We start from the raw sequence: 71,643 nt of genomic DNA on the forward strand, positions 1-71,643 counted from the left end.
ATCATTATTCACGATTCATTCAGGATTATCCATAATCATGGTAGCATCCACATGAATGTAGAGCTGTTTAGAAACATATTCTATTCTTATTTACAATAAAAGTGACTCCAAAATGATACATTATCTACCATTAATTTATATTACGTACAAAAAGTGCTGTAATTTCTAAACGGTTCACCCGATATGTATAATTTCAAATCCAAATTGCTGGAGTACAGAGCCAAAACAACAAATGTGTCATTATTCCAATACATTTGGAGCTCACTGTAGGAAGAATTGTGAGTGTTAATGTCAAGGTAGGTTTTAGGAATAGCGTTTTGAAGGGCAGGTCTAGTTTTGACAGGGATAAAGAGAGATGCCCTAGTGGACTGAATTAATGGAGCTCCAGGTCTCATAAGGGAACATCCTGACCCTCCCTGGGCCCATTTTGTAAAAGCTTTGCACCCCATACGGCCCATACCAAACAATGAAATGGTGGGGCTGTGCCCCTGTGAGGGAGCAGAGCACAGCTCTAAGTGTGTCAGTGTGTTTGTGAAAATTTCTGTGTACTTTGTTGAAGGTTACCGTGCCGTGGTGTGCATGTTGTCTGGCCCCTTTTTTTCACGTCTTTCAACAGGCCTTTATGCTGCTTTATCCCGCAGAGTAGAGAGTAGACAGCTCCCAAGGCACAGGGAGGCCCAGATGATGAAGCAGGCCTTAACTGTTTCCTGGACAATAGCATCTGCCTGTTGGCTTGTTGTCTGGGGCCGCTGGGGGTAACACACAACAACAGATCCATACTGACTGTCACTGTCACTGTACTGTGCTTCCTCTACCAGCCTCTGCTCTGCTCGCCTGTTTGTAAATCGGCATTTTGATGACAATTACCAGTGTTGAGTTGTTCCCCAATCAATACAGACAGAGAGGGGACTTTAATAGACAGAGATAGACACACGGCTGTCTGTCGGCTGTGTCTCTGAGACTGACACAATGTCTGCCTGTGATCAATAATCTATTGTGTGTCTCGACTCACAGACACAGGCCACAGTCAAGGCTGGCCTCTCTCTCTGCTATGGTGTGCACGGCAACTTAGGCGTGCACAGTGTACACCAGCCCCGTCTCTCCGGCAACTCCCCAAGGTGGAAGCATCTGAGATGTTACGTGTGAACCGGCTGTCAAAGCAATTTTGTCACCCCCCCCCCCTCTCCATTCCAGTGTTTAGAGATGCTGATACTCTGTGTTCGGGGTTCCACTGTCTTTTTGGAAGTGATGGAGGCTTTTAGCCTTTTTGAAAAAAATAAGATCTTTATCCGTTTAAGTGCTCACATCTATTCGACCTGTCACAGACGTCTCCCAGCCACCTCCTGTCTACTCTATGTGATAGACAGAGAGCGAGAGAGTGTGTGGCAGAGTTACATTCTCTGAAATATCTTTCATTTAGGTATTGTTGAGTAATATTAAAATCTGCATTTTGAGCAGTACCTATATCTATAATATATATAACTTAATAATACAGTATAAAATGTTATTTTTCAAAACACTTAAATGACTATGCTTATTGACTTTCCTGTTATTTTGATGTAAATATATCAGATGTCATTCATAGTTTGCTAAATAAAAGTCTATCATCAACACAAAGTGCTTTCTTTTCAGTACAGCTCATCCTGGCCCGCAGGCTTCCTATCCACTGGCCTCCTTTCCAAGCAGTGATGTTGTGAGAAGAGAAGGCTGTAGCTGGGTGGGGCGGTGGTTGGGAGGAGAGCTGTGAGTTGCGGTGGCCAGGCAGATCACATTCTCCTGGTGATCATTAATGTTTCAGGCCATGCCAGAGGGGGAATGGTAGAGTCACTGCACTGCCAGAGACACAGGGACACCCTGCCTGCCTGGATCACTTTCCTCTAACTGGTCCATTGTCATCTGGGAAGAATCCTAACTGTAGGCCTACACAGTGGCAACCATGGCAACAGCCATGGCAACCAAACCTAGTCCATCCTTTGACTGTTTCAGGGCACTTTTCAAGACAGATAATCTGTTTGTTGCATTTCAGTAGGCCATATGTTATGATTTGACAGCAACAACAATAAAGTTTCCACTAACACAGTTGGTTTATATACTGATAATGTGAATAATATTGACAGTTTATTACATATGTGGATTGCCAACACTTTACCAGAACTACAAATACAATTTAACTTCTCTGCAGCTCATCTTACTTATGTCTGTCTCAGTGTATTCCATGTGTCACCTTTATAAGATCGCTTGAGATTAACAATCATTGGTCACAAATACAATAGCCAGAGGACTCTCATTGTCCATGTGTTTTAACATATCTCAACAAGCTCTTCAAATCACTGTACAAACTGATTTATATTCTGAAATCACTAGCTGAATTGATCTTATACATACATTGCTCCCTTATGGCTCTACGCTCAGCTCCACTTGAACCCCCACAGCTCACATTGTGAAAACAGGGCCCTCTATAGGTGGAGTTTGGTCATAGGTTTCTATTGAGCTGAAAAGGGTCTGGCTTTTTACTTAGTTACAATAAAATATTGATGTGAAGTTGAGATGATTTTCCCCTTTTCAAAAGAGAACAATTATTCAGTGTCAATCTGTATTGTGTCCAGGACTGTGAAGACACCAAGTGATACTGGGCATTACATTTCAATGAAAATAATTAATAATTTGGCTCCACTTATAAACGCAACATGTCAAGTTTTGGTTCAATGTTTCTTGAGCTGAAATAAAAGATCCCAGAAATTGTCCATATGCACAAAAGCTTATTTCTCTAAAATGTTGTGCACAAATTTGTTTACATCCCTGTTAGTGAGCATTTCTCCTTTGCCAAGATAATCCATCCACCTGATAGGTGTGGCATATCAAGAAGCTGATTAAACAGCATGATCATTACACAAGTGCACCTTGTGCTGGGGAAAATAAAAGGCCACTCCAAAATGTGCAGTTTTGTCACACAACAAAATGCCACAGATGTCTCAAGTTTTGAGTGAGCGTGCAATTGGCATGCTGACTGCAGTAATGTCCACCAGAGCTTTCTCTAACCTAAGCCGCCTCCAATGTCGTTTTAGAGAACTTGGTAGCATATCCAACCGGCCTCACAACCGCAGACCACGTGCAATCACACCAGCCCAGGACCTCCACATCCAGCTTCTTCAGCTGTGGTCTGAGACGAGCCACCCGGACAGATGATGAAACTGGGTTTGCACAACCGAAGAATTTCTGCACAGACTATCAGAAACCATCTCAGTGAAGCTCATCTGCATGCTAGTCATCCTCACCAGGGACTTGACCTGACTGCAGTTCGGCATCGTAAACAACCTTCGATGGCCACTGGCACGCTGGAGAAGTGTGCTCTTCATGGATGAATCCCGGTTTCAACTATACTGGGCAGATGCCAGACAGCATGTATGGCATCGTGTGGGCGAGCGGTTTGCTGATGTCAACATTGTGAACAGAGTGCCCTATGGTGGCGGTGGGGTTATGGTATGGGCAGACACAAGCTACGGACAACGAATACAATTGCATTTTATCGATGGCAATTTGAATGCACAGAGATACCGTGGGCCCATTGTCATGCCATTCATCTGCCGCCATCACCTTATGTTTCAGCATGATAATGCACGGACCCATGTCCCAGTTCTTCCACGGCCTGCATACTAACCAGACATGTCACCCATTGAGCATGTTTGGAATGCTCTGGATCGACGTGTACGACAGCCTGTTCCAGTTCCCGCCAATATCCAGCAACTTCGCACAGCCATTGAAGAGGAGTGGGACAATATTCCAGAAGCCACAATCAACAGTCTGATCAACTCTATTCGAAGGAGATGTGTTGTGCTGCATGAGGCAAATGGTGGTCACACCAGATACTGACTGGTTTTCTGATCCACACTCCTACATTTTTATTAAAGGTATCTGTGCTCAACAGATGAATATCTGTATTCCCAGTCATGTGAAATCCTTAGATTGGGGCCTAATGCATTTATTTCAATTGACTGATTTCCTGTAACTCAGTAAAATCTTTGAAATTGTTGCATGTTGCGTTTATATTTTTGTTCAATGTATACAGTGCATTCGGAAAGTATTCAGACCCCTTGACTTTATCCACATTTTGTTACGTTACAGCCTTATTCAGACCCTTTGCTATGAGATTCGAAATTGAGCTCAGGTGCATCCTGTTTCCATTGATCATCCTTGAGATGTTTCTACAACTTGATTGGAGTACACCTGTGGTAAATTCAATTAATTGGACATGATTTGGAAATGCAAACACCTGTCTATATAAAAGGTCCCACAGTTGACAGTGCATGTCAGAGCAAAAATCAAGCCAGGAGGTCGAAGGAATAGTCCGTAGAGTTCCGAGACAGGATTATGTCGTGGCACAGATCTAGGGAAGGGTACCAAAACATTTCTGCAGCATTGAAGGTCCCCAAGAACACAGTGGCCTCCATTATTAAATGAAAGAAGTTTGGAACCACCAAGACTCTTCCTAGAGTTGGACAAACTGAGAAATCGTGGGAGAAGGGCCTTGGTCAGGGAGGTGATCAAGAACCCGATGGTCACTCTGACAGCAATGGTCACTCTCCTCTCTGGAGATGGGAGAACCTTCCAGAAGAACAACCATCTCTGCAGCACTCCACCAATCAGGCCTTTATGGTAGAGTGGCAAGACAGAAGCCACTGCTCAGTAAAAGTCACATGACAGCCTGCTTGGAGTTTGCCAAAAAGGCACCTAAAGACTCTCAGACCATGAGAAACAACATTCTCTGGTAACAACCTCTCCCTCAACGTGACCAAGACAAAGGAGATGATTGTAGACTACAGGGAAAAAAAAGAGGACTGAGCACGCCCCCATTCTCATCGACGGGGCTGTAGTGGAACAGGTTGAGAGCTTCAAGTTCCTTGGTGTCCACATCACCAACAAACTATCATGGTCCAAACACACCAAGACAGTCATGAAGAGGGCACGACAAAGCCTATTCCCCCTCAGGAGACTGAAAAGATTTGGCATGGGTACTCAGATCCTCAAAAAATTCTACAGCTGCACCATCGAGAGCATGATGACTGGTTGCATCACTGCCTGGTATGGCAACTGCTCGACCTCCGACCGCAAGGCACTACAGAGGGTAGTGTGTATGGCCCAGTACATCACTGGGGCCAAGCTTCCTGCCATCCAGGACCTCTATACCAGGCGGTGTCAGAGGAAGGCCCTCAAAATTGTCAAAGTCTCCAGCCACCCTAGTCATAGGCTGTTCTCTCTGCTACCGCACGGCAAGCGGTACCGGAGTGCCAAGTCTAGGTCCAAAATACTTCTCAACAGCTTCTACCCCCAAGCCATAAGACTCCTGAACAGCTAATCATGGCTACCCAAACTAGTTGCACTGCCCCCCCACCCCCACCCCCACCCCATCATCTTTTTACGCTGCTGCTACTCTGTTAATTATTGATGCATAGTCACTTTAACTCTACCCACATGTACATATTACCTCAACTACCTCAACTAGCCGGTGCTCCCGCACATTGACTCTGCACCGGTACCCCCCTGTATATATAGCCTCCCTACAGTTATTTTATTTTACTTCTGCTCTTTTTTTCTCAACACTTTTTTGTTGTTTTATTTTACTTTTATAAAAAAAGTAATGCATTGTTGGTTAAGGGCTGTAAGTAAGCATTTCACTGTTATGTCTACACCTGTTGTATTCGGCGCATGTGGCCAATAAAATTTGATTTGATTTGATGAAACCAAGATTGAACTCTTTGGCCTGAATGCCAAGCGTCACGTCTGGAGGAAACCTGGCACCATCCCTACGGTGAAGCATGGTCGTGGCAGCATCATGCTGTGGGGATGTTTTTCAGTGGCAAGGACTAGGAGACTAGTCAGGATCGAGGCAAAGATGAATGGAGCAAAGTACAGAGAGATCCTTGATGAAAACCAGCTCCAGAGCGCTCAGGACACCAGACAGGGGCGAAGTTTCACCTTCCAACAGGACAACGACCCTAAGCACACAGCCAAGACAATGCAGGAGTGGCTTTGGGACAAGTCTCTGAATGTGCTTGAGTGGCCCAGCCAGAGACTGGACTTGAACCCGATCGAACATCTCTGGAGATGCTCCCCATCCAACCTGACAGAGCTTGAGAGGATCTGCAGAGAAGAATGGGAGAAACTCCAAAATACAGGTGTGCCAAGCTTTTAGAGTCATACCCAAGAAGACTCAAGGTTGTAATCGCTGCCAAAGGTGCTTCAACGAAGTACAGAGTAAAAGGTCTGAATACTTATGTAAATGTCTTCTTTTTTTTTGTTGCAAAAAACGGTTTTTGCTTTGTCAATTTAATCCATTTTAGAATAAGGCTGTAACGTAACAAAATGTGAAAAAAGTCAAGGGGTCTGAATACTTTCCAAATGCACTGTATACATAATAGAAGTATTTGGCTGTCTCAGTCTGTATCATCTAAACGTGTAGTGAAAACGAACGACCCAATGTAGCATTTTGGTTGTCTTTGATTTCAAGTGAGTACAGTGCTTGAACAATATGTGCTACTTTCTTTTATAAAGTTATCCTCTACAACTGATTATTTTAGAATTCTCTCTTTCCCCGCTCCTTTCCAGATATTTCTTAGACCTACACAGAGATTTTTCATTTATTGTTGTAAGCAGCTTTGACATACAGTAGGCTACAAGTAACCGTCACAACAATCATCAGTCTCCAATTAAAGATGACTAAATCAGAGTCAACACAGCACACAGAGGCCCTGTTGACTGTCTCTGCGTGTATTTGCTTTGTGCCTTTTGTTCAGGGCTTTGCTTTCATCACGGCGCAATACAGAGAGCAAACCTATCCTAACCAGCAGCTGCTGGCTAAATCCTACCGTTCAAACATGCTCCTGGCTAACCCTAACTATTTATCTCAAATCAAGACCTAGGAGAGCTGCTCCTCAAGTAGCTACATCCGTGTGTGTGTGTGTGTGTGTGTGTGTGTGTGTGTTTGTTTCTGTCTGTCTGTCTGTCTGTCTGTCTGTCTGTCTGTCTGTCTGTCTGTCTGTCTGTGGCAGCAAGCTGATACAGTTAAGGCCAGTGCTCAGTACTGGTTCTTAGAGTAACAGAGTCTGTTATGCATTTGATGTACAATATATTAACTTTACTTCCCTACAGGAGCCTATGTTTGTGGTTCATTAAAATAAAATAAAACAAACCCAGACCACCAGCATGCAGTTAGTTCTAGCGGTTTAAGATTGATTGAGTCTCCCTCGACTCAGCTAGAGCCTTCCAGACAGTTCTGTTGTCTGCCGTGACCATGTAGAACTGCTTTAATCCTATTATAGCTCAGGCACATAGAGCTTGATAAGAGGTTTACTGACTGAGGGCTCTGGACAGTCCACCTCTACCTCCACCGCTAGTCATTTCAAACCGCAACAGTAACTATCCGGTGTCCTATTTTTGGCAGTAATTGAGATATTATCAGTATTTCTTCTATATTCTGAATATTCACACTCTTATTTTTTGGACCCCTCCAGGATTGTTAGCCAAGACAAACGCTGAGGATGGCTGGTCAGCTGCAGGACGTCATCCAGAGATGGGTAAGCTAACATGCTAACAGTGGCTCATACCAGAATGATAACAACTAGCTATGCTTATAATAATATGATTGATATTACATTTTCTACAATAATATGACTAATCAGATGCATAATACTGTCAGAATTATTACTTTGAACTAGCTGTCTCTGTGAGTGGTGTGGTGTCAGTTGGCATTTTGTTTCTCTACAGCGAGAAGCCGTGGTGGAAGATGGTTTAAGGCCAGAGGACCATGAACTGTTCCAGAATGCTGGATTGATGTGTATTAATCAGGGTGACACGACACAACTGCTAGACTTCATTCAGGATGAGAAGAACAAGGTAAATGCATCGATCACCATCACATTCACAAGCCCTCCTATGAAACCCCCTCTCATGCTCCGCCAAGTGAGTAATTAAATTCACAGATATCCTAAGATGAATCACACCTTACTGTTACAGAGTGAACAGGGAGGACATTGGGTGCTTTTACACTGCTCCATTTGTGAAAATTGTTGTAAAATATACCTTGTGTTTGACACATTTCTACACATTGACAGTGTAGTGTAGTAGATTCCAGAGTCCCAGAGGCCGATAATAGTGAAGACAGACACAGTCACACTCCAGTCTCCTCTGTGACAACATCAGCAAGTCTACTACTACAGCTAACAGTACACTTTCACAGCCACTTTGCCATCATGGACATATAGTTTGCATCCCAAATGGCACCCTATTCCCTACATAATGCACTACTTTTGACCAGGGCCCTGGTAAAAAGTAGTGCATTATGTTGGGAATAGGGTGACATTTGGGATGTATACATAAAATAACGATCGCCTCTCTGCCACTACCCAGAGCTTGTTGGTGGGCTGTTGACCTGAAGGTGTGAGAACTGAACCAGCCGATATCCAGTCAGATTTCTCGCTCCAGTGATGGTGACCCTGTTTGGAAAGGCTCTTCCCTAAGTGCCCTTGGTTGTCCCACCTCCCCACGCCTTCTTTTGCTCTACACCCTACACTTACAGGAGCATGTGTCAGGGTGATTTTTCTAAGTCTTTCAGCAGCTAAAGGAGCCTCAGGAGGTTTCTGGCTGGGAGAAATTGAATTGACTCATAAATGAGAAATCTGTGAGAAAGCCTTCAACTTGGACGTCAAGGATTATCAAATCAAATCACATTTTATTTGTCACATGCGCCGAATACAACAGGTGTAGACCTTACAGTGAAATTACTTACTTACAAGCCCTTAACCAACAATGCAGTTTTAAGAAAAATAAGTGTTAACTAAAAAATAGATATGTAAAAATGTTTAAATAAATAACAAATAATAATAATTAAAGAGCAGCAGTTGCCATACCAGGCAGTGATGCAACCAGTCAGGATGCTCTCGATGGTGCAGCTTTAGAACCTTCTGAGGATCTGAGGACCCATGCCAAATCCTTTCAGTCTCCTGAAGGGGAATAGGCTTTTTCGTGCCCTCTTCACGACTGTCTTGGTGTGTTTGGACCATGATAGTTTGTTGGTGATGTGGACACCAAGGAACTTGAAGCTCTCAATCTGCTCCACTACAGCCACGTCGATGAGAATGGGGGCATGCTCGGTCCTCCTTTTCCTGTAGTCCACAATAATCTCCTTTGTCTTGATCACGTTAATGGAGAGGTTGTTCTCTTGGCACCACACGGCTAGGTCTCTGACCTCCTCCCTATAGGCTGTCTCATCGTTGTTGGTGATCAGGCCTACCACTGTTGTGTTGTCGGCAAACTTAATGATGGTGTTGGAGTCATGCCTGGTCATGCAGTCATGGGTGAACAGGGAGTACAGGAGGGGACTGAGCACGCACCCCTGAGGGGCCCCCATGTTGAGGATCAGAGTGGCAGATGTGTTGTTACCTACCCTTACCACCTGGGGGCGGCCCGTCAGGAAGTCCAGGATCCAGTTGCAGAGGGAGGAGTTTAGTCCCTGGGTCCTTAGCTTAGTGATGAGCTTCGAGGGCACTATGGTGTTGAACGCTGAGCTGTAGTCAATGAATAACATTCTCACGTAGGTGTTCCTTTTGTCCAGGTGGGAAAGGGCAGTGTGGAGTGCTTTAGAGATTGCATCATCTGTGGATCAGTTGGGGCGGTATGCAAATTGCAGTGGGTCTAGGGTTTCTGGGATAATGGTGTTGATGTGAGCCATGACCAGCCTTTCAAAGCACTTCATGGCTATAGACGTGAGTGCTATGGGTCTGTAGTCATTTAGGCAGGTTACCTTAGTGTTCTTGGGCACAGGGAACATGCTTGAAACATGTTGGTATTCCAGACTCATTCAGGGACAGGTTGAAAATGTCAGTGAAGACACTTGCAAGTTGATCAGCGCATGCTCGGAGTACACGTCCTGGTAATCCGTCTGGCCCTGCAGCCTTGTGAATGTTTAACTGTTTAAAGGTCTTACTCACATCGGCTATGGAGAGCGTGATCACACAGTCGTCCGGAACAGCTGATGCTCTCATGCATGCTTCAGTGTTGCTTGCCTCGAAGCGAGCATAGAAGTAATTTAGCTTGTCTGGTAGGCTTGTGTCACTGGGCAGCTCGCAGCTGTGCTTCCCTTTGTAGTCTGTAATAGTTTGCAAGCCCTGCCACATCCGACAAGCGTCGGAGCTGGTGTAGTACGATTCAATCTTAGTCCTGTTCTTAGTCCTGTATTGACGCTTTGCCTGTTTGATGGTTAGTCGGAGGGCATAGCGGGATTTCTTATAAGTGTCCAGGTTAGAGTCCCGCTCCTTGAAAGCAGCAGCTCTACCCTTTAGCGCAGTGCGGATGTTGCCTGTAATCCATGGTTTCTGGTTGGGGTATGTACGTATGGTCACTGTGGGGACGACGTCATCAATGCACTTATTGATAAAGCCAGTGACTGATATGGTGTACTTCTCAATGCCATCAGAAAAATCACGGAACATATTCCAGTCTGTGCTAGCAAAACAGTCCACTATCTTAGCATCTGCGTCATCTGACCCCTTCTTTATTGACTGAGTCACTGGTGCTTCCTGCTTTAGTTTTTGCTTGTAAGCAGGAATCAGGAGGATAGAATTGTGGTCAGATTTGCCAAATGGAGGGCGAGGGAGAGCTTCGTACGCGTCTCTATGTGTGGTGTAAAGGTGGTATAGAGTTTTTTTCCCTCTGGTTGCACATTTAACATGCTGGTAGAAATTAGGTAAAACTGATTTAAGTTTCCCTGCATTAAAGTCCCCGGCCACTAGGAGCGCTGCCTCTGGATGAGCGTTTTCCTGTTTGCTTATGGCCTTATACAGCTCATTGAGTGCGGTCTTAGTGCCAGCATCGGTTTGTGGTGGTAAATAGACAGCTACGAAAAATATAGATGAAAACTCTCTTGGTAAATAGTGTGGTCTACAGCTTATCATGAGATACTCTACCTCAGGCGAGCAAAACCTCGAGACTTTCTTAATATTATATTTTAATATTATATCATACTTTAAAATGAGAACATGTAAGGGAAATGTAGTTCATTTTGATGGTCATAAAAGGGTCTATAGCTACCCTGCAAGGACGTCATGGAGTCATAAAAGGGTCTGTAGCTACCTCGCAAGGACGTCAACTTATTGATCGAATTGAGGGGGTAGTCAAGGTGGTCATAATCAAGAGAGCCCACATTCAACCAACAATTTGTATGCCACCCCATAAACTTGTGCAACTGTTGCAGCATTCTTTGTAAATGTAAAAAGTAGACACAACATGACTCAGAAGTTTTTGGTTATTTTATCTGACCCAGGGTATAGTGGAGTCTATGGGCTGTGGCCTTCTGGCTTCCCTGGTGGCCGAGGTACTGAAGAAGAAGAGTTCCTTTACCTGTCAGGCCGTTATCACACACCTGGCCAAGGTAAACTATAAACACTATGAATTACCTTTGACAGAAGTGGCTGGCAGGAGGCTAAACAGTGGGTAGATTCACATGGCATGGCATCAGAGTTAACAGTAATGTATAAATCTGCTCTCTCAGACATGCAGCCCGATGGAACTCATGCTGATTTTTCTCGGCCAAGTGGATGACCTTCATCCGGACCTCATCGCTGATACCATCGTACTTATGGCCCCCCATCTTCAGACAGGTAATACTGAGCAGTGGTATAACTAGTAAAGATACAGTAGAATATTATAGAATAGAATGCAAGATGAGTAGTGCAAGATATGTAAGCGTTATTAAAGTGACTAGTGTTCCTTTAAGAAATGGAACACTAGTCAATTTAATAAAGTTTACATATCTTGCACTACTCATCTCATATGTATATACTGCATTCTATTCTATAATATTCTACTGTATCTTAGTCCATGCCGCTCTGTCATTGCTTGTCCATATATGTATATTTTCTTAAATTCCATTCCTTACAAGTCTTGTGTGTATTGGGTATATGTTGTGAAATTGTTACATATTACTTGTTAGATATTACTGCACTGTCGGAGCTAGAAGCAAAAGCATTTCGCTACACCCGCTATAACAGCTGCTAAACACGTGTATGTGACAAATAAAATTTGATTTGATTTGATTTATAGCTGCTACAGGTAACACGGTGAATTGTGAAGGCTATCTCCTGCAGATATTGTTTGCTGCCCTCTACTGGACACTTACTGTAACTTCATTTTGATGACATTTACTTTCATTTTTTTCTCCAGATTTAAAAAAAAGATGTATAAACAAACAAACAAACAGAACACAAAAACAACACAACCACCACAGCCAATACACACCCCAACATGCCCACAACTGTCCATGAACCTACAAAAACACAGTAGCCTTCCCTTTCAATACACATTTACATATCAAATTCAAACACAATTATGTCTGTTGGGAAATCTTACACTCCTCAAGATGACCAATGTATGGTTTCTAGATTTTATCAAACATGTCTTTTTTTTGTGGCTTAATTTTATAAAACACATAATCTAATGGAATGTAACTACATAGTTCAGCCCTCCAGTTCGTTATTGACGTTGAGTGAGTATGATGCTTTCCAATTGATAGCTATACATATTTTTGCAGCAATTAGACCTACACTACCATTCAAAAGTTTGGGGTCACTTAGAAATGTCATTTTTTTCGAAAGAAAAGCAATTTTTTTGTCCATTAAAATGACATCAAATTCAACCATCAGTCCTGTGTTCCAATGGCACGTTGTGTTTGCTAATCCAAGTTTATCATTTTAAAAGGCTAATTGATCATTAGAAAACCCTTTTGCAATTATGTTAGCACAGCTGAAAACTATTGTGCTGATTAAAGAAGCAATAAAACTGGCCTTCTTGAGACTAGTTGAGTATCTGGAGCATCAGCAATTGAGGGTTCGATTACAGGCTCAAAATGGCCAGAAACAAATAACTTTCTTCTGAAACTCGTCAGTCTATTCTTGTTCTGAGAAATTGCCAAGAAACTGAAGATCTCGTACAACGCTGTGTACTACTCCCTTCATAGAACAGTGCAAACTGCCTCTAACCAGAATAGAAAGAGGAGTGGGAGGCCCGGTGCACAACTGAGCAAGAGGACAAATACATTAGAGTGTCTAGTTTGAGAAACAGACGACTCACAGGTCCTCAACTGGCAGCTTCATTAAATAGTACCCGCAAAACACCAGTCTCAATGTCAACAGTGAAGAGGCGACTCCGGGATGCTGACCTTCTAGGCAGAGTTGCAACGAAAAAGCCATATCTCAGACTGGCCAATAAAAATAAAAGATGGGCAGTTCTGTGAAGGAAGTAGTACACAGCGTTGTACGAGATCTTCAGTTTCTTGGCAATTTCTCGCATAGAATAGCCTTCATTTCTCAGAACAAGAATAGACTGATGAGTTTCAGAAGAAAGTTATTTGTTTCTGGCCATTTTGAGCCTGTAATCGAACCCACAATTGCTGATGCTCCAGATACTCAACTAGTCTCAAGAAGGCCAGTTTTATTGCTTCTTTAATCAGCACAACAGTTTTCAGCTGTGCTAACATCATTGCAAAAGTGTTTTATAATGATCAATTAGCCTTTTAAAATGATAAACTTGGATTAGCAAACACAACGTGCCATTGGAACACAGGACTGATGGTTGCTGATAATGGGCCTCTGTACGCCTATGTAGATATTCCATTAAAAAATCTGCCGTTTCCAGCTACAATAGCCATTTACAACATTAACAATGTCTACACTGTATTTCTGATCAATTTGATGTTATTTTAATGGACAAAAAATTTGCTTTTCTTTCAAAAACAAGGACATTTCTAAGTGACCCCAAACTTTTGAACAGTAGTGTAAGTTACAAAACGTTCTTTGATATTGGTCAAGAATATTGACATTTCCGAACAGTCATAACCGTGGAGATGGATAGATATAAATTCCTTGACACAATGATATGATAGCACAGACATTATCCCAAAATGGTGTCAATTTCTCACAGGACCACAGCATATGTAATAGGGTTCCTTTGAGTTTTTTGCATCTCCAACAGCGATATGACATTTCTGGGTACATTACATGCATTCTGGCAGGAGTGTAGTAAATCCTATGGATTATCTTGAATTGCAATAATTTATGTCTAAGGTTGTAGGAGCAAATATAACAATTTTCACATATCTGTGACCAATAGTTCTCATCAATTTCTTCTTTGAGATCTGTTTCCCATTTTACCTTATAGGTTCTGAGCTATCAGGTAGAAATTCAGTCAACCCTTGATATACAGTGCCTTCGGAAAGTATTCAGACCCCTTGACTTTTTCCACATTTTGTTACGTTACAGCCTTATTCAAAAATGGATTAAATAAATAAAAATCCTCAGCAATCGTCATACAATACCCCATAATGATAAAGCAATAACTCGTTTAGACATTTTTGCTAATTTATTCAAAATAAAAAACAGAAATACCTTATTTACATAAGTATTCAGACCCTTTACTATGAGACTCGAAATTGAGCTCAGGTGCATCCTGTTTCCATTGATCATCCTTGAGATGTTTCTACAACTTGATTGGAGTCTACCTGTGGTAAATTCAATTGATTGGACATGATTTGGAAATGCACACACCTGTCTATTTAAGGTCCTACAGTTGACAGTGCATGTCAGAGCAAAAACCAAGCCATGAGGTTGAAGGAATTGTCCGTAGAGCTCCGAGACAGGATTGTGTCGAGGCACAGATCTGGGGAAGGGTACCAAAACATTTCTGCAGCATTGAAGGTCCCCAAGAACACAGTGGCCTCCATCATTCTTAAATGGAAGAAGTTTGGAATCACCAAGACTCTTCCTAGAGCTGGCCACCCGGCCAAACTGAGCAATCGGGGGGAGAATGGCCTTGGTCAGGGAGGTGACCAAGAACCCGATGGTCACTCTGACAGAGCTCTAGAGTTCCTTTGTGGAGATGGGAGAACCTTCCAGAAGGACAACCATCTCTGCAGCACTCCACCAATCAGGCCTTTATGGTAGAGTGGCCAGATGGAAGCCACTCCTCAGTAAAAGGCACAAACAAGATTCTCTGGTCTGATGAAACCAAGATTGAACTCTTTGGCCTGAATGCCAAGTGTCACGTCTGGAGGAAACCTGTCACCATCCCTACGGTGAAGCATGGTTGTGGCAGCATCATGCTGTGGGGATGTTTTTCAGAGGCAGGGACTGGGAGACTTGTCAGGATCGAGGCAAAGATGAACGGAGCAAAGAACAGAGAGATCCTTGATGAAAACCTGCTCCAGAGCGCTCAGGACCTTAGACTGGGGCGAAGGTTCACCTTACAACAGGACAACGACCCTAAGCACACAGCCAAGACAACGCAGGAGTGGCTTCGGGACAAGTCTCTGAATGTCCTTGAGTGGCCAAGCCAGAGCCTGGACTTTAACCCGATCGAACATCTCTGGAGAGACCTGAAAATAGCTGTGCAGCAACGCTCCCCATCTAACCTGACAGAGCTTGAGAAGATCTGCAGAGAAGAATGGGAGAAACTCCCCAAATACAGGTCTGCCAAGCTTGTAGCGTCATACCCAAGAAGACTCGATGCTGTAATAGCTGCCAAAGGTGCTTCAACAAAGTACTGAGTAAAGGGTCTGAATACTTATGTATATGTAATAATGTTTTACATATATATTTTTAAATAAATTAGCAAACATTTCTACAAACTTGTTTTTGCTTTGTCATTATGGGGTATTGTGTGTAGATTGATGAGGGAAAAAAACAATTTAATCAATTTTAGAATAAGGCTGTAACGTAACAAAATGTGGAAAAAGTCAAGGGGTCTGAATACTTTCCAAAGGCACTGTAACTTGGCAATCAACTTCTTTGGTTGCAGCTTCTTTCAGTATTTTTTCAATGCTAGATGCTTTAGGTTAATCCAGATTCTGTTGAAGCGATTTAATAAGATTTCTTAATTGGTCTTAGATAACCCACATTTTTATTGTAATTGATTGAATGACAGTAGAGAGCCATTTTCATACATTCCTTTCCAAATATTTATTAATAAATTCCCTCAAAACAAGTCAGAATGCAGTAAAAGAACCTATACATAATGCATTGCTTCAATTACTTAAAAAAACGTATCCTTGCCTCTTCTAGTGCTATTCATGTTGTTGACTTTTAAATGTCTCCTTCCCTCTCCTAGTGCTGCTGCGTCTGGGTGAGGAGAAGGCTCCCTGGGTAGGTCTGGCTCTGGCTGCCCTACAGAAGCAGGTGTCCAGGCTGCCAGTGCCTTACACCAAGGAGCAAGAAGTGGAGGATGCCTACGGTCTGTGTCGTTGCTGCTCAGCCCTGGCCAGGTTCATGGAGCCATTCGTGGAGGAGGTGAAGAGGAAGGACAACAGCGAGGATGGTGGCACTGCTTCAGACAATCAGCTAAAGACTGAGCTTCTTAAGTTGTAGGTGTATGTCTGCCTGCCTGCCTGCCTGCCTGCCTGTCTGTCTGTGTGCTTTGTTGGATATGAATGTTGGTAAAAGGAGCACTTTTTCCTAGATTTATCAATCAGATGTAGTTGTTGGTAGGGTTATAATCAGGAGAGTAGAAGATACTGCACCGGCTTGTTGATCTGTAAGGCATATTATTATTCTATCTACAGCTGCATGGGGAGCTTGAGGGAGCCGCTCCTTCAGGCACAGCTTGATCAGGCTATAGACATCCATAAACAGTCTCCCCTATGGCACTTTGCGACAGACATCCTGGTAAGTAATCTGGGCCTACTTGGTGGCTCTGCACACTACACTAAGGGTTAGCTCTTTTTTCTACTGCATCTCCCAGCTAGTAAGCGAGACTACCCAACAAGGCAATCAACCTCGTAGAGACAATTTGAATATGAACTTAGCTAAAACAAGACTACATTGTGTTTTTGATCCTAGGCCACCCTACCAGCCATCCAGGAGCCTCTCCCAGGCCTCCTGTTCTACAAGGCTCTGAAGAAGAGGGAGAAGTCTGACCTCCTGACAGACAGTACTGAAGCCCAGGAGTCACGGGCCTGTCTGGCATACCTGCTCTTTGTCCAGCTCATCACCATTGAGAGCTTTCCAGCAGTCTTCAGGTGAAACACAGTAGAAAGGTTCTGAATAACCGTGTCATTGAAGATATGGGGTGATAACTATGTTTGAAACATATCATAGTATTAATATTATTTTGTTGATCTCTCAGCCCTGTGTTTGTCCTGCAGTGTAATATGGAATATATTGACGTCCTACTGAGTAGGTATGTTTTCAGAGCTATACTGTTCTTACATGATAATAAAACATTGGTTTAAGATATACAGTGTTCCTCTAAACAAGAGGTTTTCTTTTCTAAAATAGAAAGGAAGAATCGTTCCTACTCAAAGGCCTGGTAAGAACAAATTGATTGCAAATCTTCCCAATACTATATTGAGTGAATTCTCTGAGTAGTAAGTATTGCTAACTATTCTTCTCCATTCTCTATCACTCAGGAATTATATACAAAAAGCTTGGAGAGAGTGGAGGATAACAGCCTCCCAGTTGAGCTGTTGGACCTAAAGTCATTTTACAGTGTTCCACAGGTGAGTCTGACTACATACCAGAAGCAGTTAAACAGATGCATATGTAAGACGTAATAATAATAATTTGTGATTTGTGTTTTTGTTGTTGTATGGAAATGCAGCACTTGGTGCAGATTCTGACTGTGTGTCCGATTCAGGGTTTGGTAATTGAATAAAACTCCTGCATGAATAAAACACATTGAAACTGTACTAAATCAAATAATTTTGGTTCTGTGTACCTGTTAGCCTAATAAGTAATTTCTCCTGTTACCAGAGAGAACGAGGGTTTAAAGTGTTCCAGCTCTTCATAGATAAATTGGGACCTGAGGCTAAGCACAAATTCTTCAGGTGAGAATACTGTATAGTCTGTATGTCTACACTGGATGGATCTGTAGTACTCTATAAGATAGGATTTAAAGAACAGAGTTTCCCCTAGCACTACACAGCTGATTTAAATAACCAACTCATCATCATGCTTTGTTTATTTGAATCAGCTGTGTAGTGCTAGTGCAAAAACCAAAACGTGCCCCCGAGGGGGGGGCAGGACCACAAGGTATTACAAACGGGGTAAGAAATCTTGAATATCCTGATTTCTTATCGTAGGTGTATGATAAAAACCAGTCGCCATGCCGGAGTAGAGGGTTACATTATAAAGAACATCAAAAATCAGATTGAGCTCTCCTTGAAGGTAAGATATAGTACATGACATTTTGATAAACAGGACAGTCGCTCCACTTCATTGCACTAGAAAAGGTGTATACAGTGCAACCTGTAATTGCGTTATTCTCCTTGTTATCTCTAGCCAGGTCATGAGAGTGAATGGTTTGTGGGGATCCAGGTTCTTCCCCTACTGAGACTGGTTCTGTGTTTCCCACGGGGCCCCGAAACAGACCTGCTGAACAGTATGGACAGGTTAGTACCGTTTGACCTCTCCCTATATTTAGGGCCGGTTACCTGATACAGATTAAACCTAGTCCTGGACTAAAAAAAAACACTGTCAATGGAGAGCATTGTGCATACTTTTTCTAGGACTAGGCTTAATCTGTATCTGGGAAACTGGCCCATAGGGTCTGTCTAAGCAATCCTGCTACCTCTCTCAAGTCTAAAATACTAGCCCTGGACTGGTGAGCCTGCCTTGCCCCTCTACAAGCTGTGACTGTGAGCGTTCCCTTATCTGGTCATCATTAATACTGCAGTAGAGAGCTGCATATTCTAGCCACGTATATCTGGTGCCCAGCATAAGGCAGATGGAACATGGACTACGGCACAGATCTATTCTCTAATGAAGATCAGGTTTCATTCCTAGAATCCCTTTCTTTCGAACAATGGAGATAGCGTTCTTAGCCAACAAGATATAATTGATTAATCAACTCTGCATCCAGTTTAAAACATAGACAGTAGTAAATTGGTCAACATAAACTGACTGTTGTCAACTTGTAATGCCGGATTGAAACACAGACAATATAATATATATATATATATATATATATATATATATATACTGAACAAAAATATAAATGCAACATGTAAGGTTTTGGTCCCATATTTCATGAGCTGAAATAAAAGACCCCAGAAATATTCCATACGCACAAAAAGCTTATTTATCTAAAATGTTGTGCACAAATATATTTACATCCCTGTTAGTGAGCATTTCTCCATTGCCAAGATAACCCATCCACCTGACAGTTGTGGCATATCAAGAAGCTGATTAAACAGCATGATCATTACACAGGTGCAGTTTTGAGGGAGCGTGCAATTGGCATGCTGCCGGCAGGAATTCCACCAGAGCTGTTGCCAGAGAATTTAATGTTCATTTCTCTACCATAAGCCACCTCCAACGCGTTTTAGAGAATTTGGCAGTACGTTCAAACACCTCACAACCTCAGACCACGTGTATGGCGTTGTGTGGGCGAGCGGTTTGCTGATGTCAACGTTGTGAACAGAGCACCCCATGGTGGCGGAGGGGTTATGGTATGGGCAGGCATAAGCTACGGACAACGAACACAACTGCATTTTATCGATGGCAATTTGAATACACAGAGATACCATGACGAGATCTGTGACGAGAAGGTATCTGTGACCAACTGATGCATATCTGTATTCCCAGTCATGTGAAATCCATAGATTAGGGCCTAATTTATTTATTTCAATACACTGATTTCCTTATATGAACTGTAACTCAGTAAAATTGTTGAAATTGTTGCATGTTGCATTTATATTTTTGTTCAGTATAGTATTCTTTGTCGTTCTCTACCTTAGGGTAATGGAGTCTCTCAATCTGTTACGATACCTGCTTATGCGAGACATGGACTGGCAGCAGACTGTGAGTGTTTTTGACACATTCATATAACTCAGAAGATTAAACCTAGCTACTAGTCAGTTGACGTGCTTAAGACAAGACAGCATGGTGATGGCCTAACGCTGATGTTTTCAGTCAAGTATATGGCCGGAGCTGTGCAAGATCGAAGAGGACTACCTGAAGATGCTGAGGGTGTGTCTGGCCCTCTCTAGAGCCTACTACACAGGGCAGGTTAAGAACATGAGAGAGGACAAGAAGATTCAAGCACAGGGTAAGAAAGCACATTTCTCTACACTGCAGTACTCTAATCTATTAAAATGTATTACATGTAAATACTGTGTATTATTCTGGGAACAATGTACAACGTGTTATACTGTGTACAGAAATCAATGTATTATTGTGACTCTCATCCACTAACAGAAGCCAGAGAGGCTAGAGGTGCATTAGTTCAGACTATGACCGTGAAGAACGAGAAGGTATCAGATATGACCCCAGAGATGCAGTATCAGGTAACTACAGCCACGTTACCACAGCTGTTTTTACGTGCTTGTCACATTGAATTTAATAATTTGAATTGGCACTGACAGTTATTTGGACTTCACAGGTACTGCAGTGTGCTCTGGTGACCTTTGACCTGATGGAGAGTTTAGTGATCCGTATTGAGGAGATATCAGAGGAGAAAGTGAAAACTGGGACTGCTGTCTAACAGAGACGGCTCAGAGTCTTATGCTTTTAAAAATGATAATTCAGGCTAATAATAAATACACAATCTACACAAAATGCTTTCTTTATTTAAGCCTCATTTCACTTATTTGCAATGCTGGATTTTCAATTGACTTTCTACTGAATCTATACAGTAATAGTATTCTGCTGGATACAGGATTGGATGCAGTGAGTATATTAAGCACACTAAACACATGCCAGTTGGGTTAATGACATTCTCTGCTTGTGACCGTGAACACAGTAGATGCCAGACCTAGCATAAATCAGCCATTAGTGTCACTAACCTATCATGGACAGGTAGGTTTGAGGGGAACTGGCATCCCCACTCTGCACCAGCTGCTCACCCCAGCTTAATATCCCTGAGCATCTCCCAGACAGAGCTGCTCTCTATGATGTGGGCCCTGGCCAGAGACATCCGATCCCGCACACTGTCAACATGGGGCTTACTGGTGGCCTGGAAGATGAGATCAGCCATAATGCACTTTCATTATCACAGGGGGAAAACATGATGAACTTTCAACTTTAGCTGGCTGGCAAAAATCTGGCACATTGACAGAAATGTTTATTAATGTGCCTTGTCCCTGTTAAACCTAGCAAAGAAAAGTAGCCTGACTTTGTATCAACTTTATCGTTATAAACAATATTTGTATCAACTAATGTCAAGTATCTTTATTTTAGTTTTTCAGTATTATTATTACTTATCATCCATGTCAATATAATGTGTGAGGACTTAGGGGTGTCTTCTTTCATCCTTACTTTGGCTATAGTCAGCATCCCCTTGACTATCTCTGTGTTGTTACGTACAGGTAGAACTCTGAGATTGCTGCCAAGGAATCTGCAATAGACCACAGGATCCCTCAGTTACACACAATGAAAGCACAGCACTAACACATCAATGTGACCGGAAATATTGTTCCATTATTAAAAACTACTACAGTAATTTGAATGTATTTGGGTCAGTACAGTAGGATCATCATTTAGATTGGGAGTGATCATTACTGTGAAACTACACTAGTCCACATTGGCCTATAATGTACAACATTTGCACATGTTAGAATCGTTCCAGACAGGAATAAAATGATTGTCTGCTTTAAAGTATAATACAAATAACTATACCTGTGCTGTATCAGTGACATGATGTCCAGTTCCTTCTTCCCATAAAAAGGGGCTTGCAGGAGAAGGAAACTATTGCGGTGAACCGTCACAAACTTCTTGATCTTGTCAAACAGTCCTGCTTCCTCAAGGTTCTCTGGTAGTTCTTGTGGGTTTATTATGAGGAATGCAATACCTGGACAGCCCACATATACATTCATTTATAACACTACTTTGGTTTTGCCAATAGGCCTTGGGTTTATGTGCTTTATTTGCTAGATTATGAGGGAGCCAATGGACTATCACAAAATATCTAGCTAATAACAGATGGAAGTCTTCTGCAGCCTTTTAATAGGAGCAAAATCCTGCAGTTTTTGAAGTTATGACCACATTAGCTGAAAGGTATCTGATGTCATGACAGGCCCAGGGGTCAGTGTGTGTATGGCAGAAAACCCCCTTACAGCAGGTGGTAGGTGACACTGTGAAATGGTCTTCTTGGCATTGGAAATTGTATAGCCTAAAGACACCAATCTCTAGTATAGACATACCATACCTTTGAAGCATGAATCAAATAATGTCATGTCAAACTGATGATTACCTGACATTGGGAAAACAAAGGACCCCGAATTGACAGCGTCTGAGAATCGGATCCGATGGTGCTGTGCAAGAAGCGTCCTGGATGTGTCATGATTCTGTGCGTTTTAGATGGGTAATGTTTTAGATGGGTAATGTCATGATTAAATCTAATAAGCTGTAATAATCAAATTGACAATATTGTGACTTCATATCAATATCGGGAAGAACTCAATTATACAACAGAAACTGTCAATTTCTGGCCAAGCTAGCTTGCTAGCAACTTTTTTGGCTAGCCATTTGTGGTGTTAAACGTTACCTGAAGTGATGTGCTGACTATAATTGTTGTTTTCCATTGAGTTGTCCTGTCATTACCGTTGGTCGTCATTATAGGTGGTGGTATGTAGCTAACTGTATTCAACCAAGATAAGATAGGGAGCGAAGTTGGATAACAAAACAAGTCTGTTTTGCCCGAATGAACTGTTAATGATTGACTGGAATCGAGCGAGATGAAGGAGGCATGCGAAGGAGGCGTGAGCAATGACGTCACTGGATCCCAAAAGGTGACGCTATTTAATTCATTTCACGTAGAGTAACAAATCCTCAAATATTCCTTTTGAAGTGTATCCCTAATTTTAACCCGACATGTACAATACAAATCTATATAATTTCACAAATTATCTTTATTTAATTTTTATGATCTACTATTGTATTTTAACTATCACAAAAAGAAGAAGAAATGAAACCATTGTATTTAGAACCAAACATTTTTATTTTCATATACACAACAATGAATGTAAAGCCAACAGACCAACATGTTCTCTAGTTTCTGTGAAACTCCACTGTCTAACCATCATCATGAGTAGAGAGCCATGAGAAATACATTTGCTTTTTTTTTTTAATGTTCTTCTTTCTAAAGGTTGCAAACACCAAGTAAACAGTTAAACATACAAAAATGTCTGCATGCACAACAGCTTATTTGTGTCTAAACTCTCAGTCCATTAAGTATTAAGGATATAACTGAAGGTGATGAAGGGGCAGTGCTTGACTTGGGCAGGAGCTCACTGGAGCTGAGTTCCGGCACCTAAAATGTTATACTGCTTGAGCTCCTGTTCCTCATATCGAAAATTTGCTCAAAAGTCTTGTGGAGCTCCTGCACCTAAATATAAACAGTACCGGCACCCAAAGTGAGTACTGGAACCTATTTCAGTCCAAGTCAAGCACTGTGAAGGGGACTGAATGCAAACAAACAAGCTCAGCTTGAGAGTCCATAAAAAGCAGCATAAAAAGCATGAGACAGTCAACCAATAAATACAGGAGGACTCAAACATCATGAAATCAAGGTATAAGACAGAATAATTGTGGTACTGTAGTTGTCAGTGAACCAAAGACATGTTGTAGAAGTCCAGAGAGAAAGTGTACCAGGTCCCTGATAGATAGTACTGTTGTAGTGTCTGTCTCAGAAGAAGTGTAGTATAGTTGATCAATCCAGAGAGAAGGTTGATCAATCCAGAGAGAAGTTAACATAGTGTCTCCTTAGTCCTTAAACCTGTCAATCAAGTGATGTGTTTATAACTCCAAGATGATTAGTCTTAATTCTGTGTCAGTGATACGTTTCTAGCTCCACGATGGTCCACTCCCCCTGCGGAGAGGCAGCATCCTCAGGCGAGAAGCTGGTCACAGTGATGCTGGTTGTGGAGTCCTCCAGGGGTGATATGAGCTCTGCCCAGCGTTTAAATGTCTCCTTCTCGTGGGGCAGGAAGGTCTGCTGTGTGTCCAGGCAGTCCCGGGAGAGGGACAGGGTCTGCTTGATGAGATACTGGGCTAGGTTTAGGTCCTCAGGGACTGGGTTTATGATGCCCAGACTGGACTCCTGGTCCGAGAGGAGTTGCTTCAGCATGCTCCAGTCACGCTCCGCAAACGTACTGCTCTCTTCATTGTAATCTTCATCGTTCTCCTCCTCCTCCTCCCGCCCCACTGTGCTCCTCCTGCTCCTGTTGTCAGAGGAGCTGGGGTACTCAAAGGCTTGTCTCACGTTCAGTCCGTAGATGGGAGAGAGGGCTTTGGAGGAGCGTCGGTCATGTGTACAGGTTGGGGTTGTTGTTTGATCCAATCTGTGACATTGTCCCTCAATGTCCCCTAAAAACAGTTGACAATACTGTACAATGACATAACGATTCATCTTTCCATAAGTCCATAGTCATTACACAGGCATTCTGCAGGTCACTTCTTTCCATTATTATCCCAACATTTAGATTACTAAAGTTTCACCCTTAATGCAACTGTGTCCTCTTAACAACCATTTAATAATCAAATGACAGGATGAGGCAATGACCTGTCCTCTATTCCACTAGGAGAGAGGGGGGAAACCCTCATTTCACCATTGCATTGGTACCTAGTTACAGACCAATGAATTATGATATGAAATTGATATAATTTAGAATTATATGAGTAGTCACTGACCTGGACTGTGGGTGACAGACAGGATGGACAGCTGCCTTAAAGGTCAAGCACAGAGGGATGTAGTTGTCTGGATGTGTCTCTTTTATCCACCAGTAAAAATGACAGTAAGCCATGCATTGCATTGCATTGCCAGCGCTGGTTAGTTAACTCTGCATAACTCAGTTTGCTCAGGCACCAGTGATATGTTTGAAGAAATAAACCGTGCAGGTATCTTTAACTAATGAATAGAACTATTGCATTGTACAGATATGATTATAATACTTTCAGAAAAACCTAAATCCAGGCAGAAATGATTTACTTTGCAGCACAAAGGGAAGTACGTAGGTTAATCTGACATTTCCCATCTGGTTTTATGTACAGTTTCTTTCGTTCTCTTATTAACACTGCTTCAATATCACTGTAAATAAAAGGTCCATGCTGGTAATGGATGATACAGTTGACCACCTATTGCTGTTGACAGCAGAAACAAGATCAATATGTTTTGCACTGGGATAGACCCTAACTAGGATGCATCCCAAATGCCACCATATCCCCTATATAGTGCACAAAGTAGTGCACTATATGAGGAATAGGGTGCCATTTCAGACACGACCTCTGACTAAGTAATAACGCAAGGGTTTGCTGTATCATATGAGAGTGAAAAAAGAGAGACATGGAAGATAAAGATTGTTCTAGACACACCACATACAGAAGACTACCAGGCAGCACCACACAAAGTCTATTGAACCAAACCAGCATTACAGAATAAAGCGAGTAAAAACAGAATGAAGTAAAAACACAAACATATTGGGTGGAATAAATAAAAAGACACACAACAAATGGAATGTACTATTATCATGCAGATGTCTTTATAGATAAGCAGGCTGATGAGCAGATACAGGTTAGGAGGGTCTGACAATAAATAACAACAAAAAGAAAAACAAGCCGATCCTGGGTAGGTAAGGGTCCCTATAGGTAGGTAAAACAAAGATTGACATACACCTTTTTCAAAAGTAATCTGGTCGTACAGCTTAGTAGTGTGGTCCATTAGTACAATACAGATATTTTTGGATTTACCCTCCAAATCAACTGGCCACTTTGCATATTATTATGTAATTTGATTTGATAGTAAAAATCATATCTTGGTTGCACGTCTTTTGCATCGAACACAAATGATGGAGACATCAATCTCAATAAATAATATAATCAGCTGTGGCTTAAAAAAGGCCAGGAGCTGTTGGATTTCATGGCATTCACTAAAAGAAACAATGAAAAATCATTGAATATTAGCATTTTTATGTACATCAAAGTGCATTCGTACAACTAGGCCTATGTCAGTCCGCCACACCTTGTCAGAAGGCAGGTGGTTTCTAACCAACACATGGCGCAGTACTTTACACTAAGGTCGCATCCCAAATGGAACCCTATTCCTTACATAGTGCACTACTTTTGACCCTATGGTCAAAAGTAGTGCCCTATAAAAGGGAATAGGGTGCCATTTAGGACTCAACTTAATATTTTAGTATCAGTTTTCTCATTGAAATGAACATTGCTTTTTTTCTCCCTTTTCATAAGTAATCTTAGTAGTCAAGGTCAGAATGCCTCTGAAAAAAGGTAGTTCCGTTGTTATATGATGATTATAGCTAAGCTACTTCTGCACATTTCTTGATTGACCAATCTCCATTTTTTCAAGGATATTGGTGTTACCAATTCAAATCAAGGGACTGGTACACAAACCAATGTTTTGTGTATTTATAGCAAGCTTTCAGCTACAGTATATGGGCATATCAAAAAATGACCTCCTCATCCAATTTGAATTTGAACTAGTTAAGTAATCTGTATTATATCCATTTTGAGAGGAAGGGGATAAGTGTACGTGTCATAATGCAAATGAATAGTCTGAGCATCATGTTATATCAGACAGAGGAGATTGTATCTTGCAAAGGGTGAACTAATTAACTAACTATGCCTTGACTAATGGAGTTTGGCAGGGTGGGGAGAATGGGTGAGGGGTTTGGCAAGGGGTTTGGCAAGGGGTTTAAATTGGGTGGGTTCCTAGATGTAGATTATTATACATTACCTGCTGGGGATTGTGGGATAGCTGCATGTGCAGGAGAGCCCCCTTTCTGCTGAGGGTAATTTAAGTCTGTATGTAAGTCTGATCTCTTGCTGTCTACAGGCACAGGTATAGATGCTTGGCTAGGCTTGGTTGAGGGGTTCTTGCGTGGTGATCCTCCATTGCTGTACTGTTCAGCAGGCCGGAGGTCTAGGTGGCAGGGTCTCTCCCGCTCCTGGGGAGGCAGGTCAGTGGGGTCATGGTCCAGAGGAGGGCAACCAGGGGAGGGCTCTACTCCCTCCACCTTGGTGGGGTTATGGTCATCTACAAGAGGATCCTGGATCTCAGTGAGGAAAACGATGGGTTTGTTGGGTTTGTTGTTGTTGGACTCGTGCTTGTTGCCTTGTTCCTGCTGCTGCTGAGGTGTGCTTTTGGGAAGGTCCGATGCCAGGTGACCCCCAGAGTGAGAGATGGAGTTTGGGGCTGACTGAGGGGCCGGAGGACGGTCGCTCCCGAAGACGTCGCAGGGCGTGAGTGGGTCATCAGGCTGTTGCTGGGGCGGAGTCTGCACCGCGCACTCCTCTGATCCCAGCTCCTCACACTCGTCAACAGAGATCAGAACAGATCGGCGGAAGTTAGAGGCTGATTGGTAGTCCATTTGCTGCTGTTGTTCGTTGTCTTGGTCAGGGTCAGCTCCGTCCTCGAAGGCCAGGTTCACAATGCCCTGGAACTGAGAGGAGGGGTCAGCAGGAGGCGGAGGGGCCTGGTGAACAGGAATAACCTCCACCTCTGACCTCTCATCCTCTTCCTCCTCCTCTTCAGACTCCTCGGACTCCTCAGAGGAGAAGAGCTGGCTATCGGGGACCTGCTTCACCGTAATATTGGCCTCCACCTCCTCCTCAACAGGGACCTCGTCTCTGTCCCTGCTCAGCCAGGAGCGCGGCCGTCGCCTCACCCCTTCCTCCTCGCTGGTGGTCTCTCCCTCGCGCCCCTTCAGCCTCACCTCGACCCGCAGCCCGCCATCCAGCATCTTCAGCTCCTCAGGCGTACTTGTGTCACTACTACTGCGGCCCAGGAAGTCATGGCAACGCATGGTGCCGCCCCCCTTGGATTCGCCGCGATCATTGGAGCAGCAGTCGTCCACATCATCCTGGGAGCCCCCGGCATCGTAGTCCTCAGAGCGAGGCTTGATGTCGTCTGATGAGGTGGTGGCGCTACCGGATTCTGACTCGGGGCTGACCTGGTGGTGCAGGCTGCTCCACGAGTCCTCCAGAGGGCTGCCTGGGGTTGGGGTGTCCAGCGGAAGGTCTGTGGCTGAGCCAGGAGTGTGTTTACCTGTGTATGTCCCCTCTGTGTGCTTAGCAGGCTCTCTGTTTACGAGGTCATTCCCTTGAGAGATGTGGTTGGTTGCTGGTGGCTGACTGGACAGAGCCCTGACTCCTCCTGTGCAGTTAGGTTTACCTGGTTGTTTGGCAGACTTCTGAGGACTTTGCGTAGGGCTGGCGTTCAGGGGTAAGGAGAGGGAGTCCTCTCCTCCACTGTGGCCCTTGGGGCCTGGTGGTAGTGGGCTGTTATGAGCTGGACTCTGCTCTGTGGATGTTGCTGCTGGCTCTGAGGCCTTCTCTCTGGGATCTGAATGGGAGGGGACCCTCTCTGCTCCAGCACCAGTGTCATTAGCCTGCTGGGTGTCTGCAGAGGTTTTACCATTAGATCCCTCTTTCTCTTTAGCTGCAGGCTTTTTGGATGAAACGACAGAGGTGGAAGAGTTTTTAACTGGCCCAACTGACTTGGGTGAGGCTTTCTCTGTAGGAGATTCAGAGGTACCCTTCTGCTTTGGTCCAGGTTTGGCCGTTGCTAGTGGAGGCTGTTTGGAAGGAGAGGAGCTGGAGATGGCCTTTGCTGGTTTAGAAGTATATTTGGCTGTGGCTGGGGTAGCTGGGGTGTTTTTTGTGGTCTTCCTGGCTGTTTTGTCTGCTGAGACTGTGGAGCTATCCTTATCCTCCTGTTTCCTGGGAGACGCAGGCTTTCTGGCACTCAGGGAGGACCCAGATCTAGAGACTGCATGTGACGAGAAACAAGAAAAAGGGACGAATATTTCAATACTTTGGCCCACAGTGAGATGATGTTAGGATTTGTATTGGAAAAAACACACACGCACGCACGCATGGACGCACGTCCACACACACACGCGCGCGCGCACACGGTTCTGCCTCTCACCATGGTTCTCAGCTGAGCCTGTTGGTGGGCTCATCCCCTTCGTGTCTGCTCTGGCTCCTGTTCCTACAGTTGTTGTTCTTCCTGTAGCGGGGAGCTTGGCTTTATTGGCCTCTCTGGTGCTGGGCTTATTGGTAGGGCTGATCAGGGAGATGAAAAAAACAATCAAATCAAAAGAACACAGCACCGGAGAGCAGAAAATGAAGCCTGACTCACAAAATGAAAGCCATTTTTAATTGCTTTAAAAAAATGTTTAATTTAGGACAATAACAACAATCAATAAATAATGGATACAAAATCACAGGGTCTGATAACACTAAGGGATGAAAGCTCATAAATCTCAAAAGACCTTGGCATTAACAAGTACTGTAATGTATCGTTTCACCCATCGCTGTATGGATTAGCAATTACCACTATATAACAGTGGGGGGCAGCAGAGTTGTTTCTACCATTTCTCAGGGATGGTCTTCTATCTAAATTGGATGTTCTGATTTCGGGTGCAATGCTGCTTACCTGTTGGTCTTTGCTGTGTCTATTTTCTGGGGGGGTTTGGTCAGTGGAGATTTGGTCAGAACTTTAGCCTGGGTTTTTGTCTTAACATCTAAAACACAGAGGATCGTTATAGTGTGTTTAACCAAACACTGATATTCATTGTTGGAAACTGTCTAATTTCTGAAAATGAAAACTGCTCACTTAGAATGAGGGATTAAGAGGCAGAATATTATTAATTTATACAGCGTATTGGGAATGAATGGAGCCACAATAAACAGACAGTTTCGAGGGGAGAAATGCTAACTGAACTCATGAAATCCTCAAACAAAGTACACAGATGATTCCATTATAGGGAGAGCTAACAGGGATGTGAGAGCTAGAGGCTAGGAACTGATAATAGTACTGCACATCAGAACCAAATATTGCACAATCAGGGCCAATAACATAGAGCTGGAGTATAGATGGGATGACTGGGCTGGTTAGAGAGAGAGAGGGAGAGAGGGAGAGCATATGGCACTTTGAGTCTCTCCCTTTCTCTGTTGCATGAAAAGGAGGGACAGGCCGGCTGAGGCCCTGTACTCTGATCTGCACCTGATCGAGTCCTTTTTGCACACATACACCCACATACACACACACACAAAAACACAAACACAAGCTCACACACACACACACACACACACACACACACACACACACACACAAACACTCACACTCACACAAAAACACAAACACAAACACAAGCACACACACACACACAAAAACACAAACACAAGCTCACACACACACACGCACACACACACAAAACACAAGCTCACACACACACACACACACACATACACACAAAAACACAAAAACAAGCTCACACACACACACTCACACAAAAACACAAACACAAACACAAGCACACACACACACAAACACACACACAAAAACACAAACACAAGCTCACACACGCACACACACACACACACACACACACACACACAAACATAAGCTCACACACACACACACACACACACACATACACACACACACACACAAAAACACAAGCTCACACACACACGCACACACTCAAAAACACAAACACAAGCTCACACACACACACACTACGCTGCTGTCCCATGCATTTAGACATTGAACAATGGTCACTTCCCATTTCTATACTGTTTAGACACACTGTGTATTTATATACTGTGTACTCGACATAGCTCACTGTAATATATCTATTGTTGTACATATCATTCATAGTATATCTTTGTGTACATTCATCCCATGCACATACGCACAGATAGTTTTTTGGGATTATTGTTATAGTGTTATTTGGATTGTAATTTGGATTTGTTCCGATTTTTCTAGATTAAAATAAATATTTGAACTATTTTTTTTAACGTTCTACTGCAATGTTGAGGCAACTCAAGCTTTCGCTGCACCCGCTATAACATCTGCGTAACTGTGTATGCAACCAATACACTTTGATTTCATTCTCCAAACTAGCATACACCACGGGAGCTAGGACCAGACTGGGGGTTGAGAAACAATTGGTCACACCCCTGTGTGTGAGCTGTGTGGTTTTGACCTTCAGCTCTGCGGCTTTTCGGGTGTCTGTTGCCACACAGGCTGTGCTACCTGTATGGCTTTTTATTTCTGTGGTGCTACCGTTAAAATGATTAATACGTATGAAAGAAATAAGTGCTTTTTGATTCATCTTTATACACAGTACTACTGCAATGTATTTCTACTTCAATGTATTCCCTCCTGTCTCCCTAGAACCCCTCTGGGATAAAGCATAACTTATGTAAATCACTATGCTACTTATTCTCCACAAAACCTGCTACCAATCATTTCTGCATCAAGCAAATTATTCAGATACTCTAACTTCCTGCCATAAAATCGAATTCATGTCATCATAACAATGAGTGAATTAACCCAGCGGCAAAACTGGTTAGAATGACGTCATTACAGCGTCATTATCACAACGTTATTACAATGTAATTACAACATCCTTGCGTCTTTTCAACCATTTTTACGCTGCTGGGAGGCAACTTAATAACATTGGATGTTAGACCTGGGAAATACAGTTTCCCAGCTGGCAAAATGAGTTGAACATCATTACAAAGTAATTATAATGTCTTTTCAACCAGTTTTGCCCACTGGGGAGCAAGTTAATTATGTTGGATGTTAGACCAGACCTGGCATGGTGGGGCAGTTGCGTGGGCTTCCGGAACTGTTGTCAGGGGAGGCACTGCCTGATGTGGAGGGGGTGGTAGTGGCGGGGTGGGCCATGCTGCTGTCTGCCCCCTGAAGAGAGTCACCCTTCCCTGCTGTACTCTTCTGCAGCTTCCCTGGCCTGGCCTGAGCTGTGGAGGTGGTGCCTGGGGGAGAGGTCTTGGGCCTGGCTCCAGGGTTAGGGTTAGCCTTCCTGTCCTGGTCCTTAGACCCCTTCCCCCCTGTTGGGGACCCCCTGGGTCCGTTAGCGGTGGTTACCTCCCTCCTAGCCCTCCCTGGGCCAGCCGTACCGTTGAGCACTGGTTTGGCTGATGCAGAAGTTGTAGTCTTGGCTTTAGCCGTGGTGCTCCGGTGGTCACCTGGCTGCTTGGTCTTGACGTTCTTTGCCCTTAATGGGTCAGTGTCTCCAGGCTTGGTAGCATTAGTCCCTGTCCCTGCGGTGGATGTGAGGCCTGGCGTCCCCAGCCCATCTGACTTCATGGTGGCTGATGATGCAGCCACAGTGCAACTTCCTGTTCCTGTGTTCCTGATTACCCAAATGGTCCTGTGGACAGGAGGGCTCTCACAAGCAGCTGCAGGACCTGAGGGGCATCTTACAACCCTCGGCTGCTAGAGAGAAAGAGAGAGAGAGAGAGAGAGAGAGAGAGAGGAGGGAGAGGTTTGAATGGAAAATATCAAATCACACAACATAATTTAGTATAATTGAGTAGTAGCCTATGGACTTGATTTAACAACTAAAGACTGGGATGAAGGACGTTCGACCTAACCTGTAATTACCTGTAACTAAGCTGTAATTACCTGTAACTAACCTGTGATATAGAAACTGATTAGCACTGATTTTGCAGATAGCGGCTAAGAAGGTTTTTCATGATATGTTGGTTTACATACATTAGTTGAATCAATGCACTAATTGTAAGTTAATCGAGAGCGTCTGCTAAATTACTCAAATAAAATGTTAATTCAAAGGGATTGAATAATACTGGTGAGGATGCCTGCATGTGACTGAGCTGCACTGTACACTCAGGTTTGTAAAACAAAAGCAACCCCGGCCGTCACCACATCCTTCCAGGTTCTGTCTGCCTTGTGTTACTGTTCATCAGTCTGATAAGACACAAGGTCTGTGTGTTTATCACTCTGAGGGGCTGAAAGGTAATTGCTTTCTGTGTCAATGATGAAACTACAGTCATCAGCAACAGAATCAGTGTGTGTGTGTGTGTGTGTGTGTGTGTGTGTGTGTGTGTGTGTGTGTCAAATCAAATTCAAATTGTATTTGTCACATGCACCGAATACAACAGGTGTAGACCTTACAGTGAAATGCTTACTTACAAGCCCTTAACCAACAATGCAGTTTTAAGAAAAATAAGTGTTAAGTAAAAAATGTATAACTAAAAAATAAAAAAATAAAAAATGAAACAGCAGCAGTGTGTGTGTGTGTGTGTGTGTGTGTGTGTGTGTGTGTGTGTGTGTGTGTGTGTGTGTGTGTGTGTGTGTGAGGCCCGCTCTAGTGTTTCCACCATTCACATCCCTGTGTCAGTGTGTAGTAATTACAGGCTTTTAAAAGTCAGCCTCCTAGATCATAATTACACCGTTACATTTACATTTGAGTCATTGAGCACTTAGTATAATCAGTGTATGCAACTAAATAGGCATCATAACCACATATCATAATCATTACACAGGTTTCTCTGTGTTATAGATGGGAACATGTCACCCAACTAAGTTCTAACAATACAAGAGAGTAATAAAACAATAGCTAGTAAATTAAAGAATAAATACGCTTTTATCATGCATTACCTGTGAGCTGGTGAATACAGGCTTTTCCCCAAGTCTTCTACTGCCTCCTTTATCAAGAGCAGCTATAGGAGAGACAAACACATAATTACATTTAAAACAACACATTTAAAACATGGTTAAATTACCATCACATTCAAAAACCTTCAAGGCACAGTACTCATACAAAAAACAGGTAGCCACAAACATCTTTTGAGACGCATTGACCTGGTTCTGTCTTGCATTCTCAACAAAAGGAGCATTCAGTTTGATGATGGGTATTTTCCATGTGAACTGTACCAACATGTCCCTGAAATATCAAATCCATGACGTGTCCATTGAAGAGACCGATACTGCAACGAGGCTATTCTACCTAAGGCTTCCTGATTTTAATTTAAATGAGATACAGAAGGTGAAACAATGCGTAAAATCCTAATGTGGAGAGGCTTTCATTTAATCAATGAAACGTCAGTCAATTGTGACTGCCAAGCAAGAAAATACTTCACAGCACATCCTTCCATTTCCCCAGAGATGCACCAAATCAAGACCAAACCGTTGCACCGGAATGTAGTCGAGTGTGTGTGTCTGTGTTGGGTGTGTATGATGTGGCGTGTGTGACTACATTACTGCATGCAACTATGTATATTAATTCTATGTGCCTTGTCGTGTGTATGTGCATGCGTACGTGTGAGCTATGTTAGTGACGGGGAGATTTCAACAGTATGGAATGTCAGTGGAATTTTAAAACCAAGTTCAATAAATAATTAATGCCATGCATTTCAATGGATCACAAAGCTAAACAGTCAAAACAAATCAGTGCATTATTTGTTTCTCAGAGAATGCATATAATTATGTGTAAAATCCACAAAGAGAGAGGAATTCAACCCTCCACCCCGCCCCTTTATTACAATACAGAATAGAACATGTTGAGTCTGGTGTAGTATTTGCATGTTAGCCTAATCGCTAGCTACAAATTGGCTGAAAATGGGGTGACAGACTGACTGACCCTCCTCCTCGCCCAAACAACAGATGGATCTCCAGTTCGTGTATGTTTGTGCTCTGTTTTGTTCTGCAACTGTGCTGAAAGCAGCCATTAAATGTCTGATGTTACCCAGAGGCAGCAGCAGCAGTAACATATGCTTCAGGGGCTTTGGTTCCTTCCTCTCTAATCATGCAGAGACAGAGCCTGTGCTTCATCACTGTAGCCTGCTCCCAGATCTGTCTGTGCTGTCTCTTGCCATCTCCTATGGTCATTGTCATGCCAAGCAAGATCAAACACGTTGAACAGATCTGTAATATCCCATCTGAGCTTAGAGAAACAGAGCTTTGGCTGTCTTCTGCAGTGAGAGACAGATCAGATCACCTCCAAACTACAGCTAAAGCCCCATAGAATAAAGATGTCCTCCCTTCTCTTACCTGCCAGTATCCTCTCTCTGTGCTTGGAGGGCAGGGTCTCCCATCCCCGCGTATGGCGGACGGAGTAGAATGACTGGAGCAGGAAGGTCCACAGCCTAGCGTGCAGAGCACCAATCTCTCACCTAAACGGCTGGTTGAGAGAGGAGAGGAGATAGGGAGAGAGGAGGAGGAGGAGAGGGAGGGGGAAAGAGAGAGAGAGCACGAGCGAATCAGCAGCTGCTTAAAAGGACCCATCACCATGGTAACCACCCCTCCTCCTCCCTCTTCCCCTCTCTCACTCTCCCTCCCTCTCTCTCTCTCTCTCTCTCCCTCTCTCTCTCCCTCTCTCTTGCAGAATCCACTTGAGCTCCCTTGAGCTAAATGGATGATGTCATCAGCTGAGGCTGCTCCCGCCTCCTCCACATCGCCTCAATGTTTATAAAAAAAACAGAGCTGGAGGGTGGGGAGAAGCTCCCTTTCATACACAAACCCTCCCTCCTGTCCTCACTCTCTCCCTTCCTCTCCCACACTCTGGATCTCACCCCATCTGACTACTGGCCACAAGTAACACAGAGGCAGATTAGAGAAGGCCACTCCCATGCCTCATCATGCTTTCTCTCTCTCTCTCTCTCTCTCTCTCTCTCTCTCTCTCTCTCTCTCTCTCTCTCTCTCTCTCTCTCTCTCTCTCTCTCTCTCTATCTCGCTCTCTCTCTCTCTCTCTCTCTCTCTCTCTTTCTCTTGCTGTCTCTCTCTCTCTCTCTCTCTCTCTCTCTCTCTCTCTCTCCTCTCTCTCTCTCTCTCTCTCTCTCTCTCTCTCTCTCTCTCTCTCTCTCTCTTTCTCTTGCTGTCTCTCTCTCTCTCTCTCTCTCTCTCTCTCTCTCTCTCTCTCTCTCTCTCTCTCTCTCTCTCTCTCTCTCTCTCTCTCTCGCTCTCTCGCTCTCTCGCTCTCTCTCTCTCTCTCTCTCTCTCTCTCTCTCTCTCTCTCTCTCTCTCTCTCTCTCTCTCTCTCTCTCTCTCTCTAATCCATCCTGCCATGTTCCCTGTAGGGACGTGTGACTTAACCCAGACAGCCTAACCCTGCCTGCAGCCCATACAGCTCTAACCAAACCAGGATGTCTGCAGCCTGCAGCCTTCAGATGTGTCACACTCCCCTGGGAGTAATTATATAGGCATAATGGGGCTCTGGAACTACACTATATGACCAAAAGTATGTGGACACCTGCTCGTCGAACATCTCATTCCAAAATCATGGGCATTAATATGGAGTTTGTCCCCCCTTTGCTGCTATAACAGCCTCCACTCTTCTGGGAAGGCTTTCCACTAGATGTTGGAACATTGCTGTGGGGACTTGCTTCCATTCAGCCACAAGAGCATTAGTGAGGTCGAGCACTGATGTTGGGCGATTACACCTGGCTCGCAGTCGTCGTTCCAATTCATCCCAAAGGTGTTCGATGGGGTTGAGGTCAGGGCTCTGTGAAGGCCAGTCAAGTTCTCCCACACCAATCTCGACAATCAATTTCTGTATGTCCCTTGCTTTGTGCACGGGGGCATTGTCATGCTGAAACTGTAAAAGGCCTTCCCCAAACTGTTGCCACAAAGTTGGAAGCACAGAATCGTCTAGAATGTCATTGTGTGCTGTAGCGTTAAGATTTCCCTTCAAATCAAATCAAATCAAATTGTATTTGTCACATACACGTGTTTAACAGATGTTATAGTGGGTGTAGCGAAATGTTTGTGCTTCTAGCTCCGACAGTGCAGTAATATCTAACAATTTCACAACATATACCCAATACACACAAAAAAGTAAGGAATGGGATTTAAGAATATATACATACAGTGGGGAGAACAAGTATTTGATACACTGCCGATTCTGCAGGTTTTCCTACTTACAAAGCATGTAGAGGTCTGTAATTTTTATCATAGGTACACTTCAACTGTGAGAGACGGAATCTAAAAAAAAATCCAGAAAATCACATTGTATGATTTTTAAGTAATTAATTTGCATTTTATTGCATGACATAAGTATTTGATACATCAGAAAAGCAGAACTTAATATTTGGTACAGAAACCTTTGTTTGCAATTACAGAGATCATACGTTTCCTGTAGGTCTTGACCAGGTTTGCACACACTGCAGCAGGGATTTTGGCCCACTCCTCCATACAGACCTTCTCCAGATCCTTCAGGTTTCGGGGCTGTTGCTGGGCAATACGGACTTTCAGCTCCCTCTAAAGATTTTCTATTGGGTTCAGGTCTGGAGACTGGCTAGGCCACTCCAGGACCTTGAGATGCTTCTTACGGAGCCACTCCTTAGTTGCCCTGGCTGTGTGATTCGGGTCGTTGTCATGCTGGAAGACCCAGCCAAGACCCATCTTCAATGCTCTTACTGAGGGAAGGAGGTTGTTGGCCAAGATCTCGCGATACATGGCCCCATCCATCCTCCCCTCAATACGGTGCAGTCGTCCTGTCCCCCTTTGCAGAAAAGCATCCCCAAAGAATGATGTTTCCACCTCCATGCTTCACGGTTGGGATGGTGTTCTTGGGGTTGTACTCATCCTTCTTCTTCCTCCAAACACGGCGAGTGGAGTTTAGACCAAAAGCTATATTTTTGTCTCATCAGACCACATGACCTTCTCCCATTCCTCCTCTGGATCATCCAGATGGTCATTGGCAAACTTCAGATGGGCCTGGACATGCGCTGGCTTGAGCAGGGGGACCTTGCGTGCGCTGCAGGATTTTAATCCATGATGGCGTAGTGTGTTTCTAATGGTTTTCTTTCAGACTGTGGTCCCAGCTCTCTTCAGGTCATTGACCAGGTCCTGCCGTGTAGTTCTGGGATGATCCCTCACCTTCCTCATGATCACTGATGCCCCATGAGGTGAGATCTTGCATGGAGCCCCAGACCGAGGGTGATTGACCGTCATCTTGAACTTCTTCCATTTTCTAATAATTGCGCCAACAGTTGTTGCCTTCTCACCAAGCTGCTTGCCTATTGTCCTGTAGCCCATCCCAGCCTTGTGCAGGTCTACAAATGTATCACTGATGTCCTTACACAGCTCTCTGGTCTTGGCCATTGTGGAGAGGTTGGAGTCTGTTTGATTGAGTGTGTGGACAGGTGTCTTTTATACAGGTAACAAGTTCAAACAGGTGCAGTTAATACAGGTAATGAGTGGAGAACAGGAGGGCTTCTTAAAGAAAAACTAACAGGTCTGTGAGAGCCGGAATTCTTACTGGTTAGTAGGTGATCAAATACTTATGTCATGCAATAAAATGCAAATTCATTATTTAAAAATCATACAATGTGATTTTCTGGATTTTGTTTTAGATTCCGTCTCTCACAGTTGAAGTGTACCTATGATAAAAATTACAGACCTCTACATGCTTTGTAAGTAGGAAAACCTGCAAAATCGGCAGTGTATCAAATACTTGTTCTCCCCACTGTATATGGACAAGCAATGACAGAGCGGCATGGGCTAAGATACAGAATAATATTATAGAATAGAATGCAGTATATACATATGAGATGAGTAGTGCAAGATATGTAAACATTATTAAGGTGACTAGTGTTCCATTTCTTAAAGTGGCCAGTGATTTCAATAGGCAGCAGCCTCTAATGTGCTAGCGATGGCTATTTAACAGTCTGATGGCCTTGAGATAGAAGCTGTTTTTCATTATCTCGGTCCCAGCTTTGATGCACCTGTACTGACCTCACCTTCTGGATGATAGCGGGGTGAACAGGCAGTGGCTTGGGTGGTTCATGTCCTTGATGATCTTTTTGGCCTTCCTGTGACATCGGGTGCTGTATGTGTCTTGGAGGGCGGGTAGTTTGCCCCCGGTAATGCGTTCGGCAGACCGCACCACCCTTTGTGGGCGGTGCAGTTGCCGTACCAGGCGGTGATACAGCCCAACAGGATGCTCTCAATTGTGCATCTGTAAAAGTTTGTGAGGGTTTTAGGTGATAAGCCACATTTCTTCAGCCTCCTGAGGTTGAAGAGGCTCTGTTGCGCCTTCTTCACCACACTGTCTGCGTGGGTGTGGACCATTTCAGTTTGTCGGTGATGTGTACGCCAAGGAACTTGAAGCTTTCCACCTTCTCCACTGCGGTCCCGTTGATGTGGATAGGGGGGTGCACCCTCTGCTGTTTCCTGAAGTCCTGAAGTTCCTTTGTTTTGTTGATGTTGAGTGAGAGGTTATTTTCCTGGCACCACACTCCCAGAGCCCTCACCTCCTCCCTGTAGGCGGTCTCGTCATTGTTGGTAATCAAGCCTACTACTGTTGTTTTGTCTGCAAACTTGATGATTGAGTTGGAGGCGTGCTTGGCCATGCAGTCATGGGTGAACAGGGAGTACAGGAGGGGGCTGAGCATGCACCCTTGTGGGGCCCCAGTGTTGAGGATCAGCGAAGTGGAGATGTTGTTTCCTACCTTCACCACCTGGGGGCGGCCCATCAGGAAGTCCAGGACCCAGTTGCACAGGGCGGGGTTCAGACTCAGGGCCTCGAGCTTAATGATGAGCTTGGAGGGTACTATGGTGTTGAATGCTGAGCTATAGTCAATGAACAGCATTCTTACATAGGTATTCCTCTTGTCCAGATGGGATAGGGCAGTGTGCAGTGTGATGGCAATTGCATCGTCTGTGGATCTATTGGGGCGGTAAGCAAATTGAAGTGGGTCTAGGGTGACAGGTAAAGTAGAGGTGATATGATCCTTGACTAGTCTCTCAAAGCACTTCATGATGACTGAGGTGAGTGCTACAGGGCGATAGTCATATAGTTCAGTTACCTTTGCTTTCTTGGGTACAGGAACAATGGTGGCCCTCTTGAAGCATGTGGGAACAGCAGATTGGGAAAGGGAGAGATTGAATATGTCCATGAACACACCAGCCAGCTGGTCTGCGCATGCTCTGAGGACGCGGCTAGGGATGCCGTCTGGGCCGGCAGCCTTGCGGGGATTAACATGCTTAAATGTCTAAATCACGTCGGCCATGGAGAAGGAGAGGCCACAGTTCTTGGTAGTGGGCCTGGTCAGTGGCACTGTGTTATACTCAAAGCGGCCGAAGGTGTTTAGCTTGTCTGGAAGCGAGACGTCGGTGTCGGCGATGTGGCTGGTTTTCTTTTTGTAGTCCATGGTTGTCTGTAGACCCTGCCACATACGTCTCGTGTCTGAGCCGTTGAATTGCAACTCCACTTTGTCTCTATATAGATGTTTTGCCAGTTTAATTGCCTTGCCGAGTGAGTAGCTACACTGTGTTGTATTCTATCATATTCCCAGTCACCTTGCCATGGTTGAATGCGGGGGTTCGCGCTTTCAGATTTGCGTGAATACTGCCATCTATCCACGGTTTCTGGTTAGGGTAGGTTTTAATAGTCACAGTGGGCACAACATCACCTATACAGTTCCTGATAAACTCAGTCACCGTTTCAGTGTATTCGTCTAAATTATTTTCGCAAGCTACCCGGAACATATCCCAGTCCACGTGATCAAAACAATCTTGAAGCGTGGATTCCGATTGGTCAGACCAGCGTTGAATAGTCCTTAGCACGGGTACTTCCTGTTTGAGTTTCTGCCTATAGGAAGGGAGAAGCAAAATGGAGTCGTGGTCAGATTTGCCAAAAGGAGGGCGGGGGAGGGCCTTATAACCATCCCGGAAGTTTGAATAGCAATGGTCTAGGATTTTAGCAGCGCGAGTACAACAGTCGATATGTTGATAGAACTTTGGCAGCCTAGTCCTCAAATTTGCTTTGTTAAAATCGCCGGCTACAGCAGCCTCAGGATATGTGGTTTCCAGTTTGCATAAGGTCCAGTGAAGTTCTTTGAGGGCCGTTGTGGTATCGGCTTGAGGGGGGATATACACGGCCGTGACTATAACCAAAGAAAATTATCTTGGGAGATAATACAGGTCGTCATTTGATTGTTAGATATTCTAGGTCGGGTGAACAGAAGGACTCGAGTAACACTGGAACTAAGGGGCCTAGCCCAAACCATGAAAAACAGCCTCAGACCATTATCCTCCTCCACCAAACTTTACAGTTGGCACTATGCATTGGGGCAGGTAGCGTTCTCCTGGCATCCGCCAAACCCAGATTCGTCCGTTGGATTGCCAGATGGTGAAGCGTGATTCATCACTCCAGAGAACGCAATTCCACTGCTCCATAGTCCAATGGAGGCGAGCTTTACACCACTCCAGCCGACGCTTGGCATTGCGCATGGTGATCTTAGGCTTGTGCGCGGCTGCTCGGCCATTGAAACCCATTTCATGAAGATCCAAACGAACATTTATTGTGCTGACGTTGCTTCCAGAGGCAGTTTGGAACTCGGCAGTGAGTGTTGCAACTGAGAACAGACGATTTTTACGCATTACGCGGTTCAGCACTCAGTGGTCTCGTTCTGTGAACTGGTGTGACCTACCACTTTGCGGCTGAGCTGTTGTTGCTCCTAGACGTTTCCACTTCACAATAACAGCAATTACAGTTGACCGGAGCAGCTCTAGCAGGGCAGAAATTTGACGAACTGACTTGTTGGAAAGGTGGCATCCTATGACGGTACCACATTGAAAGTCACTGAGCTCTTCAGTAAGGCCATTCTACTGCCAATGTTTATCTATGGAGATTGCATGGCTTTGTGCTCGATTTTATACACCTATCAGCAACAGGTGGCTGAAATAGCCGAATCCACTAATCTGAAGGGGTGTCCACATACTTTTATATATATAGTGTATGAATCACTACCTTTTACCCAATGTGTGTGTGAGAGTTGGAAGAGAGAGGCAGAGAGCATAGCAGGCAGTGGGGGTCGGTGCCGTTTAAGATGAGGGAGGACAATCTTTTTTTTAATGACCATGGCCTTATTTCTATTACAGCATTTTGGATGACTGTCATTCATATTCCATTTACCCAGTTCAATGTAACATCGATAGATTTAGACTACTACATGATACTCAAATTTTCCCTATACCCATCATGAGGTTGCTACGACCTAGCCTATGAATGAAAGTTTACAACGTAGGTGCACACAGGTTGAGAGAAATGTTGAGTTGACAGACAGTGACACATGGACAGACAGTGACACATTCAATACCACCTTGCACACTCTTGCCTGCATCTATCTGATCTACTGTGTAATCATTAGTCCAACAGTTGCAAACGAGAGTTTCTATTGGACAAATTCAGGTATGTTTTTTCCCGTTTTGTTCCGTTTGCTTCCGTTTAAGAAATGTTTTTCAACAGAATTGGCTAAATGAATACACCCCTGATCACACGTAAACACAGTTCACTTTCATAGCAGCCATATAGAAATAGCTCTTTGTATTCCTTTTCGCATCTACGCGCTCTCCTCCTCTCACCTTTTCCCTTCGCACAACACATCAGCTGTCTGTGACCAGGTGGAAAAAATGTCCAAGTCAAACCTTCATAACATAACCGCTAACTGCTACACACCAGCCTACATCGCTGTCACCATATTAGCTAAAGTAACGTCTTAGTCAACATAGCTAACAGAACTAGCTTGTTAGTAAACACGCTACAATCATGCAGTCAGTAAGCAGTTTAGCGGTTACACCGGCGGGCCCCGGTGGCAATAAATTACTAAAACCAAAAGCTTACATTGACTTGGAAGAGTTCCAGTGTTGCCAGCTAGCTAAGATAGCATCCCTCTGTTTGAGCCAGGTGTTTGAGTAGGCTAAACTAACTAGTTGCATTAGCTAGCTAAGTAAGTGAAAGTGAAAGTGGGAAAAAAAGACAAAATATTACTAGCTCTCTCTCTCTGTCTCTTTTGCTTCTCCTTCATTTTGGAATAAATTAATTTGTTAGAAACTGTTCAACTACTGTATTGTCTTTCTCTCTCTTTGAGTCAACTACTCACCACATTTTATGCACTGCAGTGCTAGCTAGCTGTAGCTTATGCTTTCAGTACCAGAGTCATTCTCTGATCCTTTGATTAGGTGGACAACATGTCAGTTCATGCTGCAAGAGCTCTGATAGGTTGGAGGACGTCCTCCGGAAGTTGTCATAATTACTGAGTAAGTCTATGGAAGGGGATGAGAACCATGAACCTCCTAGGTTTTGTATTGAAGTCAATGTACCCAGAGGAGGACGGAAGTTAGCTGTCCTCTGGCTACACCATGGTGCTACCCTACAGAGTGCTGTTGAGGCTACTGTAGACCTTCACTGCAAAACAGTGTGTTTTCATCAATTATTTGGTGAGGTGAATATATTTAGTACAGTTTTATCTAAAACGGATAACTTTTTTAATGTTTTACTATTTTTATTTGTATGAAATTCACTGAGGAGGATGGTCCTCCCCTTCCTCCTCTGAGGAGCCTCCACTGATAGCAGGGCATGTTTTAAGGTTCACCCTTCACAGCTCTTTCTGTTTTCTGTGTCATTTCACCATTTATCGTATGAAATGGAACAAAGAAAACCCTTGTCATATCACACTTAGTAATTCATCAAGTAATAAAACAGGCAAAATGTGAATAACTGTATTGTTAAAAGGCCTTGCTTTTGGTATGGGGGACTGTGAGCAAGTTAATGTGAGATGGAGGGAGTTTTTTATCACCTCCTCTTCCCTCTGAACCTCCTCCTCCAGGGGTGTCTCTCCTTCCATGTCCTTCTCTCCAGCCAGGTGATCCACAGCGGTGAATAGGTCACAATAGTTGACCCCCATGACCCCGTCTCCTATGGCTGAACACAGCTTCTTCAACAGGGCCGGCTCCCCTGTCACACATGTACACCTGTATTCAAAAGCGTCACAGAGTACTGATCTAGGATAAGGTTCCCTTTCCATATATCATTTTTCATTATGGTCTATAGAAGGCTAAACTTATTCTATATCAGTACTCATACTCAGAGACTCTTTGTGAATACTGGCCAGAGGCAGAGGCTGAGAAACCCCCAGCTACAAACAACAAATATTACATAGTAGAACACTTTTTACACCGTACAGGTCATATCAAAACTTTAAAAACAGCTGCAACCAACAATTATTATCAATCAGTCAACACTAGTAGCGCACCCGCCCGCAATTGTTAATAACCCATCCGCACCCGCCCGACTGTATGTGATAAAGTTCAAATCTGAGGCCCGCACCCAACCACAACCCGCAAATATAGAAAATGCGCTATAGGCTACAGTCAAAGACTGCAGAACGTTTTTTTCGCAGGGGGTGCAGGATTTTTTGTTGTTGCCTGATTTAGATATGTTTCTGTTTATAATTTCCAACATTTTGGTAGGCTATTTGTTAGTCAACTTATCTATAATTAGATACATGCAGCTTCTCTTTTGTCATTATATGTTGACCTAGAAGACTAAATAAACCCTTGCTCAACAAAATAATGTAATAGATCGATAGAATGAAGGCTTAATTCCAGTTGACATCTGTAAAGTTTTCTATGTCATCTTCTTTTGCGGAGCAAAGACGTTTAGGGACTGTGGAGAAAATGGAATAACGCAAAAAAAAAAAACTGGAAAGATTTTCTGTGAAAAATGTCCAAATTACATCAGTTTGACCGGTTGTAAGGAAATAGAAAGCTGTGAAAACCCAATATGTTTCTGATAAGATTCCTGTTCGGCTTCGATGCATATTTTATGTGGTTAAAATACTATTAGCTTTTATGATGCTGACAGCATCTTAAGATGCAGAAAGAAAGAAATCATATTTCTCCACTCCTGTTCCCAAGTGCAGATTTTGTCTACATTTGGTGTATCATTTACTGCAAGAAATGCTTAATTCTGCAGGAGTTAATATTAAGGCTATGTGAGAGGTTATAGACCTACAGTCAGTGTCCATTTTTCAGTTTCCATTTAACCCATCTAAACAGTAGGCTACAGTTCCTTTGACATGCCATAGGCCTATTTGAAGTCCCATCTTGTGACTGTGGAATTTGTATAGCCCCTCACAATCATCACACATGACAAAGCCGGCACTGCTGTCATCGTCTACCATTTCAGCAAATTTTTCCCAAACATTACTTTTCTGTCCCTCCCTTCTCTTTTTCAACTGTCCTTTCGCAGCTTTTGTTTTATTTAATAAACTTCGACAATGTCCTTTTTGCCTCGGTGGATTGACGTTAACTATTTCTGCCTGTTCCCAAAAGCATTATTTGGTGATTGGCCTGTAGGCTATATGGCGCACGGACAGATTTTGGCAGCAGCCATGTGCTCCAGAACAGTAGCACCAACAGTAATGTTTGTAGGCTGAGCTCCAGAGTGGTGTACCCAGGGGAGGCAGCTCGAGAGCAGCCCTGGAGTCACACATAGCCCAGCCCTGGAGGAGAACCAGCTTCAGCTAGTTGTCTCCTCCTTGAGGGGGGCAGGAGGGAAAGACACTGGATGTGTCCCACTTTCTACCCTATTCCCGAAGTGTGCCCTTGCACACTCCCTGTCATGGACTTACAATGTTGGAAACTCCCTCCAGCCAACGCTTTACTAATCCAATGCTTTTAAATTCATGATGTGGAGTGCAAGTACACAATTCAGGAGAAGGGTAGAGAATTGGGATGCAGCCACTCACTCAATTACCAGACCTGATTACCCTGCTACATCTGTCTGTATCCACACTGCCCTCCTGAACACGCCTTCCATAAAGGACTGTTATTCAATAAAGATGACCCGCTCATTTGATCATGTTTGGATTTACTTCCTGTTGGGACTTCCTGTCAGGCACTGACATGGAAAATGAGTTGAGGATGTTGGTGTGTGTGTGTGTGTGTGTGTGTGTGTGTGTGTGTGTGTGTGTGTGTGTGTGTGTGTGTGTGTGTGTAACCCACCATGGCTCCAGTCACAGCAGTTAGACGCTCTCTGAACCTCATAAGGCAACAGGGCAAAGTTTCTCTCTGACCAGCTCTTCACATAGTGCTGAGCCCACCTGAAACATACAGTACAAACAAGTGATAGAGTTAGAGAGTCTGTCATTCCACATTCCACTGCTGCCCACTTATTGCTTGTTAAACACCTTTTTATCTCGTTTTTATGGAGACAGGTATGAACGAAGGAGATATTTGACACAGAGGACGCCAGCTGGGGATTGTACATGTTCTGTAGATAGCAGCCTTAATCACAAGACCAAGCCCAGGCACTCATTAAACTCCATGATGATTAGCACAGCAAATCCATTGATATACAGTAACCATCCACTAACTAGCTAATGAGGCTCAGTGTGACTGTCCACTGTGTGTGATGAGATTCAGCGTGCACCGTTACTGTCTCTTTAAGGTCTGAGGAGATTAATGGTCAGGTCTGTGACCATAATCTCTTATCCAGCCTGACATCACACTGAGAGAGCTGCCACACTCTATACAAGACACAGTGTGTGTGTGTGTGTGTGTGTGTGTGTGTGTGTGTGTGTGTGTGTGTGTGTGTGTGTGTGTGTGTGTGTGTGTGTGTGTGTGTGTGTGTGTGTGTGTGTGTGTGTCTGGGTGAGTCCCAAATGGCACTATTCCCTATAGTGGACTTCTTTTGACCATAGCCCATAGTGCACTATATAGGGAATAGGATGCCATTTGGGACTCAGTCACATTCATTAACCTCACTGCCCTGCTCTTGGTACTAGAGAGGAAGTGCAGCCAGAAGTGTTCAAAAGATGTGGCACAGCTCCCAATTACATATCAAATCCTGCTGCCCCAAGTTTCCCAGGCAATCAGTGGAGGCTGCTGAGGGGAGGATGGCTCATAATAGTGTCTGGAACGGATAGAATGTAATGGCATCAAACACATTGAAACCATGTGTTTGATGTTGTTGATACCTTTCCACCCATTCCTCTCCAGCCATTACCACATGCCCGTCCTCCCCAGTTAAGGTGCCACCAACCTCCTGTGCAGGCAATGTATGGCTGCGTCTCAAACAGCACCCTATTCCCTTTGATTTTAAACATTTTCTTTAGGGGTTATATCTACTTTAATATTGCAGATAGATTGTAACTTCCATCAATGTAATTGTCTGCATCACTTCCAATCCCCCATATATATTTTTTCACAAATATATATATATATATATATACAGTACCAGTCAAAGGTTTGGACACACCTACTCATTCAAGGGTTTTTCTTTATTTTTAAAATGTTCTACATTGTAGAATAATAGTGAAGAGTGTGCAAAGCTGTCATTAAGGCAAAGGGTGGCTTTTTGAAGAATCTCAAATATAAAATATATTTTGATTAGTTTAACACTTTTTTGGTTACTACATGATTCCATATGTGTTATTTCATAGTTTTGATGTCTTCACTATTATTCAACAATGTAGAACATTGTAAAAATAAAGAAAAATAAGTAGGTGTGTCCAAACTTTTGAATGGTAGTGTATATATATATATATATATATATATATATATATATATATATATATATATATATATATATATACACATACATACATACACATACATACATACATACATACATACATACATACATACATACATACATACATACATACATACTGTAAAAATAAATAAAGGGAACACTTAAACAACACATCCTAGATCTAAATGAATGAAATAATCTTATTAAATACTTTTTTGTTTACATAGTTGAATGTGCTGACAACAAAATCACACAAAAATTATCAATGGAAATCAAATTTATCAACCCATGGAGGTCTGGATTTGGAGTCACCCTCAAAATTAAAGTGGAAAACCACACTACAGGCTGATCCAACTTTGATGTAATGTCCTTAAAACAAGTCAAAATGAGGCTCAGTAGTGTGTGTGGCCTCCACGTGCCTGTATGACCTCCCTACAATGCCTGGGCATGCTCCTGATGAGGTCTCCTGAGGGATCTCCTCCCAGACCTGGACTAAAGCATCCGCCAACTCCTGGACAGTCTGTGGTGCAACGTGGCGTTGGTGGATGGAGCGAGACATGATGTCCCAGATGTGCTCAATTGAATTCAGGTCTGGGGAACGGGCTGGCCAGTCCATAGCATCAATGCCTTCCTCTTGCAGGAACTGCTGACACACTCCAGCCACATGAGGTCTAGCATTGTCTTGCATTAGGAGGAACCCAGGGCCAACCGCACCAGCATATCGTCTCACAAGGGGTCTGAGGATCTCATCTCGGTACCTAATGGCAGTCAGGCTACCTCTGGTGAGCACATGGAGGGCTGTGCGGCCCCCCAAAGAAATGCCACCCCACACCATGACTGACCCACCGCCAAACCGGTCATGCTGGAGGATGTTGCAGGCAGCAGAACATTCTCCACGGCGTCTCCAGACACTGTCACGTCTGTCACGTGCTCAGTGTGAACCTGCTTTCATCTGTGAAGAGCACAGGGCGCCAGTGGCGAATTTGCCAATCTTGGTGTTCTCTGGCAAATGCCAAACGTCCTGCACGGTGTTGGGCTGTAAGCACAACCTCCACCTGTGGATGTCGGGCCCTCATACCACCCTAGACCCACTCCAATTTGCATACCGCCCCAACAGATCCACAGATGATGCAATCTCTATCGCACTCCACACTGCCCTTTCCCACCTGGACAAGAGGAACACCTACGTGAGAATGCTATTCATTGACTACAGCTCAGCATTCAACACCATAGTGCCCTCTAAGCTCATCACTAAGCTAAGGATCCTGGGACTAAACACCTCCCTCTGCAACTGGATCCTGGACTTCCTGACGGGCCGCCCCCAGGTGGTAAGGGTAGGTAACAACACATCTGCCACACTGATCCTCAACACGGGGGCCCCTCAGGGGTGCGTGCTCAGTCCCCTCCTGTACTCTCTGTTCACCCATGACTGCATGGCCAGGCACGACTCCAACACCATCATTAAGTTTGCCGACGACACAACAGTGGTAGGCCTGATCACCGACAACGATGAGACAGCCTATAGGGAGGAGGTCAGAGATCTGGCCGTGTGGTGCCAGGACAACAACCTCTCCCTCAACGTGACAAAGACAAAGGAGATGATTGTGGACTACAGGAAAAAAAGAGGACTGAGCACGCCCCCATTCTCATCGACGGGCTGTAGTGGAACAGGTTGAGAGCTTCAAGTTCCTTGGTGTCCACATCACCAACGAACTATCATGGTCCAAACACACCAAGACAGTCGTGAAGAGGGCACGACAAAGCCTATTCCCCCTCAGGAGACTAAAAAGATTTGGCATGGGTCCTCAGATCCTCAAAAAATTCTACAGCTGCACCATCGAGAGCATCCTGACTGGTTGCATCACCGCCTGGTATGGCAACTGCTTGGCCTCTGACCGCAAGGCACTACAGAGGGTAGTGCGTACGGCCCAGTACATCACTGGGGCAAAGCTCCCTGCCATCCAGGACCTCTATACCAGGCGGTGTCAGAGGAAGGCCCTCAAAATTGTCAAAGACTCCAGCCACCCTAGTCATAGACTGTTCTCTCTGCTACCGCACGGCAAGCGGTACCGGAGTGCCAAGTCTAGGTCCAAAAGACTTCTCAACAGCTTCTACCCCCAAGCCATAAGACTCCTGAACAGCTAATCATGGCTACCCGGACTATTTGCACTGCCCCCCCACCCCATCCTTTTTACGCTGCTGCTACTCTGTTAAGTATTTATGCATAGTCACTTTAACTCTACCCACATGTACATATTACCTCAACTACCTCAACTAGCCGGTGCCCCCGCACATTGACTCTGCAACGGTACCCCCCTGTATATATAGCCTCCCTACTGTCACTTTATTTTACTTTATATATAGCCTCCCTACTGTCACTTTATTTTACTTCTGCTCTTTTTTTCTCAACACTTTTTTGTTGTTGTTGTTTTATTCTTACTTTTTTTGTTTAAAATAAATGCACTGTTGGTTAAGGGCTGTAAGTAAGCATTTCACTGCAATGTCTGCACCTGTTGTATTCGGCGCATGTGATCAATAAAATTTGATTTGATTTGATTTGATTTGTTTCTGACCGTTTGAGCAGACACATGCACATTTGTGGCCTGCTGGAGGTCATTTTGCAGGGCTCTGGCAGTGCTCCTCCTGCTCCTCCTTGCACAAAGGCGGAGGTAGCGGTCCTGCTACTGGGTTGTTGCCCTCCTACGGCCTCCTCCACGTCTCCTGATGTACTGGCCTGTCTCCTGGTAGCGCCTCCAAGCTCTGGACACTACGCTGACAGACACAGCAAACCTTCTTGCCACAGCTCGCATTGATGTTCCATCCTGGATGAGCTGCACTACCTGAGCCACTTGTGTGGGTTGTAGACTCCGTCTCATGCTACCACTAGAGTGAAAGCACCGCCAGCATTCAAAAGTGACCAAAACATCAGCCAGGAAGCATAGGAACTGAGAAGTGGTCAGTGGTCACCACCTGCAGAACCACTTCTTTATTGGGGGTGTCTTGCTAATTCCTTATAATTTCCACCTGTTGTCAATTCCATTTGCACAACAGCATGTGACATTTATTGTCAATCAGTGTTGCTTCCTAAGTGGACAGTTTGATTTCACAGAAGTGTGATTGACTTGGAGTTACATTGTGTTGTTTAAGTGTTCCCTTTATTTTTTTGAGGAGTGTATATATATCATTTTTTAAAAATATATATTTTCCTTTATTACTTTCCAACCCCACCACCCCTCCCCTAATTGGAGTAAACTATGGAACAACAACGCTTAGGCCTCTACTTCCAGCTTATACATACCATATACATTTTATGGACACAGTCAATTCTACAATAGTTCCATCTTGTTTGCTCCTACTCCTGAACTTCCTCTACCCTCAATCTCTCCGATCATTTTCCTGATGTCCATCCGGCTTGCCTCTATATGCCATATCTTTCAAACTGTGCTCTTTCACAAAAGTTCTTAACCTATAACCTATATACAGTGAGGGAAAAAAGTATTTGATCCCCTGCTGATTTTGTACGTTTGCCCACTGACAAAGAAATGATCAGTCTATAATTTTAATGGTATGTTTATTTGAATAGTGAGAGACAGAATAACAACTAAAAAATCCAGAAAACAACGCATGTCAAAAAATGTTATAAATTGATTTGCATTTTAATGAGGAAAATAAGTATTTGACCCTCTGCAAAACATGACTTAGTACTTGGTGGCAAAACCCTTGTTGGCAATCACAGAGGTCAGACGTTTCTTGTAGTTGGCCACCAGGTTTGCACACATCTCAGGAGGGATTTTGTCCCACTACTCTTTGCAGATCTTCTCCAAGTCATTAAGGTTTCGAGGCTGACGTTTGGCAACTCGAACCTTCAGCTCCCTCCACAAATGTTCTATGGGATTAAGGTCTGGAGACTGGCTAGGCCACTCCAGGACCTTAATGTGCTTCTTCTTGAGCCACTCCTTTGTTGCCTTGGCCGTGTGTTTTGGTTCATTGTCATGCTGGAATACCCATCCACGACCCACTTTCAATGCCCTGGCTGAGGGAAGGAGGTTCTCACCCAAGATTTGACGGTACATGGCCCCGTCCATCGTCCCTTTGATGCGCTGAAGTTGTCCTGTCCCCTTAGCTGAAAAACACCCCCAAAGCATAATGTTTCCACCTCCATGTTTGACAGTGGGGATGGTGTTCTTGGGGTCATAAGCAGCATTCCTCCTCCTCCAAACACGGCGAGTTGAGTTGATGCCAAAGAGCTCGATTTTGGTCTTATCTGACCACAACACTTTCACCCAGTTCTCCTCTGAATCATTCAGATGTTCATTGCCAAACTTCAGACGGGCCTGAATATGTGCTTTCTTGAGCAGGGGGACCTTGCGGGCGCTGCAGGATTTCAGTCCTTCACGGCGTAGTGTGTTACCAATTGTTTTCTTGGTGACTATGGTCCCAGCTGCCTTGAGATCATTGACAAGATCCTCCCGTGTAGTTCTGGGCTGATTCCTCACCGTTCTCATGATCATTGCAACTCCACGAGGTGAGTTCTTGCGTGGAGCCCCAGGCCGAGGGAGATTGACAGTTATTTTGTGTTTCTTCCATTTGCGAATAATCGCACCGACTGTTGTCACCTTCTCACCAAGCTGCTTGGCGATGGTCTTGTAGCCCATTCCAGCCTTGTGTAGGTCTACAACCTTGTCCCTGACATCCTTGGAAAGCTCTTTGGTCTTGGCCATGGTGGAGAGTTTGGAATCTGATTGATTGATTGCTTCTGTGGACAGGTGTCTTTTATACAGGTAACAAGCTGAGATTAGAAGCACTCCCTTTAAGAGTGTGCTCCTAATCTCAGCTCGTTACCTGTATAAAAGACACCTGGGAGCCAGAAATCTTTCTGATTGAGAGGGGGTCAAATACTTATTTCCCTCATTAAAATGCAAATCAATTTATAACATTTTTGACATATGTTTTTCTGGATTTTTTTGTTGTTATTCTGACTCTCACTGTTCAAATAAACCTACCATTAAAATTATAGACTGATCATTTCTTTGTCAGTGGGCAAACGTACAAAATCAGCAGTACAAAATCAGCAGGGGATCAAATACTTTTTTCCCTCACTGTACTTATTATGGACACAGTATGTTTTACATTAGTTATCTTGTTGTTATTAGTCCCAACCTTCAGCTCCATTCAACCCCTCACATCTATCTCTTGACACCATCCATATTGGATTTCTATTTGTTATATATTTTTGAACTGTACTGTGATGTTTCACAAAAGTTCTGAACCCTTCCATTCTCATTGTTTCTACAGATTGTAAATTGAAAATAAACATTTTTGCTAAAAGTATTATTATATTATTGATCGATTGACTATGACTTTTCAGATCACCCAGTAATGCTATCTGCAGGGTTAGCTCCAGGTAAATATTGCAATCCTTCAGCCATTCCTTGACCTGTGACCAAAAACAAGCTACAAATGGACAAAACAAAACCAAAACAAATGATCTAATGATTCTGTCTCTTCGCAGCAAAATCTGCAGAGCTGGGAAGATTGTATCCCCCATATAAATAACATTCTATTGGTAGCAAGAATTTTGTATAATAATTTAAATTGAACAATTCTACGTTTTGAATCCGGAGTCGTTTTGCGTATCAGTTCATAAACCATTTGCCATGGAATCGGTACGTCAAAAATCTCTTCCCAACTATTTTGCAATCTATATGGGTCGGCTGTCAATCCTTTGGTCCTTAAATGAAGCTGGTATACTTTTTTATTTATCACAATTTTCTTTAACCAATTATGGTCTTTAATGCAGGGCCGACAGACAAGTTCCTTACTTTTCCCCCCTTGACCAGGTCCCATAGCAGTGCACTATAGGAAACAGGGTGCCATTTGAGACTCATCCTAGGACTGTACAACAACTTTTAGTTAAGGCAGTGGCACTGAGAGAAGTGATGAAATCCAGTGTTGTCGCTGAAATGGAGTGAAACTGAATGATGTGCTAACTCGGATTCTTAGTCCCATTTTCAGTGTAGAGTGGCCAGAGATGGTTGGTTAGCTCCTGAGGGGTGAGAATGTCAGCGCCTCCACACACACGCACGCACACGCACACGCACGCACGCACGCACACACACACACACACACACACACACACACACACACACACACACACACACACACACACACACACACACACACACACACACACACACACACACGTGACTCATCAAACGCTTCGCCCACAGCGGAGCGGAGGCAGGCAGCACATCCCAGCCCACGCACCCACAAGATCACAACCAACCAGCTTACCACAGCTTTCTCTGTAAAAATACTATCCTTTTGACCTACATTCCCACAGTTCTCTGTGTGTTTACCGCAATGCCAGTCTGCCATCCGATCCTGACCAGAAAATTACTTTGTGGGCAGAAAGTGGGTCTAGGTAGGGGTGGTCTGATGTAAAGGGAAATGTGATTTAAAGCAGCGAGAATGAGGCGAAGCGAGAGGTTTCACTCTCGCCAAAATCTGTCCAAAGTAAGCCCAATGCTTTTCTATGGGCTTAATATGCAACCTAAGCTTGTCGCCTGCCTTCCCGCCTTTAGGACAACGACTCCCATTGTTAGGGTGGAGACATGAGTGTCATGAGCCCTCTCACTCCACCGGGTTACCACCTTAATGTGTTTCCACTATCTTCCACTCTGCTCATCTCTCTCTCTCTACTCAGCCTAACGAGCTCCACCTGTCCCTGCTCTGCTCGGCTCTAATTACTCTGCCAGCTGCGCTGCATTACCCACTAACCTCTCCCAGTATTTATAGCCCTGTCTTTCAGCTCTCCTTTGTCAGATCGTCTGCAAAGCTCACACCCGGAACCTGTTTGCTCGCGCTTCTGGCTCACCCCTGGTTTTGTGACCCCGGACCTGCCTGTTGTTTGGATACTCTTCTGCCTCAGGAGATCCAGACCTGCTTCTGCCATTACGACTCCTGACTACTCTTCAATCCCGGTAACTCTGACCAGCCTTCTGCCTTGCTACTACGTATTTTGGATTTCCCTTGAACTGTACTGCTGCCTGGTTTCATTCCCGCCCCGTTGTGTCTGTGTTTCCTCCCCCCAGGACTTCTGGACCACCAACCACCGGCGTCATCGGACGATCGCTGCCACTGGGGGAGGCACAGACCCAGCACATCGGACGGGATAACCCCTGGAGCCTTCACTCACTCCCTACATCCCTTTCCCTTTAAGTTTAAATAAACTTTCTGGTGTGGCGCAATTGTGGTCCTCTTGTCGTCTGTCTGAACCGTGACAGTACGATCTGACCATCATGGACTCAGCGCACACTTCCCCCGACATGGAAACCGAAGAGCCTGAGCAACCCACCGCCATGCTACGCCTGGAACACACTGAGAGAGAGCTAGGCCGCATGAGCGGCGTCATCTCCTCTCTGCTTCAGGTCGGCCACCAACAGCATCAGCAGTTCCAGCAGCACCAGCAGCAGTCCCAGCAGCAGCAACAACAACTCGCCATGATCATTCAACTCCTCACCAACCTGACCCCAGCCAGTCTGCCCACCAGCCCTGCCCCCGAGTTACCTGCCCCGGTCATTGCAGCCGCTGCTCGGAACCCAAGATTGGAAACCCCGAGCGGTTCAACGGCGATTCAACCCAGGTCCGGCCATTCCTGACTAGCTGCCGACTTCAGTTCTCCTTGCAGCCAAGGTCCTTCGCCACGGAGGGGGCTAAAGTTGGGTATGCCATCACTCACCTGACGGGCCGAGCTCAACTCTGGGGAACAGCAGAGTTCGAACGTCAAACCCCCGCATGTGCAACCTTCGACCTGTTTGCTGAGGAGATGCTGAAGGTGTTTGACCTGGATTCCCCAACCGCAGAGGCGTCTCGTGAACTGTTCAGTATTCGACAAGGCAGACGTACAGTCGCAGACCATTCCATCGACTTCCGAACCCTGGCTAGACGAAGTTCTTGGAACACACCATCGTTGGTGGACGCGTTCTTCCATAGTTTGGCTGACTATATCAAGGACGAGTTGGTCTCCCATGAACTGCCTTCCACTCTTGATGAAGCCATCGCACTGACTGTCAGGATCGACAGTAGGATACAGACCCGTCGTCGTGGGAGGGGGCGCCAAGGTCCACCTACTACCGGCATTCGGAGAGATCCGACTGGGCTCCTGTCATCTACTGCCACTCACCCAGGTCAGCTTGATCAGTCTGAGCCTATGGAGATTGGGCGAGCCTCTCTCACTCCTGCAGAGCGCCAGCGACGCTCACCTCAAACCTCTGCCTCTATTGTGGAGGTGATGGACATCGTGTGGTAACCTGCCCTTTAAAGGGCCGAAGCTCACCGGGCATAGGGGGAGTCCGGTTGAGTTCAATGACCATCCAGTCCTCCGACCGCAAACCCTTGCTGCAAGTTCACCTCCGCCTCTCTGACTCAACTCACACCCTGGCTGCTCTGGTGGATTCTGGCGCCGAAGCCAACATAATGGACATCAAGCTGGCACGCCAACTGGGACTGGAGAACCTCCGTTTGACACCTCCTATTCCTGCCCGGGCACTGGACGGACACTTACTCGGATCGGTCACTCATGTCACGGCCCCGGGTCTCGATGGGTCTGTCCGGAAACCATCAAGAAACTATCCAGTTTCACCTGCTCCCCTCTCCAGGCCAACCCCTCATCCTGGGTTACCCATGGCTCCGCCCGGCACAACCCTCAGCTCGACTGGGTGACCGGGGTGATCAGGGGAGTGGGGAGAGGACTGCCACCGAACCTGCCTGCTTGCCGCCGCACTACCCCCTCGGCCAGTACCTACTAACTCCGCTCCTGACCCCTCCAAGGACCCTGTGTCGATTCTGCCAAGTCCCTGCATCGTTGCAGCTCTGACCTGGGCTGTTGAGGAACAGGTGCTGGAGGCTCTCCGTAACCAGCCAGGTCCCAGCACTTGCCCAGCTGACCGCCTTTTTGTCCCCGAAGACCTGAGGTCCCAGGTCGTTCAGTGGGGACATGACTCCCGCCTAGCTTGTCACCCTGGCTCCACCCGCACTTACAACCTGCTCGCCCAGAGGTTCTGGTGGCCCTCTCTGAGGAAGGATGTACGGGAATTCGTCCAAGCCTGCCCCATCTGCAACCAACACAAGTCGTTCTGCCAGCCCCCAGCCGGATTGCTGCAGCCCCTGCCTGTGCCCAGGAGTCCGCTGGTCCCTGCTGCGCCTTGTCCTCCTCCTCCACGGCTCGTCGATGGTGGTCTGGTTTACACCGTCCCCGCCGCCTGCTTCGGTCCAGACGGAGGGGTAGGGGGTCTCCAGTACCTCATTGACTGGGAGGGCTATGGACCTGAGGAAAGGACCTGGGTGCCAGCTAGTCGGATTGTGGATAGGACTCTCATCACCGCCTTCCACCAACGGCATCCTGATCAACCTGCAATCCGTAGGGGCCGCCCCAGAGGGATCCCTAACCGTCCTGCCCGCTCGGCTTCCTGTCCTGTGCCTGATCCTGTCTCGGGACCTGTCCCATCTCCCCGACCACGGCCCTCCGGCTTCCTCCGAGGATGAGGGCGTTCGCTCGGGACCGTTCGGAGGAGTTCTAGCCCTCCTCCGGCTCCCTCCTCCCGCCCGGCGTGGTGTTGCTCTTGGGACTTCTGGGGCCGTCCCTTGGGGGGGTTCTGTCACTGAGCCCTCTCACTCCACCGGGTTACCACCTTAATGTGTTTCCACTATCTTCCACTCTGCTCATCTCTCTCTCTCTACTCAGCCTAACGAGCTCCACCTGTCCCTGCTCTGCTCGGCTCTAATTACTCTGCCAGCTGCGCTGCATTACCCACTAACCTCTCCCAGTATTTATAGCCCTGTCTTTCAGCTCTCCTTTGTCAGATCGTCTGCAAAGCTCACACCCGGAACCTGTTTGCTCGCGCTTCTGGCTCACCCTGGTTTTGTGACCCCGGACCTGCCTGTTGTTTGGATACTCTTCTGCCTCAGGAGATCCAGACCTGCTTCTGCCATTACGACTCCTGACTACTCTTCAATCCCGGTAACTCTGACCAGCCTTCTGCCTTGCTACTACGTATTTTGGATTTCCCTTGAACTGTACTGCTGCCTGGTTTCATTCCGCCCCGTTGTGTCTGTGTTTCCTCCCCCCCCCAGGACTTCTGGACCACCAACCACCGGCGTCATCGGACGCATCGCTGCCACTGGGGGGAGGCACAGACCCAGCACATCGGACGGGATAACCCCTGGAGCCTTCACTCACTCCCTACATCCCTTTCCCTTTAAGTTTAAATAAACTTTCTGGTGTGACGCAATTGTGGTCCTCTTGTCGTCTGTCTGAACCGTGACACATGAGCATCTCGTCATGAAATGTAAATCTCTGCTTAAGGCAATTTGTGGTAAGGAAGAAGGAAAGGAAAGCATAACCACAGGTGGCATAGTCCTCAACAACAACAACAACAACAACAACAACAACAACAACAAAAACAACACTTTTAATGACCATGCTGAAGTGTCAGGAGTAGTGAATGAATGGATATCGATTAAACGTGAAGAGGCTGTGGAAGTCCCACAAGGAAAAAGCCTCTGCTGAGCTGCAAATTATTGATCTGTTCAGTTAATTCTCACAATTAGCACTCCAACTGACTCCTGCTTCAAACAATGGGCAAAATGAACCTGGTTCTGTCTGTCTGACATCTGACACAGCAGCTCATCTGAAAGCATACTGTACCAAGACTAAAGGATGATAAAAAAGGTATGTTGTCATGCAAACTTCCCATTGGGGTTTTAGTTGTTTTGTTGTGTGTATTTTTCTGCCAGATGAAATCCACACACAGATGGTGAAGTTAGAGTTAGCCCTGAATGACCAGACTGAAACACTAACAAGGCCATCATAATTTACACAGTGCCCATGGAGGTGGTGACTTATTTTAATACCATTTTAGTTCGATTCTTTGGACAGCTATTATAGCTAGTGACCTCCATAACATAGGGAATAACATAGAGCAACATGGTGACCTTATGTTGGTCCTGTTGAGTAACACTTACACAATCCTCCGTCCTCACATCTATTGTACTCTGGATGACGCAGATGAAGTCACTCCTCTTATACAATGATATGTAGAATGTTGAAGGTGATAAACAGGGTTGGGGTCAATTACATTAAATTGGGATTTCAGTTGACCAAATTACTGAATTGCAATGGAATTGACCCCAACCTTGGTGATGAAGATCTGTCAAACTGAGAATAAATCCCAAACAGTCCTAACTAAAATATAACGTACTATAGAAACATGTATGAGCGACAGGACATTTAATGATAGGCCATCTATTTTTGTTTTGTATTTTACCCCCGTTTCTCGCCAATTTCGATCTTGTCTCATTGCTGCAACTCCCCAATGGGCTCAGGAGGCAGAGGTCGAGTCATGAGTCCTCCGAAACATGACCCGCCAAACTGCGCTTCTTAACACCCGTCCACTTAACCCGGAAGCCAGTCACACCAATGTGTCGGAGGAAACACTGTTAACCTGACAACCGAGGTCAGCCTGCAGGCGCCCGGCCCGCCACAAGGAGTCGCTAGAGCGTGATGATCCAAGTAAAGCCCCCCCCGGCCAAACCCTCCCCTAACGCGGACGACAATTGTGCGCCACCCTATGGGACTCCCGATCACGGCCGGTTGTGATACTGCCCGGGATCGAACCCAGGTCTGTAGTGACGCCTCTAGCACTGCGATGCAGTGCCTTAGACCGCTGCGCCACTCGGGAGGCCGATAGGCCGTCTTTTCAATTGGACATGGATTCTAGGGTACTTGCAAGTAAAGGATCTGGAATAAAATCCTTAATAAACTGGTTACAAAAACAGTTTTATACAGTTTGCAGTTGACACACAGATGGGTAATATGTCCGACACTGGTCACAGGAATATTGTTTTGTAATAGAAGTGAAAAGAGATAAAAAGAGAGTTCTCTCTGCGCCTGCTGCAGCGTAAAGCTAAACTGCCTGTCGCAGGGGGCAGAACAGAACAGGGGGCAGAAGAGAACACGCCATATCAGCTGTATCAGAGGCAAATTATGAGGTAGGAGTGATGAAACAGAGGTTGTTCAGAGAACTGAAAACACAGCAGGACAGGGATGGGTGCAGGGATGCCTGCAAGGTACAAAACAGTACAGGCAGGCAGGGTACCAAAACAGTACAGGCAGGCAGGGTACCAAAACAGTACAGGCAGGCAGGGTACCAAAACAGTACAGGCAGGCAGGGTACCAAAACAGTACAGGCAGGCAGCGTACCAAAACAGTACAGGCAGGCAGCGTACCAAAACAGTACAGGCAGGCAGCGTACCAAAACAGTACAGGCAGGCAGCGTACCAAAACAGCACAGATTTAGCTGTTGAGCAGCTAAATCTGTTCTTGGAGATGGCTTTCCTCCTGACACAGACTGGTCTGAGACTACAGGGATCTCTCTCTCTGCAGATGTAGGATTGATAGAGCCTGGTCCCAGATCTGTTTGTGCTGTATAGGTAACTCCTATGAAATTGGCAAGAGAGAACAAACAGATCTGGGAGCAAGCTATTTATTTATTTTATTTTACCAGGCAAGTCAGTAAAGAACAAATTCTTATTTACAATGACGGCCTACACCGGCCAAACCCGGACGACACTGTGCCAATTGTGCGCCGCCCTATGGGACTCCCAATCACAGCCGGTTGTGATAAAGCCTGGAATCGAACCAGGGGATCTGTAGTGACGCCTCAAGCACTGAGATACAGTGCCTTAGACCGCTGCGCCACTCGGGAGCTAGGGCAGATCAGAGAAGCATTGCAATGTTAGGAAACCTAAAACACTCCACAAGAGAGCCATATAAAAATACAAAGAAAAAAATGTTATTTTGTGTGTGTGTGGTGTGTGTGTTTGTGTATGTGTGTGTGTGTAATGTAGCATTGACCCATAAAACTGAGCAAGCCAGTCAAATCTATCCACCCGGCCTGCCAAACATACTGTACATGTCAGAAGTTTTCCCTCATATTCAGTAACCTTAGCTAACCTACCTTGGGGAAGAAGCGGCAGTAGTCTCTGGTCAAAACCATCTCAACCATGTCCTTCAGTCCCTCCAGACTCAACATGTCTGCTGCTAACAGCACCTGACTGGGAGAAAAGAGAGAGGAGAGAGGGGAGAGGGCCGGGTGAGATGGTGCTGCTGTTAGGACTGGTAGAGGAGAGAGGGCCGGGTGAGGTTGGGTTGTGGTTTTGACTGGGAGAGAGGGCTGGGTGAGGTTGGGTTGTGGTTCTGACTGGTAGAGAGGGCTGGATGAGGTTTGGTTGTGGTTCTGACTGGGAGAGAGGGCTGGGTGAGGTTGGGTTGTGGTTCTGACTGGGAGAGAGGTGAGGTTGGGTTGTGGTTCTGACTGGGAGAGAGGTCTGGGTGAGGTTGGGTTGTGATTCTGACTGGGAGAAGGGGCTTGTGAGGTTGGGTTGTGGTTCTGACTAGGAGAGAGGGCTGGGTGAGGTTGTGGTTCTGACTGGGAGAGGAGAGAGCCAGGTGAGGTTCTGTTGTGGTTCTAACTGGGAGAGAGGGACAGGTGTAGTGTTGTGGTTCTAACTGGGAGAGAGGGACAGGTGTAGTGTTGTGGTTCTGAGAGAGAGGGACAGGTGTAGTGTTGTGGTTCTAACTGGGAGAGAGGGACAGGTGTAGTGTTGTGGTTCTGAGAGAGAGGGACAGGTGTAGTGTTGTGGTTCTAACTGGGAGAGAGGGACAGGTGTAGTGTTGTGGTTCTAACTGGGAGAGAGGGACAGGTGTAGTGTTGTGGTTCTGGTGATATAGATTCACCATTAAGCCCTAGGTACTGTAGAATTCCACTTCCACTACTATAAAAATACTTCAAGCAAGCAAACACACTTAAGTCAGGAAGTTGACCTTTTCTAGTTGCAGATATTAATCTTTCTTTCTGATGGATTAATAAGGTAAGATTATTTTATATTCTATATTTATATAAGGCATGTACCTGGCACTGGCTCTGGGAGGCAGCCTACATGAACTGTAGGATAATCTCCATCTCATCTGGACCCAAACTGAAAATAACACAACAAACACCGTAGTTACCTCTCTAGGCAATGTAGAACCATAATGCCACTTCAAATATACCCTCTAATCTAAGTCCTGGGGTGCTGTATTGGCTGTAGGCTTTTTATTCAAGCTGTAAACTCTTGCAAAATAGATGTTATGTTAATGAGACTGAACTATAAATAATTGTTCAATAAAACGTACAGTATGTAAACATATCTATTTATTGAGCCACATGATATTTTTGCAAGTCTAAGCGAAGAGCAGCACTAGAACATTGTGACTCAGTCCTATTGGGAATTTTTCCCAGAGTCCTCTGTGGTGACAGAGTGTGTCGTCCCCGGTTACTCTCAGATCAGCCAGCCACAAAGACTAGTGACATTACTCTCCCCTGAGGAGATAGGGGTGCCTCGTTTGTCTCTGCTGCCACACTGCTCTGACAGCAAGGGGTTGTGGGGGGGATCTTCCCATCAGAAGAATGGTAGAGAGGACTTAACTACAGTAGATGACCTTGCTCGCAGTGTGGAGATCTGAGTGAATGGAATCAGGAAATGACACTGCCTGACTGTAGTTGGCATTGTGTGAGTGTGTTTGTGTGTGTGTGTGTGTGTGTGTGTGTGTGTGTGTGTGTGTGTGTGTGTGTGTGTGTGTGTGTGTGTGTGTGTGTGTGTGTGTGTGTGAAACCCCATACAGAGCCAGCTCTGTGTCCTGATATATTTTCAGCACCCACAGTATGAATTATTAATGCAGTATAGTATAGGCATCAGGCAGCAGACTGTTGTTGGGAGACAATGAGCCTTCTTATCGTAATCGAGGTGTAGGCTGAGTCTCAAATGGCACCATTTTCCCTACCCCATAGGGCTCTGGTCAAAAGTAGTGCACTATATAGGGAATAGGGTGATATTTGGGACACACATAAACATTACAGACGTTACAGCAGAAATTACAGAAGGAGGAGGACTGAGGGCTGCGGCCTAACCTTGGCCAGAACCTGGAGATCTCCATCCAACTCTCACACAGCACGGCTCGGAAATACTGAGACCGTGCACACAGGATCGCCCTGGAAACGCATACAAACACTCACACACACAAACACAGACACACACACGTAATTTCCTCCACCCACCATATAAAAATTTCACCCCTCAGCTGTGTGGCCTGTGTGTGTGGTGATGGTGTCACTAACCCTGCAGGGGACACATGGTATGTCTGGCACACAGAGCTTCAGAGAAGTGACGGATCTGTTTTGACATGAAGTCACACCAACTGACAAGTGAGTGGACATCAAAGAATCATTCTGCAGCAGCCTCTGAACCGAAGACCATGTTTTTACCAAGATGATGCTCAACTGCCACTGAGACGCACATATATGACCCTGCACCACAGTGCATGTGTCTAATATGACCTTCTGATCATCACTAGCATCGTGACAGCTCAGTGACAAACATCAGAAGGGATCCACAGATCTACAGCCACGATTATTCACCAGCTTATCTTGTCATGGCCGAGGGGCCCCCCTCTCTCCCCACTCACAGCCCCCTCTGTTTTTCACTGTCTTTCACGCACCCACATACTATACATAGTATAGTCTTTGTTCAACCCACTAATTGCCATACTGTGATTCCATGTACTTGGAGTGTGTTTTTATTCTCTCAGAGTGATCATTTAGCTACACTTCAGGAGGGGGACCTCTTCTGTAGCAGAGCTTATTATGGAAACAGAAATCGACAACGTGACCGGAGAGAAACTACAGTAGAAAAGGCTGTTCAAAGAAGGAACTGTGAATGACTCCATGCTATTGTAACACATGTATACTTCAATCCTCAGTGATTACTGTCACTATTACTTAAACACTGGCTGCTATCCCACTGGGGCCACCCTTACGAAAATGTATGCACACATGACTAAGTCGCTTTGGATAAAAGCGTCTGCTAAATGGCAGACAATATTAAGAACATTGGCCACACTTGTGTTATTGGGAGACACTAAAGACGTTTCACATAACGTGATCATGATCGTGCAGTAGTGTACTCCACACTAAGGTACTTTGGTAGTACTGTCAGCTTACTGTATGAAACATGACTCAGAAGAGTGACTCAGCCTGCTCCATACAATGAGCTGTAGGAGTCTATCTCTGCTGCTGAAAATGAAAGGCTCCAGATTGGGAATGTCAGTCAGTCTCCGTGAGAGGGGGAATATCTATTTTCTTCCCTCAGCAGGGTGTGTGTGTGTGTGTGTGTGTGTGTGTGTGTGTGTGTGTGTGTGTGTGTGTGTGTGTGTGTGTGTGTGTGTGTGTGTGTGTGTGTGTCAGTCTGCATGAAGAGGGGAATATCTCTTCCCTCAGCAGAGATGTGTGTCACTCAGTCAGTCTATATATCTCTTCTCTTCCCCCCGCAGAGGGAGGTGGGGATAGAGGGATGAATGATGGAGTGATGAAAGTGATCACACAGCTCAGTCCCAGTAGAGTGGTGTAGATAGAAGAGGGGAGCGAGAGAGAGGAGAGGCAGGCAGGCAGGCACCACTGGGATACCATACTGATCAGATTCAACAGTACTGGTCTGCAGTCAAGGCTCTCACAGCATGGTTCTATGCTGCAGTAACACCAAAAAAGGCTTGCCCCACTTTCATCTGACGGAGGAAAGGAGAGGGGCTGCATTTTGCTGGCTGGCTGGCTGACTGACTGGCTGGCTGGGTAGATCCCCTGAGCACAGGCAAGGAGGCAGGGAGGGAGAAACCTGTCTCCATGGTTACAGGCCAGCTACTACTATGTAGCCTACCTCTGCACCACTGAGTGACCTCACCACAGTGTAATAGCTTGGTGAAAAACTCTGGCCTTGAGGACTGGGATTGAGTACAGCTTACCTTTTATAAATGAATGATGATAACAGTAACATGGGAGGTTCTGTACAGTGGCTTGTGAAAGTATTCACCCCCCTTGGCATTTTTCCTATTTTGTTGCCTTACAACCTGGAATTAAAATTGATTTTTTTGGGGGGGTTGTATCATTTGATCTACACAACATGGCTACCACTTTGAAGATGCAAAATATTTTTTATTGTGAAACAAACAAGAAATAAGACAAAAAAACAGAAAACTTGAGCGTGCATGCCATCACCATGCTTCACATTGGGGATGGTGTTCTCAGGGTGATGAGAGGTGTTGGATTTGCGCCAGACATAGTGTTTTCCTTGATGGCCCAAAAGCTCAATTTTAGTCTCATCTGACCAGAGTACCTTCTTCCATATGTTTGATGAGTCTCCCACATGGCTTTTGGCAAACATCAAACGTGTTTGCTTATTTTTTTCTTTAAGCAATGGCTTTTTTCTGGCCACTCTTCCGTAAAGCTCAGCTCTGTGGAGTGTACGGCTTAAAGTGGTCCTATGGACAGATACTCCAATCTCCGCTGTGGAGCTTTGCAGCTCCATCAGGGTTATCTTTGTTCTCTTTGTTGCCTCTCTGATTAATGCCCTCCTTGCCTGGTCCGTGAGCTTTGGTGGCCGGCCCTCTCTTGGCAGGTTTGTTGTGGTGCCATATTCTTTAAATTTTTTAATAATGGATTTAATGGTGCTCCATGGGATGTTCAAAGTTTCAGATATTTTTTTATAACCCGACCCTGATCTGTACTTCTCCACAACTTTGTCCCTGACCTGTTTGGAGAGCTCCTTGGTCTTCATGGTGCCGCTTGCTTGGTGGTGCCCCTTGCTTAGTGGTGTTGCAGACTCTGGGGCCTTTCAGAACAGGTGTATATATACTGAGATCATGTGACAGATCATGTGCCACTTAGATTGCACACAGGTGGACTTCATTTAACTAATTATGTGACTTCTGAAGGTTGCACCAGATCTTATTTAGGGGCTTCATAGCAAAGGGGGTGAATACATATGCACACACCACTTTTCCGTTATTTATTTTTTAGAATTTTTTGAAACAAGTTATTTTTTTAATTTCACTTCACCAATTTGGACTATTTTGTGTGTTTCCATTACATGAAATCCAAATAAAAATCCATTTAAATTACAGGTTGTAATGCAACAAAATAGGAAAAAATGCCAAGGGGGATGAATACATTTGCAAGGCACTGTAGTGGATTAATTCAGACTCCTAAATTAATTTGAACATAGTAGACCGACTTGCAGTAACTGACATGTTTAAATTACTGACAAATTCAAATTACCGATCTTAAATGGATTAAATAATCATACATGTGTATGTAGCACATGGGGATGTGTGTACCTTACTCCTCAGCCTGAAGTGTTGTGCTATCGAATAGCTCATTGTTTGCGTGGCGCCGACTGGTAAGATTTCAGGAGGGCGTTCACGTGTGCTAGAAAGGCAGAGGTCCAGAGTTCGCACCAAGTATGGGCAGAATCGGGAGGACGTGGTACTCAGCGTGACGTGGCAAGCAGCATAACGTCCTTTATCAAATCAAATCAAATCCAATTTTATTGATCACATACACCTGTTTAGCAGATGTTATTGCGGGTGTAGCGAAATGCTTGTGTTTCTAGCTCCAACAGTGCAGTAATATCTAACAAGTAATATCTAACAATTTCATAACATACACCCAATACACACAAATCTAAGTAAAGCAATGGAATTAAGAATATATAAATAAATATATGGACGAGCAATGTCAGAGCGGCATAGACTAAGATACAGTAGAATAGTATAGAATACAGTATATACATATTAGATGAGTAATGCAAGATATGTAAACATTATTAAAGTGACTAGTATTCCATTTATTAAAGTGGCCAGTGATTTCTAATCTACATGTATGTGTATAGGCAGCAGCCTCTAATGTGCTAGTGAAGGCTATTTAACAGTCTGATGGCCTTGAGATAGAAGCTGTTTTTCAGTCTCTCGGTCCCAGCTTTGATGCACCTGTAATGACCTTGCCTTCTGGATGATAGCGGGGTGAACAGGCAGTGGCTCGGGTGGTTGTTGTCTGTAAAAGTTTGCGAGGGTTTTAGGTGCCAAGCCAAATTTCTTCAGCCTCCTGAGGTTGAAGAGGTGCTGTTGCGCCATCTTCAACACACTGTCTGTGTGGGTGGACCATTTCAGTTTGTCAGTGATGTGTACGCCGAGGACATGCATCTTGCTACAGATGCATCTTGCTGGTTAATGCACATCTTTGCATGGATATTGTGGGACAGGTACGCACATAAGTTAAAGGAGAACATGTCTAACAGTAAGCAACACTCACATGCATGCACTTTGGTATGGTTATGAACATAACAAATATTATTATTATTATTTATTTTTTAGTCATTTTAGCAGATGCTCTTATCCAGAGCGACTTAACTTACAGTTAAGTGTAATATGTGGTTAATTAACAATGACGTGTCCTTTAAAATACATGAGCTTTTATGCATGTACAGTGGGGGAAAAAAGTATTTAGTCAGCCACCAATTGTGCAAGTTCTCCCACTTAAAAAGATGAGAGAGGCCTGTAATTTTCATCATAGGTACACGTCAACTATGACAGACAAAATGAGAAAATGAGAATTTTAATGAATTTATTTGCAAATTATGGTGGAAAATAAGTATTTGGTCAATAACAAAAGTTTCTCAATACTTTGTTATATACCCTTTGTTGGCAATGACACAGGTCAAACGTTTTCTGTAAGTCTTCACAAGGTTTTCACACACTGTTGCTGGTATTTTGGCCCATTCCTCCATGCAGATCTCCTCTAGAGCAGTGATGTTTTGGGGCTGTCGCTGGGCAACACAGACTTTCATCTCCCTCCAAAGATTTTCTATGGGGTTGAGATCTGGAGACTGGCTAGGCCACTCCAGGACCTTGAAATGCTTCTTACGAAGCCACTCCTTCGTTGCCCGGGCGGTGTGTTTGGGATCATTGTCATGCTGAAAGACCCAGCCACGTTTCATCTTCAATGCCCTTGCTGATGGAAGGAGGTTTTCACTCAAAATCTCACGATACATGGCCCCATTCATTCTTTCCTTTACACAGATCAGTCGTCCTGGTCCCTTTGCAGAAAAACAGCCCCAAAGCATGATGTTTCCACCCCCATGCTTCACAGTAGGTATGGTGTTCTTTGGATGCAACTCAGCATTCTTTGTGGCACTGCAGGATTTGAGTCCCTGGCGGCGTAGTGTGTTACTGATAGTAGGCTTTGTTACTTTGGTCCCGGCTCTCTGCTGGTCATTCACTAGGTCCCCCCGTGTGGTTCTGGGATTTTTGCTCACCGTTCTTGTGATCATTTTGACCCCACGGGTGAGATCTTGCGTGGAGCCCCAGATCGAGGGAGATTATCAGTGGTCTTGTATGTCTTCCATTTCCTAATAATTGCTCCCACAGTTGATTTCTTCAAACCAAGCTGCTTACCTATTGCAGATTCAGTCTTCCCAGCCTGGTGCAGGTCTACAATTTTGTTTCTGGTGTCCTTTGACAGCTCTTTGGTCTTGGCCATAGTGGAGTTTGGAGTGTGACTGTTTGAGGTTGTGGACAGGTGTCTTTTATACTGATAACAAGTTCAAACAGGTGCCATTAATACAGGTAATGGGTGGAAGACAGAGGAGCCTCTTAAAGAAGAAGTTACAGGTCTGTGAGAGCCAGAAATCTTGCTTGTTTGTAGGTGACCAAATACTTATTTTCCACCATAATTTGCAAATAAATTCATTAAAAATCCTACAATGTGATTTTCTGGAGAAAAAAAATCTCAATTTGTCTGTCATAGTTGACGTGTACCTATGATGAAAATTACAGGCCTCTCTCATCTTTTTAAGTGGGAGAACTTGCACAATTGGTGGCTGACTAAATACTTTTTTTCCCCACTGTATACAGTGCCATGAAAAAGTATGCCCACTTTCTGATTTTCTCTACATTTGCATATTTTTGACACTGAATCCTATCAGATCTTCAACCAAAACAAATTAGATAAAGGGATCCTAAGTTTACAAATAACAAAAAATGTATTCTTATTTCATGTATTTATTAACAAAGTTATGCAACACCCAATTCCCCTTGTGAAAAGGTAATTGCCCCCTTACACTCAATAACTGGTTGTGCCACCTTTAGAATGAATGAATTGACTGCAACCAAACGCTTCCTGTAGTTGTTGATCAGTCTCTCACATCGCTGTGGAGGAATTCTGGCCCACTCTTTCACGAAGAACTGCTGTAACACAGCGACATTTGTGAGTTTTCAAGCATGAACTGCTCGTTTCAAGTCCTGACACAACACCTCAATTGGGATTAGGTCTGGATTTAGACTAGGCCATTCCAAAACTTCCAATTTGTTGCTTTTTAGCCATTTTCATGTAGACTTGATTGTGTGTTTTGGATCATTGTCTTGCTGCATGACCCAGCTGTGCTTCACCTTCAGCTCACATACGGATGGTCTGACATTCTCCTGTAGAATTCTCTGATACAGAGCAGAATTCATGGTTCCCTCTATTATGGCAAGTTGTCCAGGTCCTGAGGCAGCAAAGCATCACCAAACCATCACAGTACCACCACCATGCTTGACCGTTGGTATGAGGTTCTTACTGTGGAATAAGTGTTTGGTTTTCGCCAGGCATAATGGGACCCATGTCGTCCAAAAAGACCAACGGTAAAGCATGGTGGTGGTAGTGTGATGGTTTGGGGATGCTTTGCTGCATCAGGACCTGGACGACTCTACAGGAGAATGTCAGGCCATCCGTCTGTGAGCTGAAGCGGATGCACAGCTGGTTCATGCAGCAAGACAATGATCCAAAACATACCATTAAGTGGCTAAATCGCAACAAATTTGAAGTTTTGGAATGGCCTAGTCAAAGTCCAGACCTAATCCCAATTGAGTTGTAGTGGCAGGACTTGAAACGAGCAGTTCATGCTTGAAAACCCACAAATGTCGCTGAGTTACAGCAGTTCTGCATGGAAGAGTGGGCCAAAATTCCTGATCAACAACTGATCAACAACTACAGGAAGTGTTTGGTTGTAGTCATTCCAGCTAAAGGTGGCACAACCAGTTATTGAGTGTAAGAAGGCAATTACTTTTTCACACAGGGGCATTGGGTGTTGCATAACTTTGTTCATGAAATAAATGAAATAAGTATGTAATTGTTGTGTTATTTGTTCACTCAGGTTCCCTTTATCTTATATTAGGTTTAGGTTGAAGATCTGATAATATTAAGTATAATAAATATGCAAACGTAGAGAATATTAGAAAGGGGGCAAATTCTTTTTCACCCCCCTGTTGGCCTACAGTATTCCATTCATCGTCATGGCTAACAAGTCAATCAACTAATCAACTGTATTTTATAAAGCTATTTTTACATCAGCAATTGTCACAAAGTGCTATAAAGATACCCAGCCTAAAAGTCCAAAGAGCAAGCAATGCAGATGCATTGGAAAAACTCCCTAGAAGTCACACCAGGATATGGACTGCTCTGCTGCTGCTCTGAGGCCCTGATTAAAACCCTGCTAATGAGCTAGCAGCTAACACATTAGATCAAAGGGCTGTTGTACTCTCTCAATAGACCATATTAATCAAATGGCCACCCAGACTATTTGGCGCATGTGACAAATAAACTTTGATTTGATTTGATACTGCTGCTGGTGGTGCCAGATCTACCTCTAGTCAACAGTATTCCTGATGGAGAGTACCACTGGGTCTGAGTCATACAACCCTGATGTTGATATTATACATGGATGGTATTAGCACTAACATGATCACATAATCTCACAATTCCTTTGTTGTTCATAACCAGATTACACTGTTCTATTGAAAGCCTGCATGACAAAATACTGTAATATCCAGTAATGCAGAGAAAGAACATGAGTTTGGCGCCATCTGTCAGAGATTTAACAGTACTCCAACTACAATCCAAGCACCGGTTTAACAGTCATGATGATGGATCTATAGAGAGAGTCAGATAATCCACAGTGAAACACGCTCTTAAATGACTTGGGTTAAACAACATTTGATGCATCTGTAGTGCCATTTATTTATTTATTTGTTAGCCTTTATTTAACCAGGATAAAATCCATTGAGGATAAAAACCTAGTTTTTGAGGTAGACCTATTTGAGGGATATACAGCTTGCCACTAAAAGCACACATAAGGAAGACTGGACAGTAGTCATAAAGACAATAACATGCATTCTGATTATACCGTATAAACTCCTTCAGCTCTGTGCTGTCATAGTTGTTTATCTGGATGGGGAGCACCACCCCTCCGTATGTGTGGGGCCCTGGCCAGGAGAACAGCCCTGTGGACCTGGAGTGTGCTGGGGATGGAGCTGGGAAAGGAGCTGGGAATGGAGCCCACTGCACACAGGCTGACATCTGTCTCCAACTCCAACTATTCCTGCATTAGCCTGGGACAAACAACACTGAGTGGATCAGTGGAGACATCTGGAAGTACATAATCACATTGCAACGTAAAGGAAAGTAATGTACATTGAAGAGAATAGTAATATCAGGGTAACAAGGATAGGAACAAAGGCAGAGAATAGCATTGTCATGGGGATAATGTGGTTGGTTGGTACTAGTATGGGGAGGTCATTGCAACCATAGAAACCCTACGACCCTGATTAGCTATAGAAGACTGACTGGACCTTACCTAGTAGGTCAGCAGCACAGTCCTCTCTTGGCCCTTCTCCTTCTCCTCTGCGTCATCATTAAGTACTATTGCTGACTGTAGTAGGTGACCCAGAAATCAGCCAGCCTTAAGCCAACTGAGGTGTAAGAACTGTGGTGTTGCTGTGGCTACTGGAACTATGGCAATTTTATTCTACAGCCCTCAGGGAAGGCAGTGAGTGGGTTGCATGTGACTGGGTTGCATGTAGGAGCTGTGGTCCTACTGCATGTTACTGCTGCTGTGTGTGCATCCCAAATGACACCCCATTCCCTCCCTATATAGGTAGGTCAAAGGTGTTGCACTATAAAGGGAATAGGGCGCCATTTGGACTATTTCACTCTACAGCCTTCAGGCAGACAATGACTGGGAACTGGGTCACCCAGGATATGAGGAGTAAAATTGAAAATCATGTTCCCTTGGCATTCAATTTCCCATATCCTGGTTTTTACCCCTGACTGTCATGAGCAGCAGGAGCGACACTGTGTCTGACGAGCCAACAGGGGGCGCTAATTCTCTTATTACTACTTGGTGGTTGGAGGGGAATGTTGCAGTTGTAGTCAGGGGTGTAGGGTGAAGTTTTGTATTTACATTTACATTTAAGTCATTTAGCAGACGCTCTTATCCAGAGCGACTTATTTCCCCCACTAATGATTAAGGTTAGGATTGTGGGAGGGGAGGGGAAGCTGATCCTAGATCTGTACCTAGGGGAAGCTTGAGTGTAGTCAGGGTTGGGGTCAATAAATGGAATTCGCCCCAACCCTTCTTGTATAGGCTTTCATTTTTTGCTTGATAGGATATTGAGTGTGTGGGAGCGTTTGTTGACCATGCTGACACTACAAGATGTTACTGATAAGGGCTTTCTTGACAGTTGCCTGACGGTGTGATGAGGTGTGGATGAAGGAGTCAGGTAAAACACAGAAGTCCAGAGTTTATTCCGT

General features: G+C 44.7%; 3 protein-coding genes across 5 annotated transcripts; 1 reads left to right on the forward strand and 2 right to left on the reverse strand.

Annotated features, from left to right (window-relative positions):
* Positions 1-7,357: 7,357 nt before the first annotated feature.
* LOC121533920 (glomulin-like) lies at positions 7,358-20,527 on the forward strand. 3 transcript variants are annotated; one of them, XM_041840276.2, is made up of 19 exons: positions 7,361-7,409; positions 7,509-7,571; positions 7,762-7,890; positions 11,315-11,422; positions 11,543-11,651; positions 16,150-16,402; positions 16,601-16,703; positions 16,878-17,056; positions 17,164-17,217; positions 17,316-17,346; positions 17,447-17,536; positions 17,638-17,679; positions 17,790-17,863; positions 18,119-18,203; positions 18,318-18,427; positions 19,775-19,838; positions 19,950-20,085; positions 20,235-20,323; positions 20,419-20,527. In XM_041840276.2, the coding sequence occupies exons 2-19, from the start codon at positions 7,536-7,538 to the stop codon at positions 20,518-20,520; spliced, it is 1,794 nt and encodes a 597-aa protein (XP_041696210.2). In that variant the 5' UTR covers positions 7,361-7,409; positions 7,509-7,535; the 3' UTR covers positions 20,521-20,527. The 3 variants fall into 3 exon arrangements, with proteins under 3 accessions (XP_041696209.2, XP_041696212.2, XP_041696210.2); XM_041840275.2 differs by having other exon boundaries at positions 7,358-7,571; XM_041840278.2 differs by lacking the exon at positions 17,638-17,679 and having other exon boundaries at positions 7,358-7,571.
* Positions 20,528-20,585: 58 nt separating this feature from the next.
* On the reverse strand, positions 20,586-22,698 carry LOC121533921 (protein SPO16 homolog). Its single transcript, XM_041840279.1, has 5 exons — positions 22,522-22,698; positions 22,228-22,321; positions 21,654-21,825; positions 21,294-21,372; positions 20,586-20,991 (listed from the first exon to the last, which is right to left on the reverse strand). Exons 1-5 carry the CDS (start codon positions 22,588-22,590, stop codon positions 20,878-20,880), a joined length of 528 nt encoding a protein of 175 aa, XP_041696213.1. The 5' UTR covers positions 22,591-22,698; the 3' UTR covers positions 20,586-20,877.
* A 263-nt stretch (positions 22,699-22,961) lies between these two features.
* On the reverse strand, positions 22,962-44,735 carry LOC121532970 (AP2-interacting clathrin-endocytosis protein-like). The gene is made up of 9 exons (XM_041838748.1): positions 44,690-44,735; positions 43,350-43,507; positions 34,819-34,933; positions 33,427-33,488; positions 31,596-32,241; positions 29,428-29,515; positions 28,918-29,054; positions 26,725-28,758; positions 22,962-24,341 (listed from the first exon to the last, which is right to left on the reverse strand). The coding sequence occupies exons 1-9, from the start codon at positions 44,733-44,735 to the stop codon at positions 23,806-23,808; spliced, it is 3,822 nt and encodes a 1,273-aa protein (XP_041694682.1). The 3' UTR covers positions 22,962-23,805.
* Between the last annotated feature and the right edge of the window lie 26,908 nt (positions 44,736-71,643).

Source organism: Coregonus clupeaformis, chromosome 20 (assembly GCF_020615455.1).
Source record: "Coregonus clupeaformis isolate EN_2021a chromosome 20, ASM2061545v1, whole genome shotgun sequence".
NCBI lineage: Eukaryota > Metazoa > Chordata > Actinopteri > Salmoniformes > Salmonidae > Coregonus > Coregonus clupeaformis.

What these genes read in the sequence shown, in the direction of transcription:
- LOC121533921 (XM_041840279.1), bottom strand. Translation starts at nt 22,590, where the DNA reads ATGACGACCAACGGTAATGACAGGACAACTCAATGGAAAACAACAATT. An exon ending in TAGTCAGCACATCACTTCAG is followed by an intron (nt 22,322 to 22,521) that starts GTAACGTTTAAC and finishes TAAAACGCACAG; the next exon opens with AATCATGACACATCCAGGAC. An exon ending in GGATGCTGACTATAGCCAAA is followed by an intron (nt 20,992 to 21,293) that starts GTAAGGATGAAA and finishes CTCATCTTCCAG; the next exon opens with GCCACCAGTAAGCCCCATGT.
- LOC121533920 (XM_041840275.2), top strand. Translation starts at nt 7,536, where the DNA reads ATGGCTGGTCAGCTGCAGGACGTCATCCAGAGATGG. An exon ending in CAAGAAGATTCAAGCACAGG is followed by an intron (nt 20,086 to 20,234) that starts GTAAGAAAGCAC and finishes ATCCACTAACAG; the next exon opens with AAGCCAGAGAGGCTAGAGGT. An exon ending in CCCCAGAGATGCAGTATCAG is followed by an intron (nt 20,324 to 20,418) that starts GTAACTACAGCC and finishes TGGACTTCACAG; the next exon opens with GTACTGCAGTGTGCTCTGGT.
- LOC121532970 (XM_041838748.1), bottom strand. Translation starts at nt 44,735, where the DNA reads ATGGTAGACGATGACAGCAGTGCCGGCTTTGTCATGTGTGATGATT. An exon ending in CTTTGTCATGTGTGATGATT is followed by an intron (nt 43,508 to 44,689) that starts GTGAGGGGCTAT and finishes CATGTGTGACAG; the next exon opens with GGGAGCCGGCCCTGTTGAAG. An exon ending in GACACAGCAAAGACCAACAG is followed by an intron (nt 29,055 to 29,427) that starts GTAAGCAGCATT and finishes CTCCCTGATCAG; the next exon opens with CCCTACCAATAAGCCCAGCA.